General features: G+C 38.0%; 3 protein-coding genes across 3 annotated transcripts in view; 1 reads left to right on the top strand and 2 right to left on the bottom strand.

Moving 5' to 3' along the window:
• Positions 1–1,251: 1,251 nt before the first annotated feature.
• On the bottom strand, positions 1,252–7,892 carry LOC105476993 (serpin family B member 3). The gene is made up of 9 exons (XM_011733296.3): positions 7,821–7,892; positions 7,552–7,699; positions 6,754–6,943; positions 6,500–6,556; positions 5,117–5,245; positions 4,516–4,633; positions 3,278–3,420; positions 2,841–2,996; positions 1,252–2,080 (listed from the first exon to the last, which is right to left on the bottom strand). Exons 3-9 carry the CDS (start codon positions 6,916–6,918, stop codon positions 1,676–1,678), a joined length of 1,173 nt encoding a protein of 390 aa, XP_011731598.2. The 5' UTR covers positions 6,919–6,943; positions 7,552–7,699; positions 7,821–7,892; the 3' UTR covers positions 1,252–1,675.
• A 5,795-nt stretch (positions 7,893–13,687) lies between these two features.
• Positions 13,688–20,079, top strand: LOC105476992 (serpin B4). Its single transcript, XM_011733295.3, has 8 exons — positions 13,688–13,735; positions 14,345–14,534; positions 14,731–14,787; positions 16,058–16,186; positions 16,670–16,787; positions 17,885–18,027; positions 18,306–18,461; positions 19,223–20,079. The coding sequence occupies exons 2-8, from the start codon at positions 14,370–14,372 to the stop codon at positions 19,625–19,627; spliced, it is 1,173 nt and encodes a 390-aa protein (XP_011731597.2). The 5' UTR covers positions 13,688–13,735; positions 14,345–14,369; the 3' UTR covers positions 19,628–20,079.
• Positions 20,080–58,978: 38,899 nt separating this feature from the next.
• LOC105476991 (serpin family B member 13) overlaps positions 58,979–72,089 on the bottom strand; it is a 14,650-nt gene continuing 1,539 nt past the window's right edge. The window contains exons 2-8 of the mRNA XM_011733293.3: positions 71,621–71,804; positions 70,693–70,779; positions 68,003–68,131; positions 67,507–67,624; positions 65,967–66,109; positions 65,286–65,441; positions 58,979–63,809 (exon numbers count right to left, since the gene is read on the bottom strand). Of these exons, the coding sequence (XP_011731595.1) occupies positions 63,405–63,809; positions 65,286–65,441; positions 65,967–66,109; positions 67,507–67,624; positions 68,003–68,131; positions 70,693–70,779; positions 71,621–71,785 (1,203 nt within the window). The 5' untranslated portion in view covers positions 71,786–71,804 and the 3' untranslated portion in view covers positions 58,979–63,404. The remainder of the gene's footprint in view (positions 63,810–65,285; positions 65,442–65,966; positions 66,110–67,506; positions 67,625–68,002; positions 68,132–70,692; positions 70,780–71,620; positions 71,805–72,089) is intronic.

The following is a 72,089-nucleotide window of genomic DNA, read 5'->3' on the forward strand; positions in this document are numbered from 1 at the left end:
CTATATATAGAAAGAAAGAGAGGTTTTTTTCTTTGAGACAGAGTCTCAGTCAGCCAGGCTGGAGGGCAGTGGCACAATCTCAGCCCACTGCAACCTCTACCTCCCAGGTTCAAGGGATCCCCCCACCTCAGCCTCCTGAGTAGCTAGGATTACAGGCATGCACCGCCATGCCTGGCTAATTTATTTTTATTTTTATTTTTTGTAATTTTAGTAGAGACAGGGTTTCACCATGTTGGCCAGACTGGTCTCAAACTCCTGACCTCAAGTGATCTGCCCCTCTCAACCTCACAAATTGTTGGGATTACAGGTGACAGCCACTGCACGTGGCCTAGGGTATATATTTAAACATAGAATTACCAAAATAACCAGATATTGCCATGTTTTTCCAAAATAGTTGTAACAATAAACATTTTCAGCAACATATTTATCAATTTTAGTTGTTCACATCACACCAGCCCTAAAAATTTAAGAATAGTTAGTATTATTTACAATAACAAAGACATAGAACCAACACAAATGCCCATCAATGACAGACTGGATAAAGAAAATGTGGTACATGTATACCATAGAATACTATGCAGCCATGAAAAGGAATGAGATCATGTCCTTTGCAGGGACATGGATGAAGCTGGAAGCCATCATCCTCAGCAAACTAACACATTAACAGAAATCCAAACACTGCTTGTTCTTGCATATAATTGGGAGTTGAACAATCAGAACATGGATACAGAGAGGGGAACAACGCACACTGGGGCCAGTTGGGGGATGGGGGGCAAGGAATGGGAGAGCATTAGGACAAATAGCTAATGCATGCAGGGCATAAAACCTAGATGATGGGTTGATCGGTGCAGCAAACCACCATGGCATATGCAGTAAATCACCACACCCATGTAACAAACCTACACTTTCTGCATTTGTATCCCCAGAACTTAAAGTAAAATAGTGTATTTTCAAGATGCAGATATAATTTTATCCCCCTCTTTGACAAATAAAAAATCAAAGCCTCTAATGAGCTTCTTATCCCTTTTAGCATAAAATAGAAAGTTTCTAATGTGGTTTACAAGGCTCCTCAAGTTCTGAGATCTGCCTTCTACTCCAGGCTGGTCATGAACTACTCTTGTTTTGAATTTTCCTTTGTATATGATTAATATATTTCTAAATTATGTTTCCTAAGTGTAAGTGGACACTTCCTCTTTCCTGAGAGAAAAAAAGTAAAGCAAAAATGATTTAAGTAAGTTATTATTTTATTGATGATGTATTTTATAGAATCACAAAATTTAGAAACGTAAGAAGGATTTCAGGTATCAACTAAATTCAAAGAAATGTGGGTTTCTAGGTCGCTACGTCTGAAGAGAAAGTATGATTTGGTTTGGTCCATTTAAAACAGGTCACAAACAGAATTACATTTCAAATTTAGAAGATACAGTATTAAATTATTCATCGTATCTTGGACATTTTTCCTCACGCAGAATTCTTCTGGAAGAAAATGTAGGTTTATATGTGTTCTTATAAAGAGAAAGAAAGAAAGGCATACTATTTCAATCATTAAATTCTTGATGATGACTATGAGTTTGAAAAGAAATATGAGTGAAGAGAATCTGTTGTTGCCAGCAATGAGTTTACCAGAACACCTCTAGGTGAACATTTTCCAAATGGAGTGAGAGACTAATTGCATCTAAGGGGATGAGAATCTGCCAAAGAAGAGGATGCTGTTGGTCTTATTTTGCCTGATGAAGAATAGGAAAGGGTGATTACAATGGAACTCTTCATTAGTTAAAAGAGGTGATGAAAACCCTGTTACTACAGCGGTGGCAGCTGCGGCCTCCGCTCCCTCCTCAGTGACCTCCACAAAGGCCTTGTGTAGGACTTTAGATACCATGAGACCGTGGCTCCGGGTCATGCCTGAGAGGTCTGCATCCCCATTGAAGAGATCCACCATTCCCATGTTTCTCAACGTGTCCTTGAGGTCATAGCTCTCTTCCACTTTGAACCGAGGCAAGTGTAAATCCACATGTGCCTCTCTCATATTCTGCAAACTTGTCCATTCCAACAATTTCTCAGCAGTGAGTTTCTCTTCAAGCTATACAAATGGAAAAAAGAAACTGATATGACTAACTATTGATCTCTAATACACCTTAACAATGAGTTGACTATGCGGAGTATCTTTATTTTGGCAATAGTGTGAAATACAGAAAGTTCATTATTAGATATTATTCGAATAGGAAAAATATGAGTCCTGAATATATCAATACACTGAATTATATGTGTATATGTAAATATATGTATCTAAAAACAGAATCATGTTTTTATGTATATGTAATGTGTGCATATGTATGTATACAAATGTATAATACATATGTAAAATATGATTACAATATTTTGTATACAATGAACTGTATATATCACTATTTCTTGTGCCAACAGCTTACTACATGTGTCAATTTTTAATAGGCTCATCTTATTTTTCTGTATACATTATTTAGTATACATTGCAATTATCGTATATACCCTAAATCTCTCTTCCCTTTTTTACTTGGTGTATTTGTAAAGTTTCCTCACATTGCTATGTATTTCTCCCAGTCAAGTTTAAATTGCTGCATAATAATATCATCAAATTGATATATTATGCATGTAACTCTAATAAATTAATAATTAATTAAGCCTTTAGTTTGTGTCAGGCCCTATGCTTAAATATTTGTAATATGAAGGTGAGTAATCATTCCTCACTTTGAATTTTTCATTATTTTGAGGAAATTTGGTCACAAGTTTTCACCTTGCTTAAACTTGGTATCTTTGGAAAAAAGTCAGGCAGTAGAAGAGTTGTAGATGCAAGTTTTTACCTTCTGCAGACCATTGATTTCATTCGGCAGCAGCACAATCATGCTTAGATCTTTGCCTTTGTATGGTATTTCCAGTACCTTGGCCTGTACATCCTCCAGCAAGGCAAAATTAAAGGACTCGTTTTGCCTCATCATCTGTACAGACTTGTGTGTATTCTGCAATAAATCAATGTGTCCAACAAATACCAAGTGAGACACAAGATAAAAAAGATAATATTATTGAGATATCAACACATCCTTCTTCTAAGACAACCCAAGAATTTAATGAGTTAGACACAAAAGTTTCTTCAGGTATTTCTTACTAAATAAAGTATAAGACTAAAACAACAAAATAACAGACATGATAAACTTTATTTTTTACTTGTCATAGTATATTCCATCAGCAATGTTTAAATTTATTAACATATTATATTATATAAGTAAAATATAGACAATACCTTGTTTGGCCAAAATTTTTCCTCTTTAGTATTTTCTTTATTAAATTTATTTTGCCATTGACCCTTGAAATAAATTGCGTTCACAAGAACCAGTGTGGTATTGTCGCCAATACTTCCACCAGGAAGTAGGTTTTTAATTTTTTCTGCAAGAGAAAGAATAAAAGAGTCTTTTATACAAGGTACAAATGGTTTGTCTGGAAGATGCTTTGCAAATGTTCGTGACTGATCATTAATTATTCACCCAAATCCTTACTTGAGACTCACTGACTTCGATCTTTGAATTATTAGACTCACTGACCAATGGTTCACCATATGCAGCTTTCTTTCAGGCTCCAGTCGGATAAAGTTACCTTGACGGAGACATCACTTCTTGTGATAGAGAAGGAGTTTAGGTTCTCTGTGTATGAGTGACTCTAGTTCATCTGATTTGGAATACTGATACACTGATTTTATCTACTCTTTCAACACATCTTTCGTTTCTCCCTCCCTCCTCTTCCGATTATTTTTCTTTTAACTATGGGGTCCTGAATCAGAGGATGTAGGCCCTAACTGCTTTTTAGGACAAGTGATATGAGCTCTGTAATATGAAACACATGTCCTGTGCTGTCAGACACTACTTCCTGGGGTATCTTCCTATTCACTCTCATGTTGAGTTGCTGTAAGTTTGGCCTGTAATGAGAGGTGGGAGGTAGGAAAGATGTCTATGGAATGGAGGCTTTGTTAAGCTCTTTGCCCTTGATGGAGAAGACAGCTGTGATAATCCCTGCAGAACGTGTGGTTAGAGATGTGGTCCAGGCAGCTCCAGTTCAGATGGCAAAAGGATGATTTACCGGAGAGCTGCTTGTTTCCCAATTAGTAAAGGACAAGGGAGATGCTTTCTAATGTTTTCTTTTAAATATTCATCATAAAAAAATTGGTTCTGATTCAAAGTAAAGGACATGATCTCAAAATGGGCCTGAGTGGAGACAGGGGATCCACAAAGCTATTGTCATCCAGGAACATGAGCAAATAATTCTCCGGCTGTGTTTTCATCTAATTGGCTTCCTGTAATTTCCTCCTTGGCTCCCCGAGGCTCTCTTTATATTATTATTTGGAAAAACTCTTTATCTGGAGTGCCTTCTTCTGTCTTCCCTGCAAAGCCATCTCAATCCCCACCGCTGGTCCCCATGCAGTGTCAGGCACAGGGCTCACTCGCATAGGTTTCTCAAAGGTGTGTCTACAATGGGCGGCTCTCCTACCATTCGTTTGACTTTCCACCCAGGAGTTAATCTTCTTTCGACTTTCTTCTGGAGCCTTTGCAAAATCAACAGATTCCACACTGGTCTGGTAAAATTTCTTGATGGCATCTAAATATTCCTTTGAGACATGGAAGAGGAAAGTAGGAATTAAGAGTAATTTATGTAACTCTATATTACTAAATTTAGTTATTTATAATTATAAGAAGCCGAATCCAGAACCTGAACAGATGCAGTATCTCCTGTCCATGCATATTTTTATACAGATGCCACGTAGGCAATGCAAAAGGGTAGTGTGGGCTGGTCCAAAAATAGGTCACTGAAGGTCAGTGCCGGTTTACTGATGGTATCTTATTACTCACTCTACTACCCAACCTCCTCTTTTATTACAAGATTATCCCTAAATGCACACTTCACTGATGTATTGTCAGGGTCTGGAACACTCCAGTGGGGGAGAGTTGTGGAAACGGAGCTAAAGCACTCTGAGTAAATGCTCCCCACTTGGGTCGGCCAGGCTCATCTGCCTTGCTTTCTTCCATTAGGCCACTCAGAGACACAGACACCAGGCTGCAGACGAAAGGTGGGTAGGTCAAGTGAAATTTACCTGTAAAAATTGAAACGTCTTTTCTCCGAAGAGCTTGTTGGCGATCTTCAGCTCATATGCATCAGTGGATTTGTTTAATTCAGTCAGAAGCTTTTGAAACTGGTGATGAACATTTCCTGACCTATCAACCTTCAAATATCAAAAAAGCAGATCACTGAATTACTGCATCGGTGTAAATTCTAAACCCGTGCTAAGTCTGTTAGATCAGTTCCTAAAGGCTGGTAGTCTCAATGATGACCTTTATGCTTATTCCCTGATACTTGGTGTATTTCACCTCAAATACTCTTCAAAATCTACCTTACGTTTGACTTCTTCCAGAAAATTCTTCCTGCACTAATGTACTTCTCTCTTCTGAACTAAAGATGCAGCACTGTCTACCATTGGGTTTTCCCCTTGTTGGCTTAAAGGGTTAGGTTTGCTTCCCAGTTAAACTGTCAGTTCCTTAAGGACAAGGACCACATTACACTTCTAACAGACGTCAAGAATATGAGTATATTTAAGTTTGGATATTTTAAATAGATTATGCCAGGAAGCCCTGTTATACCTGTTGGTGGTATCATCTTGTAAGACACACTGACTGATCTATGGCTCTTTCCTCACGATGGTCATTCTCTGCATGTGAGAACAGTGTGTGCCAGGTACATGGGTAAGAGCTTTACATGGGTAACTCTGAGTCTTTAGTTCAATTCAGATGTAAACAAGAAAGCTCAGAGAATAGAAAAAAAACTCTATTTATAGAGACATAAATTAGAAGTGCCAAGTTTTGAACCTAAGCCTGTTAAATCTAGAACCTCCTACTTTCCAGCAAAGCATTTTTCTCTATGAAGGCTCTAAACCAATATATTCCATAGCAATCATTTTCCAAAATAGACTTGTGCTTATTCCTCTTAATCTCATTAATGACTCAATTAAAATTAAATTATTTTTGCAATATTACTGTGATTAGTATGATTATAGCTATTTTATAATAATAATATTTATTATGACTTTATGGGCAAGACACTGTTGGAAATGTTTGCATGTATTTGCATGTATTGAGTCAGATTTTTTATTACCCTTAGTTTTCTGGGATGAGGTCACTAGGATTCTGAGCAATTGTGTCCTGCCATGTTCATCATTTGTGAAGAGCAAAGCTGCAATTTGAACCCACCCTATCCTGATCCAGACCTATGCTCTGAAGTACAGGGCTGACTGTCTTTCAGTAATGCAGAAACGAGGAATAATAATTATGTGCCATGAAATGCCAACCCACTCTGTACGTCTCAATCTTTTCATCCAGGCTTTCCCCTAAGAATGGCCTTTACTTAGTTTCTGTGAAGTTCCAGGTTTAAACTATGACCTGCTCAGGGATCTAAAGCTGAACCAAAGTGCTCTGTGACTCACGTGATGTGTTGCAGCTTTTTCTGTGGTGTTCTCTGGGACTTGATCGAAGTGAAGAACCTGGAAGAGACATGAAGCGGGACAAGAAAACTTTACTCAAAAGATCTGTTTAAGTCAGTGGGCTCACAGTTACGGAAATTCCTGCTCAGCCCCCTGCGCTACCTGTCAGGCCACTACATCTATTACCATCTGCATGCAAGCCGCTGGAACCACAGAGAGAAGCTGTAACAGGACAGCGTAATGAAGCTGATACCTACCTTGTTAATTTGTTGTGCAGTGTTGTCTTTGGCCCCTAAGAGGACCATCCCTAATGCTGTTGTGATGCTGATAGGGGAATAGAAGGTGTTGTTCTTTTGTGATTTTCTGAACTGTTGGAACAGATCGAACATGAACTTGGTGTTGGCTTCACTGAGTGAATTCATGGTGAACTCGATGTGATCTGGACTCCTGGAAAAGCATCAGATTCCTGTCAGAATGACTTTAATAAATGCAGTGGTATTTTGTAGTATGATTTTCTTAAAGAAATGACATATCTGGGTTGTGAGATTTTGACATTTAAAGTTTTTCTTTTCTCGTTTTTAATGTTTCAATCTTTCTACAATGTGCATATATTAAATATATTAATGTCCTAATTAAGAGGCTCACAAAATTACTGTTTTTAAAGCTATTATAAATCAGTAATAGACCCTCTTTATCTTTCCTTCATTGCTGGTTACACTGGGGCCAGGTAGGAAGGCTTTATAATGAATGCTAACAGGAGACCTTTGTGGATCACATCCAACCGGCTCTTAAGAGGAATCCCTGACGTTTCCTTCAAGGCTTTGTGGCTGCAAGGCACTCTCCCTCTGTGTTCCTCAGGGTGCCTTGGTTTACTTGGAACTAAGTAATTTACATAAAGGACAAATCAGATAAAACAGATATTTTAATTATGCCCTGGCAGAATAAGTAAAACATAATCAGAGAGAATGCAGGAGATGCATGATATAGAACACAGTATCATTATTATTCTCAAAAATAATTCATGTTATTAAGCTGGAGTGGCTTGAAGCACTTACCTGTATTCCTAAAGGAAGCAGACGTGGGCAGAGAGCCTGTGTGTGTCTGTGGAATGAAGGGTGAGATCCTGAATTTATGCCTCTCCTCTTGCTGCCTCTCCCTCTGTGGAGAAGACATTTCACAAGAAGGCTAACACTCCTTTTTAATCTACAGGGAAAAAATGCAAATGCAAATCAGCATCACTGGCTTATTTGAAATACCTGTAGGTGACTTTCTTGCTGCCTCTCCCTCTGTGGAGAGGAGATTTCACAAGCAGGCTAACACTCACCTTGATGAGTGAGAACATTTATGACAAAGGATACGATTACTGTTCTACCATTGTACTTCCTTTTTAATCTATAGGGAAAAAATGAAAATGTAAATCAGCAATCACTGGCTCATTTGAAATAATGTCGGTGACTTTCTATTGCCAATGAGAATAAGGTTAGAATTCCAATTTCCTCTCATTAATTTCAGCTCCTTTCGTTTGTATACAACTCCAGATGTTAAAAAAGAAAAGAAAAGAAAAGAAAAGAAAACAAACAAACAAAACAAACACAGAAAAAGGGCCATTCTTTTCTTGGATGTTGCATTGTCTTTAAGGCATGCTTTGAACACCAAACAACTAAAAAGCTTACATTTCCTGTTTTTCAGTTCTGAAAGTTTTTGTCATCCTATGCATTTCATTAGTTATTTTTCTGTATAACAAGGAATATAATTCTAATTTTAAGTCCAAAGAGATACCGAAGAAGTGTACTTCAGTATCTCATAGCATACTATGGAGAACAGGATTCTATTGCTTTCTCTTGAATGCTCTACCTTGGCAGTGATCCTGCCAGTCATCTCCCGTGCCCCTTTCAACCATCCCAGATGTTTTCTGTTGGATAGAGTCAGTGAGAAAGTTATCTACCTTGCTGAGTGATACGGTTTGGCTGTGTCCCCACCCAAATCTCAACTTGAATTGTATCTACCAGAATTCCCACGTGTTGTTGGAGGGACCCATGTGGAGGTAACTGAATCATGGGGACCGGTCTTTTTCTGTGCTATTCTCGTGATAGTTAATAAGTCTCAGGAGATCTGATGGGTTTATCAGGGGTTTTTTTCTTTTGCTTCTTCCTCATTTTCTCTTGCTGCCACCATGTAAGAATAACTTTTGCCTCCCACCATGATTCGGAGGCCTCTCCAATCACATGGAAGTGTAAGTCCAATTAAGCCTCTTTCTCTTGCCAGTCTTGGGTATGTCTTTATCAGCAGCATGAAAACAGACTAATACACTGAGTTAACAGGCTAACACTGAGAAGAACAATTGAAACAAATGGGCCATTTTGAATGGCAGTTTTTAAATTTTTCATTTAAAAATGAAGCAGAAAAATAAGTTGTTTGAACTGTCAGGATCACAACATTGCTCAGTGGTCCTACTATTTAGCACCTGGCTTCAGACTCATTCCAGTGTTTTCCCTGGAATATTTTGTAATCTGAAGAATGTCTGTGGCCAGAGAGAGGGTTGTTGTCCAAGGCCATTTAATCCAATATCTCCCTGACCACCAGAATAGAGGGCTGGTTTTCTTTTGTGAACTCCCCTTTTTATTGACATGTAATTTATATACCATCAGGTTCACCATTTTCAACTGTACAATTCAATGATTTTTAGTACATTCACAAAGTTGTGCTATCACCATCATCATCTCATTCCACAATAATTTCACTACTTCCAAAAGAAACCTTGTACTTCATTCTTCCCTCTCTCGAGACCCTGGAAACCACAAATCTACCTCTTGTTTCTATGGATTTGCCAATTCTAAACATTTCATATAAATAGAATCATACAGTATTTGTCCTTCTGTGACTGGCTTCTTTCATCTAGTATTATTGTCAAGGTTTGTCCATGTCCTTGCATGGATCAGCACGTCATTCCTTTTTGTGGCCGAATAATATTCCATGGTATGAATAGACCACATTTTCTTTGTTCATAACTAGATGGACATTTGTGCTGTTTTCATCTTTTTACTATTATGAATGATGATGCTCTGACCTTTCATGAACTTTTTTTTTTTTTGCATGGCATATGTCTTCATTTCTTTTGAGTATAAACCTATGAATGAAACTGCTGGGTCATATGGTAACTCTAGGTTAACATTTTGAGGAAATGCCAGACTCTTCTCCATAGAATTCTGCACAAGTATGCATTCCAACCTACTGTGAATAGAGTTCTGACTTCTCCACATCCTCCCCAACACTTGGTATTGTCATGGGCTCTTTTTAACATCAGCAGTGAGTTTGTTTTCTCAGCACATCACAAAATCAAAGGAGATTCATCTACAACAAGGTTCCAGAAATACATAGGATGGAAGTAGGGGCTGGACGGGAGAAAGGAAGCTGTGTTTCTAATCTGAACGTTTCTCACCTGCCTGTTCCCCAACCTCCAAGACATGCTGTTCTTAGGTCTCCTGTATCAATACATATGTTTTGAATCTCTGAATGAGATTGGGAGGTGTAAGGTCCCTGATTTAGGTTGGGGAATAGACTAATGGGGTGTTGATGACTAAAAGGTCCAAAGATAGAAGAAAAAGAAACAAGAGGAAATATATGAGATGAAGAATTCCAAAAATGAATAATGGTCTTCTCAGCTGAGTCTGCATCCAGGGCTATAAGACAAACATGGACCTTCCTCCATATGGATTAAGATGGGTTTACCTGGGTACCAAAGAGAAGGAATCTAACATCTCATAAGACAGAAGCAAGAAGCTCAGCCTGGGAATGGAGGGAAAAAAAGCAGGATAACAAGCTGAGATAAACTGGGGCTACAGGGGACCTACCTATGGAAGAGAATTTCAGACTATGGTTAAATCTTCTGAGATGCGGAGGTTTGTCATGAAGGTGGAACTTGAGGAAAGGTACTAACTGAAAATGACCAGGAGTTTGCTTAAATTTAGAGAAAGCTTGGATGAATTCAAATGAGAAATCATTTCAGGCATTTTTTTTCTGTTCCTAAAAACTGCTCCTGGTGTGTGATAGGGAAGCTAGATAGGACATATCCTGATGTGTGACACGGGACATATCCTGATGTCATATATTGTGACAGAGAACTCAGGAATTCCAAGAAGTTTTTGCATATGAACACTTGCCAACTTATGTCTCTTGGCATTTCATAAACATACGTCAACTTCATTGGCTCCAGAATCCAGAAATTAAAAACAAATTCTCAATGGGAAATTACACTTTCAGGAAATATCCTGTCATTACTAATGCCTTTATAGATTGGTTAAGAAACATCTCCTAGATTTTCCTGGACCTCACTTCCTTATGAAGGCTGTAAAGTTTTCTCAGCTGTGTTAAGTTACAAATTATAGAGAACATTTTATTTATTGTTTCTTAACTATGTGCTTGTGCCTATCTATAGGGAAACTGGTCAGTGGAGGAGATTTTTCAAGCATCAAATAACAGAATATATGCCAACTACTGTATTCCCAAGGATCTCTCTACAGATATAGATATGTATATTCTGAACAACCTGAGAACAAGATTAACTAGCTTTCCTTGTTTAGTTTTCATGAGGGGAAAACAACTCCAGTAAGGTTTGAAAAGAAGAGAGGGAAATAGTCTCATATGTAACTACAGTTCTTACATAGGTAAGAAACAATAAATAAATGTTCTTTCATTTGTAACTTAAGAATGCTGAGAAAACTTTACAACCTTCAGAAGGAAGTGAGGTCCAGAAAAGTCTAGGAGATATTTCTCAACCAATCTATAAAGGCATTAGTAATGACAGGATATTTCCTGAAAGTGTAATTTCCCATCGAGGATTTGTTTTTAATTTCTGGATTCCTGGAGCCAATGAAGTTGGCATATGTTTATGAAATAGTGAGAGACATAACTTGGCAAGTGTTCACATGAAACACCTTCTTGGAATTCCTGAGTTCTCTATATGGCAATATACGACATCAGGATATGTCCCATCTCTCACATCAGGATATGTCCTGTCTAGCCTGGCCATCACATGCCAGGAGTACTTTTTAGGAACAGAAGAAAAATGTCTGATGCCTGACATGATTTCTCATTTGAATTCATCCAAGCTTTCTCTAAATTTAAGTAAACTCCTGGTCATTTTCAGTTAGTACCTTTCCTCAAGTTCAACCTTCATGACAAACCTCAGCATCTCAGAAGATTTAGCCATAGTATGAAATTCTCTTCCATAGATATGTCCCCTGTAACCCCAGTTTGTCTCAGCTTGTTATCCTGTTTTTTTCCCCTCCATTCCCAGGGTTGAGCTTCTTACTTCTGTCCTAGGAGATGTTAGATTCCTTCTCTTTGGTACCCAGGTAAACCCATCCTACTCTGTGTAGAGGAAGGTCCATTTTCATCTCATGGCCCTGGATGCAGACTCAGCTGAGAAGACCATTATTCATTTTTGGAATTCTTCATCTCGTATATTTCCTCTTGTTTCTTTTTCTTCTATCTTTGGACTTTTTAGTTCATCAACACCCCATTAGTCTATTCCCCAACTTAAATCAGGGAACTTATGCCTCCCAATCTCATTCAGAGACTCGAAACATATGTATTGATACAGGAGACCTAAGAAGAGTATGTCTTGGAGGTTGGGGAACAGGCAGGTGAGAAACGTTCAGATTAGAAACACAGCTTCCTTTCTCCCGTCCAGCCCCTACTTCCATCCTATGTATTTCTGGAACCTTGTTGTAGATGAATCTCCCTTGATTTTGTGATGTGCTGAGAAAACAAACTCACTGCTGGTGTTGAAAAGGGCCCATGACAATACCAAGTGTTGGGGAGGATGTGGAGAAATCAGAACTCTCTTCACTGTAGGTTGGAATGCACACTTGTGCAGAATTCTATGGAGAAGAGTCTGGCATTTCCTCAAAATGTTAACCTAGAGTTACCATATGACCCAGCGGTTTCATTCATAGGTTTATACTCAAAAGAAAGGAAGACATATGCCATGCAGACAAAATGTACATGAAAGGTCAGAGCACCATTATTCATAATAGTAAAAGGATGGAAACAACACAAATGTCCATCAACTTATGCATGAAGAAAATGTGGTGTATTCATACAATGGAATATTATTCGACCACAAAAAGGAATGATGTACTGATCCACGCAACAACATGGACAAACCTTGAAAACAATACTAGATCAAAGAAGCCAGTCACAAAAGGACGTACTGTATGATTCCATTTATATGAAATGTTTAGAATAGGCAAATCCATAGAAACAGGAGGTGGATTCCTGATTTCCAGGGTCTCAAGAAAGGGAAGAATGAAGTACAAGGCTCTGGAAACAATGGCACAGGAAAGACAGGTGCCCGTGATTCAATTACCTCCACCTGGGTCCCTCCAACAGCATGTGGAAATTCTGGTAGATACAATTCAAGTTGAGATTTGGGTGGGGACACAGCCAAACCATATCACTCAGCAAGGTAAATAACTTTCTCACTGACTCTATGCAACCGAAACCATCTGGGATGGTTGTAAGGGGCACGGGAGTTGACTGTAGGATCACTGCCAAGGCAGAGCATTCAGGAGAAGGCAATAGAATCCTGTTCTTCATAGTATGCTATGAGATACTGAGGTACACTTCTTCAGTATCTCTTTGGACTTAGAATTAGCACTATATTCCTTGTTATACAGATAATTACTAAGAAATTCATGGGATAACAAAAACTTTCAGAACTGAAAAACAAGAAATGTAAGCTTTTTAGTTGTTTGGTATTCAAAGTATGCCTAAAAGACAATGCAACATCCAAGAAAAAATAGTGGGGTTTTTTTGTTCTTTTTTTTTTGGTTTTTTTGTTTGTTTGTTTGTTTTACAGCTGGAGTAGAATACAAAGGGATGGAGTTGAAACAAATGAGGGGAAATTGAAATTCTAACCTTATTCTCATTTATATTAGAAAGGCACCTACAGGTATTTCAAATGAGCCAGTGATTGCTGATTTGCATTTTTAATTTTTTCCCTATAGATTAAAAAGGAAGTACAATGTTAGAACAGTAATCATGTCCTTTGTCATACATTTTCATACTTATAAAGGTGAGTGTTAGCCTGCTTGTGAAATCTAGAGTTGAGTAACTTCAAATGCTAACCACAGAGGGAGAGGCAGCAAGAGGAGAGGCATAAATTCAGGATCTCACCCTTCATTCCACAGACACACACAGGCTCTCCGCCCACGTCTGCTTCCTCTAGGAACACAGGTAAGTGCTTCAAGCCACTCCAGCTTAATAACATGAATTATTTTTGAGAATAATAATGATACTGTGTTCTATATCATGCATCTCTTGCATTCTCTCTGATTATGTTTTACTTATTCTGCCAGGGCATAATTAAAATACCTATTTCATCTGATTTGTCCTTTATCTAAATTGTTTCATTCCAAGGAAACCAGTGCACTTTTAGGAACACAGAGGGAGAGTGCCTTGCAGCCATAGAGCCTTGAGGGAGACGTCAGGAACGTATCTTAAGAGCTGGTTGGATGTGATCCACAGAGGTCTCCTGTTAGCATTCATTATAAAGCCTTCCTACCTAGCCCCAGTGTAACCAGCTATGAAGGAAAGATAAAGAGGGTCTATTACTTATTTGCAATAGTCTTTAAAAACAGTAATTTTGTGAGCCTCTTAATTAGGACATTAATATGTTCAATATAAGCACATTGTAGAAAGATTGAAATGCTAAAAATAAGAAAAGAAAAACTTTAGATGTCAAAATCTCACAACCCAGATATGTTATTTGTTTAAGAAAATCATACTACAAAATACCACTGCATTTATTAAAGTCATTCTGACAGGAATCTGATGCTTTTCCAGGAGTCCAGATCACATCGAGTTCACCATGAATTCACTCAGTGAAGCCAACACCAAGTTCATGTTCGATCTGTTCCAACAGTTCAGAAAATCACAAAAGAACAACACCTTCTATTCCCCTATCAGCATCACAACAGCATTAGGGATGGTCCTCTTAGGGGCCAAAGACAACACTGCACAACAAATTAACAAGGTAGGTATCAGCTTCTTACGCTGTCCTGTTACAGCTTCTCTCTGTGGTTCCGGCGGCTCGCATGCAGATGGTAATAGATGTAGTGGCCTGACGGGTAGCGCAGGGGGCTGAGCAGGAATTTCCGTAACTGTGAGCCCACTGACTTAAACAGATCTTTTGAGTAAAGTTTTCTTGTCCCGCTTCATGTCTCTTCCAGGTTCTTCACTTCGATCAAGTCCCAGAGAACACCACAGAAAAAGCTGCAACATATCACGTGAGTCACAGAGCACTTTGGTTCAGCTTTAGATCCCTGAGCAGGTCATAGTTTAAACCTGGAACTTCACAGAAACTAAGTAAAGGCCATTCTTAGGGGAGAGCCTGGATGAAAAGATTGAGACGTACAGAGTGGATTGGCATTTCATGGCACATAATTATTATTCCTCGTTTTTGCATTACTGAAAGACAGTCAGCCCTGTACTTCAGAGCATAGGTCTGGATCAGGATAGGCTAGGTTCAAACTCCAGCTTTGCTCTTCACAAATGGTGAACAGGAGCATGACACAACTGCTCAGAGTCCCAGTGACCTCATCCCAGAAAAGTAGGGGTAATAAAAAATCTGACTTAATACATGCAAATACATGCAAATATTTATAACAGTGCCCTGCCCATAAAAAGTCATAATAAATGTTATTGTTATTATAAAATAGCTATAATTATACTAATCACAAAAATGTTACAAAAATACTTTAATTTTAATTGAGTCATTAATGAGATTAAGAGGAATAAGCACAAGTCCAAGTATATTTTGGAAAATGATTTCTATGGAATATATTGGTTTAGAGACTTAATAGTGCAAAATGCTTCCTGGAAAGTAGAAGTTTCTAGATTTAACAGGCTTAGGTTCAAAACTTGGCATTTCTAATTTACGTCTCTATAAAGAGGTTTATTTTCCATTCTCTGAGCTGTCTTGTTTTCACCCGAATTGAACTAAAGACTTAGAGTTACCCATGTAAAGTCCTTAGTCATCTACCTGACACACTGTTGTTACTTGCAGAGAATGACAATCATGAGGAAAGAACCATAGATCAGTCATTGTGTCTTACAAGATGATACCACCAACAGGTATAACAGGGCTTCCTGGCATAATCTATTTAAGATATCCAAACTTCAACATACTCATATCCTTGATGGCTGTTAGAAGTGAAATATGGTCCTTGCCCTTAAGGAGCTGAGAGTTTAACTGGGAAGCTAAACCTAACCCTTTAACCCAACAAGGAGAAAATCCAGTGGTAGACAGTGCTGCATCTTTAGTTCAGAAGAAAAAAGATTGGAGTACATTAGTACAGGAAGAATTTTCTGGAAGAAGTCAAACATAAGGTAGATTTTGAAGAGTATTTGAGGTGAAATACACCAAGTATCAGGGAATAAGCACAAAGGTCATCATTGAGGATACCAGCCTTTAGGAACTGATCTAACAGACTTAGCACGGGTTTAGAATTTACATTGATGCAGTAATTCAGTGATCTCCTTCTTTGATGTTTGAAGGTTGATAGGTCAGGAAATGGTCATCACCAGTTTCAAAAGCTTCTGACTGAATTAAACAAATCCACTGATGCATATGAGCTGAAGATCGCCAACAAGCTCTTCGGAGAAAAGACGTTTCAATTTTTACAGGTAAATTTCACCTGACCTACCCACCTTTCGTCTGCAGCCTGGTGTCTGTGTCTCTGAGTGGCCTAATGGAAGAAAGCAAGGCAGATGAGCCTGGCCAACCCAAGTGGGGAGCATTTACTCAGAGTGCATTAGCTCCATTTCCACAACTCTCCCCCACTGGAGTGTTCCAGACCCTGACAATACATCAGTGAAGTGTGCATTTAGGGATAATCTTGTAATAAAAGAGGAGGTTGGGTAGTAGAGTGAGTAATAAGATACCATCAGTAAACCGGCACTGACCTTCAGTGACCTATTTTTGGGCCAGCCCACACTACCCTTTTGCATTGCCTACGTGGCCTCTGTATAAAAATATGCATGGACAGGAGATACTGCATCTGTTCAGGTTCTGGATTCGGCTTACTATAATTATAAATAACTAAATTTAGTAATATATAGTTACATAAATTACTCTTAATTCCTACTTTCCTCCTCCATGTCTCAAAGGAATATTTAGATGCCATCAAGAAATTTTACCAGACCAGTGTGGAATCTGTTGATTTTGCAAAGGCTCCAGAAGAAAGTCGAAAGAAGATTAACTCCTGGGTGGAAAGTCAAACGAATGGTAGGAGAGCCGCCCATTGTAGACACACCTTTGAGAAACCTATGCGAGTGAGCCCTGTGCCTGACACTGCATGGGGACCAGCGGTGGGGATTGAGATGGCTTTGCAGGGAAGACAGAAGAAGGCACTCCAGATAAAGAGATTTTCCAAATAATAATATAAAGAGAGCCTCGGGGAGCCAAGGAGGAAATTACAGGAAGCCAATTAGATGAAAACACAGCCGGAGAATTATTTGCTCATGTTCCTGGATGACAATAGCTTTGTGGATCCCCTGTCTCCACTCAGGCCCATTTTGAGATCATGTCCTATACTTTGAATCAGAACCAATTTTTTTTATGATGAATATTTAAAAGAAAACATTAGAAAGCATCTCCCTTGTCCTTTACTAATTGGGAAACAAGCAGCTCTCCGGTAAATCATCCTTTTGCCATCTGAACTGGAGCTGCCTGGACCACATCTCTAACCACACGTTCTGCAGGGATTATCACAGCTGTCTTCTCCATCAAGGGCAAAGAGCTTAACAAAGTCTCCATTCAACAGACATCTTTCCTACCTCCCACCTCTCATTACAGGCCAAACTTACAGCAACTCAACATGAGAGTGAATAGGAAGATACCCCAGGAAGTAGTGTCTGACAGCACAGGACATGTGTTTCATATTACAGAGCTCATATCACTTGTCCTAAAAAGCAGTTAGGGCCCACATCCTCTGATTCAGGACCCCATAGTTAAAAGAAAAATAATCGGAAGAGGAGGGAGGGAGAAACGAAAGATGTGTTGAAAGCGTAGATAAAACCAGTGTATCAGTATTCCAAATCAGATGAACTAGAGTCACTCATACACAGAGAATCTAAACTCCTTCTCTATCACAAGAAGTGATGTCTCCGTCAAGGATAACTTTATCCGACTGGAGCCTGAAAGAAAGCTGCATATGGTGAACCATTGGTCAGTGAGTCTAATAATTCAAAGATCAAAGTCAGTGAGTCTCAAGTAAGGATTTGGGTGAATAATTAATGATCAGTCACGAACACTTGCAAAGCATCTTCCAGACAAACCATTTGTACCTTGTATAAAAGACTCTTTTATTCTTTCCCTTGCAGAAAAAATTAAAAACCTATTTCCTGATAGAAGTATTGGCAACGATACCACACTGGTTCTTGTGAACGCAATTTATTTCAAGGGTCAATGGCAAAATAAATTTAATAAAGAAAATACTAAAGAGGAAAAATTTTGGCCAAACAAGGTATTGTCTATATTTTATTTATATAATATAATATGTTAATAAATTTAAACATTTCTGATGTAATGTACAAGTAAAAAATAAAATTTATCATGTCTGTTATTTTGTTGTTTTAGTCTTATAACTTTATTTAGTAAGAAATACCTGAAGAAACTTTTGTCTCTAACTCATTAAATTCTTGGGTTATGTCTTAGAAGAAGGATGTGTTGATATCTCAATAATATTATCTTTTTTGTCTTGTGTCTCACTTGGTATTTGTTGGATGCATTGATTTATTGCAGAATACACACAAGTCTGTACAGATGATGAGGCAAAACGAGTCCTTTAATTTTGCCTTGCTGGAGGATGTACAGGCCAAGGTACTGGAAATACCATACAAAGGCAAAGATCTAAGCATGATTGTGCTGCTGCCGAATGAAATCAATGGTCTGCAGAAGGTAAAAACTTTGCATCTACAACTCTTCTACTGCCTGACTTTTTTCCAAAGATACCAAGTTTAAGCAAGGTGAAAACTTGTGACCAAATTTCCTCAAAATAATGAAAAATTCAAAGTGAGGAATGATTACTCACCTTTATATTACAAATATTTAAGCATAGGGCCTGACACAAACTGAAGGCTTAATTAATTATTAATTTATTAGAGTTACATGCATAATATATCAATTTGATGATATTATTATGCAGCAATTTAAACTTGACTGGGAGAAATACATAGCAATGTGAGGAAAGTTTACAAATACACCAAGTAAAAAAGGGAAGAGAGATTTAGGGTATATACGATAATTGCAATGTATACTAAATAATGCATACAGAAAAATAAGATGAGCCTATTAAAAATTGACACATGTAGTAAGCTGTTGGCACAAGAAATAGTGATATATACAGTTCATTGTATACAAAATATTATAAACATATTTTACATATGTATTATACATTTGTATACATACATATGCACACATTACATATACATAAAAACATGATTCTGTTTTTAGATACATATATTTACATATACATATATAATTCAGTGTATTGATATATTCAGGACTCATATTTTTCCTATTCGAATAATATCTAATAATGAACCTTCTGTATTTCACATTATTGCCAAAATAAAGATACTCCACATAGTCAACTCATTGTTAAGGTGTATTAGAGATCGATAGTTAGTCATATCAGTTTCTTTTTTCCATTTGTATAGCTTGAAGAGAAACTCACTGCTGAGAAATTGTTGGAATGGACAAGTTTGCAGAATATGAGAGAGGCACATGTGGATTTACACTTGCCTCGGTTCAAAGTGGAAGAGAGCTATGACCTCAAGGACACGTTGAGAAACATGGGAATGGTGGATCTCTTCAATGGGGATGCAGACCTCTCAGGCATGACCGGGAGCCGCGGTCTCACGGTATCTAAAGTCCTACACAAGGCCTTTGTGGAGGTCACTGAGGAGGGAGCGGAGGCCGCAGCTACCACCGCTCTAGTAACAGAGCTTTCATCACCTCTTTTAACTAATGAAGAGTTCCATTGTAATCACCCTTTCCTATTCTTCATCAGGCAAAATAAAACCAACAGCATCCTCTTCTTTGGCAGATTCTCATCCCCTTAGATGCAATTAGTCTGTCACTCCATTTGGAAAATGTTCACCTAGAAGTGTTCTGGTAAACTCATTGCTGGCAACAACAGATTCTCTTCACTCATATTTCTTTTCAATCTCATAGTCATCATCAAGAATTTAATGATTGAAATAGTATGCCTTTCTTTCTTTCTCTTTATAAGAACACATATAAACCTACATTTTCTTCCAGAAGAATTCTCCGTGAGGAAAAATGTCCAAGATACGATGAATAATTTAATACTGTATCTTCTAAATTTGAAATGTAATTCTGTTTGTGACCTGTTTTAAATGAACCAAACCAAATCATACTTTCTCTTCACACTTAGCAACCTAGAAACCCACATTTCTTTGAATTTAGTTGATACCTGAAATCTTTCTTACGTTTCTAAATTTTGTGATTCTATAAAATACAGCATCAATAAAATAATGACTTACTTAAATCATTTTTGCTTTACTTTTTTTCTCTCAGGAAAGGGGAAGTGTCCACTTATACGTAGGAAAGATAATTTAGAAATATATTAATCATATACAAAGGAAAATTCAAAACAAGAGTAGTTCATGACCAGCCTGGAGTAGAAGGCAGATCTCAGAACTTGAGGAGCCTTGTAAACCACATTAGAAACTTTCTATTTTATGCTAAAAGGGATAAGAAGCTCATTAGAGGCTTTGATTATTTGATTGTTTATTTGTCAAAGAGGGGGATAAAATTATATCTGCATCTTGGAAATACACTAATATCAATGGATAAGAAGAAAGAACAGTGTGGTTACCGTATATAAATTAGGAAACCATTAGAGTATTGGGAGTGGAAATGGAGAGAAAGAAATGGCCTGGGGAAATTATTTAGAAAGTAATAGTTGCAGAAAGACATCTAAGATTCTGACCTAGCCAACTGGTTGCATGGAAGAAAATGTTGTTGCTGTTGTTGCTATTGCTGTTGTTGTTTAAGACAGACTCTCGCTCTGTCGCCAGGCTGGAGTGCAATGGCATGATCATGGCTAACTTGCAACCTCCACCACCCGGGTTCAAGCGATTCTCCTGCCTCAGCCTCCTGAGTAGCTGGGACTCCAGGCGTGTGCCACCACTCCCAGCTGATTTCTGTATTTTCAGTAGAGACAGGGTTTCATCATGTTGGCAAGGATGATCTCAATCTGTTGACCTCATGATCTGCCCGTCTTGGCCTACCAACGTGCTAGCATTACAGGCGTGAACCACCGTGCCTGTCCAATGTTGTTGTTTTTGACAGAAAAAAAAAAACATCATGGGTTTAAGTTTGTACTTATTGAATTTGAGGTACTTTTAAGATTCAAATGGATTTGTCTGACAGGTACTTGAAGATACTAGTCTAAATCTCAGAAACAGAATATGATCTGAAACTCTAAATTTGTGATATTCAATATAAATACTTTAGAGTTATTGAGATAAGTATAGTAATTGTAGCTAAAAGCAAAGATAAGATCCTAGGGAGAAAGGATAAAGTTAGAAGAAAGAAGAATCTAGAATTGACCTTGAAGGATATCAGTATGTGTAAAGATCAGGAATTGATCATTTCTATTTTCCAGAAAGTAGCTTTTCTTAAGGTTCCATATTTACTCCCATAGATTCTTCCCAGTCATTACTGAATCCTACCTGGATTCATAAAAATAAGTTTTAGAGAATTTGAACAAGGTTGAAGTTTTCTTCAGCAAGAGTCAGCAGTCCAGGATTAAGGCAGAGGAAACAAATGTTTCACCACTTAACTACGAGACTTGGTCAAGTTGTCGAGGGAATTGACAGACTAGCCAGAGAGTGTATAACATGAACAATCTGTTCAGTGAATGGAGCTGGGGAAGGAAAGCAAAGAAGGATGTGGTAGTCTTGAAGAACAGATGTGCATTACAATACTTACTGAGGTCAAATAAGGATGGTATTGAGTTTATGAGAAATATGAAGAGGTCAGAAGTTTGGGCCAGGTTCTATGATTTTGAAGTGTACTTTAAAATGATAAATTGTAAGGAATTGTGAAGCTCAAATTCTTTCCAATAGGTGAGAATTAATTTCTAATGATTCAGTGAAGCTGAAAATGGTACAGTGGATAGTTTTGAAGAACTGATTGTTAGAATCACTGGACCGTATTTTTCAACAATTATTAATTTTTCTGAGTTTAAAAGAAGGGACTTTATAATAATGAAAATGTTAAGACAAAGGCTCATAAGCATTAGAGTCTTATAGAGGAGAGGGCATACTTGATATTTTGTTAGGAGAATTGAAATGTTTACATACATTCTAGGCCCACCAGAAAACCAGTTACACCTGCATTGTAACCATCTGCAAGAGACACTGAAGGGAAAGCCAAATTTTTTGTTTTGATTTTCTAAATAATGAATTAAAGTCTATTGAATAAAACAGAATACAAGTACCTGCTGATATAAAATACATAACTAAATTAAAATTTTGATAAGAAATGCACATTTTAAATGCTTTCAAAACTCCTGCCCATGGAATGCCACTTTGTACCAATTATGATGGCCAAAATTAAAACTTAAAATACTAGGCCATTGCAAGTTTTGAAAATAATGTGAAGAAACTGGAACTCTCGCACACTGCTGATGGAAATACAAAAGGTGCAACCACGTTGGAAAACACTCTTAAATCATTAATCTATACACTTAAATTTTATTTTAATTAATTATGCCTCTATAAAATTGACTCAAAAAAGGTAAAAGAGAATTCTCCAAAACACACATCTTTAGGTGAAAAAAAATCTTCTTCATTAAATGTTGTTTTTAATGTATTTTTAATTAATAACAACTGTACACATTTATGTTGTAAAACATGTTGTTTTGAAATATGTATACATAGTAGAATGAGTCAGTAGAGCTAATTTATATATACATTACCTCACATAATTTTTTGTGGTAAGAACACTGCAAGTCTACTCTATTGGCAATTTTCAAAAATAAAATGCATTAACTATAGTCACCATGTTGTACAATAGACCTCCTGAACTTATTTCTCCTGTTTAACTGAAATTTGTATTCTTCAACCAACATCTCCTCAATTCCCCCTCACACCCCAGCTCATGGTAGCCACAATTTTACTCTTTATTTATATGAGTTCAACTTTTCTAGATTCCGCATATAAGAGAGATCATGCAATATTTGTCTTTCTCTGCGTGGCTTATTTCACTCAATATAATGTTCTCCAGGTTTCCCATTTTGTCATAATTGACAGGATTTCCTTCCTTTTAGAGGCCAAATAGTAAGTGTTCTACCATGCGTGTATATAACACATTTTCCTCATCCAGTCATTCATTATTACATATATGAGTTGATTCCATATTTTGATTATTGTGAATAATGCTTCAATGAACATGAGAATAAACATATCTTTCCAACATAACTGCTTTTATTTCCTTTGGAAACACACTCAAAACTGGAATTACTAAATCATATGGTAGTTCTGTAGCTAATTTTCTGAAGAATCTTTATGATGTTTTCCATAATGTCTGCACTAATTTATAATCCAACCAACAGAGTAAAACAAGTCTTTTTCTGCAACATTCTTGTCAACACTTGTTATCATTTGTGTTTTTGACAAAAAGCCATTTTAACAGAAGTGAGATGATATCTCATTGTGGCTTTTCTTGAATTACTTAAATGATTATTGACATTGCTTGTTTTCTATTGACAAATATCTATTCAGATCATTGGCCTATTTTTAATTGGGTTATTTGTTTTATTGTTATTGAGTTGTTCCAGTTCCTTATGTGTTTTGGGTATTAATCTCTTTTGAGATGTATGCTTTACAGACATTTTCTCCCATTTGTCTCTTCACTCTGCTGACTCTTATTTGTGCAGAAGCTTTTTAATTTGACATAGTCTCATTTGTCTAATTTTGCTTTTGTTGCCTTTGATTTCATAACCAAAAAATTATTGCCCAAACCAATATCATGACGCTTTTCCCCTATATTTTCTACTAGTTGTTTTACAGTTTTAAGACTTACCTGTAATCTATTTGGAATTGATTTTTTATATGGTGTAAGATACAGTTCTAATTTCATTCTTCTGCATGTGTATATGCTTTCTTAAAACCTTTTATTAAAGAGACTGTCCTTTCTCCATTAAATGTTCTTGGCCCTTCGTTAAAAACTATTTGGCCATAAATATCTGGATCTGTTTCTGGACTATATTCCCTTATATTTGTTTATGTGCCTGTTTTTATGCCAGTACCATGCCATTTTGATTAATATTGATTCTTAAGATATTTTGAAGTAAAGTAGTGTGATGCCTCCTGCTTTCTTCTCTTTGTTCAAAATTGCTTGACTATTCTAGTTTTTTTGTGGTTCTATACACATTTTAGGATTTTTAAATAAATTTTGATAGGGATTGCATTGAAACCATAGATAAATTTGGGAAGTATGAATATTTTAATGATACTAATTCTTCCAATCCATGAACATGGTACATCCTTCCATTGCCTTCTGTCTACTTCAATTTTTATCAACGTTTTATAATTTTCAGTGTACAGGCCTTTCACATCCTTGGTTAAATTCACTAGGTATATTATGAGCTATTGTAAATGAAATTGTTTCCTCAATTTCTTTTTCAGGTAGTTGCTTGTAAGTGCATAGAAACACTACGAATATTTTGTATGTTGATTTTGTATTCTGCAACTACACTGAAGTCATTAGTTCTAACAGATTTTTTGTGGAATCTTTAGGGTTTTCTTTATAAAAGATCATGTCACTTGCAAATGGAGACTGTTTAAATTGTTTCTTTCTGATTTTGAAGGCTTTTACATTTTTCTATTGCATAATTGCTCTGACTAGAAATTGTAGTATGAAATTGAATAAAAGAGTGGGCATTTTTGTCTTATTCTTAGTGGAAACGTTTTAACTTTTCATAATTGAATATGATTTTAGCTGTGAGTTGGTCATAGATGGCCTTTATTATGTTAAGATACAGTCTTTCTGTACCTAATTAGAGAAATTTCATATGAAAGCATGTTGAATTTATTCAAAAGCTTTTTCTTTATCTCTTGAGATAATCATATCATTGTCCTTTATTCTGATAATATAATTTATCATATTTATGGATTTTCATATATTAAACCATCCTTGCATCCCTGTGATAAATCCTATTTCAATGTGTCGATTGATCAACTAAATGTGCTATTGAATTCAGTCTGCTAGTAATTTTTGAGGATTTTTGCATCTATGCTCATCAAGGATGTTCATCTATAATTTTTTTCTTGTAGTGGTCTTGTGTGGCTTTAGTATTTCCATATCCTGGCCTCCTAAATGAATCTGAAAGTATTATCTCCTCTTCAGTTTTTTTGGAAGTATGAGAAGAATTGGTATTAGTTCTTCTTTATATATTTGGTAGAATTCAGCTGTAGCACCACTGGGTTCGGGGCTCTTCTTTGACAAAAGAATTGTTATTACTAATTCAATCTCCAAAATCACCATTGGTCTTTTCAGATTTTCTGTTCCTTCATTGTAGATTTACCCTGGTAGATTTATCCTGGTAGATTATATGCATCTAGAATTTTATCAGTTTTTTTTCTAGGTTATCCAATTTTTTGGTCTATAATTCGTCTTAGCAGTATCCATATGATGCATTGTATTTCTGTGATATCAGTTGTAAAATCTCTTTCATTTCTGATTTTGTTTATTTGCATCTTTCCACCTTTTTTCTTGGCCTTTAAAGGTTTATCATTTGTGTATAATTTTTTAAAAGCAATTCTTACTTTTGTTTATCTTTTCTATTGTTTTCTAATCTCCATTTCATTTGTTTCTGCTCTGATTATTATTATTTCCTTCCTTGTACTAACTTTGGGATTAGCTTTGTTCTTGTCTTTTTAATTCTTTGTAACATTACATTAGGGTGTTTATTTGAGAGCTTTCTTCTTTTTTGATGTAGGTGTTTATTGCATAAACTTTGCTCTTGGCCAGGTGCAGTGGCTTATGCCTGTAATCCCAGCGCTTTGAGAAGCCAAAATGGGAGGATTGCTTGTACCCAGGAGTTCAAGATCAGTCCGGGCAACATAGGGAAACCACATCTCTACAAAGAAAAAATGAAAAAAGTAGCCAGGCTTGGTGGTGTATACTTCTGGTTCCAACTATGTAGGAGGTTGAAGTGAGATAATCCCTTGATCCCTGAAAGTTGAGGCTGCAGTGAGCCATAATTGTGCCACTACACTTCAGCCTGGGTGACAGAGTGAGACCCTGTCTCAAAAAGAAAAATTACTCTTAGAAGTGCTTTTTATATGCATTCCATAGGTTAGTTTTGTAATTTTTTTATATTTTTGTTTGCCTCAAGATAATCCTTAATAAATGTTTTTCATTAATCTCTTGAGTGTTCAGGAGTACGGTGTTTAATTTTAAAATATTTGGGCATTTTCCAAAATTCCTCCTGTTACTGAATTATAGTTTCAAGTATTGTTGTTGGTAAAGATACTTACTATGATTTCAATGTTCTCAAATTTCTATGCCTGAGAAAGACATGTATTCTGTAACTGGTGGATGGGATGTTCTGAATGGTCCATTTGATCTAAGATGTAGTTTAAGTCGTTCTTTCCTCATTGATTTTCTGTATGGAGGAAAGTGGGGTACTGAAGTCTTCTACTATTATTGGATTACTGTCTATCTCTCCCTTGAGATTTGATAATATTTATATATGTAGGTGCTCTGATACTCGGTGCATATATATTTATACTTGTTATATCTTCTTGACAAATTGATCCTTTTATCATTACATAATAATCTTCCTCATCTCTTTTTACAGTTTTTGACTCAAAGCCTATTTTATGTGATGTAAGTATAGCTACTCATGCTCACTTTTGGTTTCCATTTGCATGCAATAACTTTCCCCATCCCTTCACTTTCAGTCTATGTTCTTACAGGTGAAGTGAAGTCTCTTGTAAGCAGCATATAGTTAGACCTTGTTTATTTTTATCCATTTGATCACTCTGTGTCTACGATTAGAAAATGTAATCCATTTATATTCAAGGTAACTATTAATCAGTAAAGACTTATTACCACTATTTTGTTAATTTGTTTTCAGTTGCTTGTAGATCTTTTGTTCCTTTCTTCCTCTTTTGCTGTCTTCCTTTGTGAATGATTTTCTGTAGTCACATGATTTGATTCTTTAGTTTTTATCCTTGTGTATCTACTCTAGGTTTTTGCTTTTTATTTACAATGAGGATTATAGAAAATATTTTATATTTACATTAGGCTATTTTAAGCTGATAATAATTTAACTTTGACTGCATTGAAAGCCTCTGCACTTTTAATCTATGTCTCCACCACATTTTAAATATTTGATGTCATAATTTACATCTTGTTATGTTGTATATTCCTTAACAAATTACTGTTGTTATTATGTTTTACTAGTGAGTTTAATACTTTCATATATTTTGTGTTACCCAAAGCATCTTTTTCTTTCACCTTGAAGAACTAATTGTCTTTAGAAATTCCTATAAGATATATCTGCTCATAATGAACTCCCTCAGTTTTTGTTTGTCTGGGAAATTTTTTATCCCTCCACTTTTGAAGGAGGGCATTGTCATACTAGGTATTCTTAGTTGGCAAGCTTTTTCTTTCAGTACTTTAAATATATCAGCTCACTCTCTCCGGCCTGTAAGATCTTAGCTATGAAATCCACTGATAGACTTATTAGAACTCCCTTTTTGTTAATCCCTTATTTTGTCCAGTTGCTTTCACTATTCTCTCTTTGTCTTCATTTTTGACAGTTTGATTATATTATATCCTTTTGTAGATTTGTTTGGACTAAATCTGACTGGAGAATTTTGATCTTCTTATATCTGGATACTTATATTTTTCTCAAATTTGGAAAGTTTTTTTTAATATTATATCTTTAAATATGCTTTTTATTCCGTTTTCTGTCTTCTTTGGAAACTCCTATACATTTAATTTTTTATACTTTTCCATAAACCCTGTAAGCATTGTTTCTTCTTTTTATTTTTTTCTTCTTCTCTGACCATATATTTTCAAATAATCTGTCTTCAAGTTCACAGATTGTTTCTTCTGTTTGATCAATTCTGCTGCTGATGCTTTCTACTGAATTTTTTTATTTTATCCATTGTATTTTTCAGCTCTAGAATCCACTTGCTTTTAAAAAATAATTTCAGTCTCTCTGTTAAATTTCTAATTTTCATCATTGATTGTTTTTCTGTTTTCATCAATTGTTTTTCTGTGCTTTCTTTAGATTCCTTGATTTTTTTAAAATTTTTATTTTGAATTATTTGTCAGCCAGTTCTTATACCTTCATTTCTTTGGAGTCAGCTACTGGGAAATTATTTTGTTCTTTAGGTGGTGTTATGTCTCCTTGATTTTGCATGTTTCTTGTCGCCTTACATGGATGTCTGCATGTTTGAAGAAGTAGGGAATTATTCCAGTCTTTGCAGACTGGTTTTTCTGGGAAAGCCCTTCACCAGTTATTTCATTCAGAGATTCTGGCAAGCCATTGGCAGGTTTGCTGCTATTGCTGAGTCAGTGAGTGGTCAGGTCTGTTGCCTGAGTCTTGAGAGTTGGCCCTTAAGCTTAGATTCACTGGGGTTGACCTGTTGACTGAATCCCCAAAGATCTACTGGAGCCCAAGTCCATGAGGAAAAGCCTGAAACCTGCATCGATAGGGCCAGCCTGAAGCCTGGGTCCACCAGGGCCAACATGACACTGGGACAGTCTGTGAGTTTGAGCCTTCAAAGACCAGCCAAACACTGAGATGGGACTGACATCTTGGTCCACTGGTTTGGGCTTGGAGCCTCAATCTGTGTGGGTACATCTGAGCCTTGAGTTCAAGTAGTTTGGCTTGGATCCTGAGTCCACTGGGGAAGGTCTGTGTCTTGGGTCCACGGGAGCTGGCCTGAAGCCTGGGTCTACAGGAGTGATCTTGGAGCATCAGTCCACAAAGTATTGCTGACACTAGAATCTACTGAGGTGGGTCTGGACCATTGATATCCTAGAGTAAGCTTAGACCCTGGGTCTTCTGGAGCCTGGGACAGAGGGAACAGCCTGGATACTTGTGCTCTGGCCACCATGGAACCTGGGCTCACTAAGGCTAACCTGAAGCCTAGAATAATGGCTACTTGCTTGTACCTAGAACCACTGAGGCTGGCCTGGACCCTTGGTTGACAGAAGCTAGCATGGGCTTTTGTCCTCTGGTGCTTTCCTGGAGGCTGAGTGTGCTAGAGGATAATTCTCCATGGGATAACATGGGTCCTGGGGGCTTCAGGACTAACCTGGGACCCAGATACATAAGGACAATACTGGAGCCTGGGTTTATGGGAGCCAGTCCAACAGTGGAGTCCAGAAGGACAGTTCTAGACCCTTGGTCTGTTACACAGGCCTTCAGCCTGGAGCTACCAGACCTGGCCTGTCCCTTAGGCAAGTCTGGTTACTCAGTCCTCAGGTACAGGCCTGGAATCTGGAGCAATGAGGGCCTGCCTAGTGCTGGGCTTTGCTATGGCAAGATAGTTGCCCTCGGATGTCAGGCAAACTTCAATGCTTACTTCCCTTTCCTTCCTCCATGCATTATCTCTCTCTGCACTGTGCTGCTAAGGATTGTGGAAAGAGTGATGTGGGTGATGTAAAACTGTCTTTCCTATACTCTCTAATGTGTCTTTTCTCATTTCTGTGCTACATCCAAGTGTTGTAATCTCTTACGTGTTTACCTTAATCCTTGTGAAGGTATTTTCATTAATGGGTGGTTATTCAAACTGATGTTTCTGTAAGGGGATAAATAGTGGAGAGTCCTATTCCACCATCTTGCTGATGTACATCCTAAACATGTTTTTAAGAGCAACATTATTCTTACTGATTGTTGACCAGTCTTCAATTTATTTACATACTGGTATGGTTTGGCTTCATGTCCCCACCCAAACCTCATCTTGAATTGTGATCCCAAGTGTTGGAGGTGGTGCCTGGTAGGAGGTGATTGTGTCATGGGGATGGTTTCTAATGGCTTAGCGTCATCCCCCTAGTGCTAAATTGTGATAGAATTCTCATAAGATCAGACTGATTAAAAGTGTGTAGCACCTCCTGCTTTCCCCTCTCTCTTCCTCCTGCATTAGTGATGTAGGACATGCCAGCTTACCCATAGCCTTCCACCATGATTGTAGGTTTCCTGAGGCCTCCCTATTCATGGATCCTGTACAGCCTATGGAACCATGAGCCAATTAAATATAACTTTTAAATAAATTACCAGTCTCAGGTAGTTCTCTATAGCAATGTTAGAACAAACCAATACAGAAAATTGGTACAAGAGAAGTGGGGCATTCCTATAAAGATACCTGAAAATGTAGAAGCAACTTTGGAACTAGGTAACAGGCAGAGGTTGGAACAGGTTGGAGGCTTCAGAATAAGACATGAAGATAAGGAAAAGTTTGGAACTTCCTACAGACTTGTTGAATGATTTTGACCAAATGCTGATAGTGATATGGACAGTGAAGTCCAGGCTGAGAAGGTTTCAGATGGAGATGAGGAACTTATTGGGAACTTAATAAAGGTCACTCTTGCTATGCTTTAGCAAAGAGACTGGTGGCATTGTGTCCTGTTCTAGGGATCTGTACACTTTAAACTTGAGAGAGATGATTTAGGTTATCTGGTGAACAAATTTCTAAGCAGCAAAGTATTCAAGACATGGCCTGGCCTAGCTGCTTCTAACAGCATACACTGATATGCATGCACAAAGTGATTATCTGAAACTTGAATTTACATTTGAAAGGGAAGCAGAGCATAAAAGTTTGGAAAATTTGCAGCCCGTCCATGTTGTAGGAAAGGAAAACCCATTTCTGGGAAGGAATTAAAGCTGCCTGCAGAAATTTGCATAAGTAAAGAGAAGTCAAATATTAATAGCCAAGACAATGGAGAAAATGCCTCCAAGTCATTTTAGAGACCATTACAGCAGCCCCTCCCATCACAGGCCTCGATGCCTAGGAGGGAAAAATAGTTTTGTGGGCCAGGCCCAGGGCCCTGCTGCTCTGTGCAGCCTCAAGACAAGGTTCCCTGCATCCCAGATGCTCTAGCTCCAGCCATGGCTAAAAGAACCCCAGATACATCTCAGGCCACTGCTCCAAAGAGTGCAATGTATAAGCCTTGGCAACTTCCATATGGTTTTAAGCCTACAGGTACACAGAGGGCAAGAGTTGAGGCTTGGGAGTCTCTACCTAGACTTCAGAGGAAGTGTGGAAACACCTGGATGTCCAGGAAGAAGTCTGCTGCAGGAGTGGAGCCCTCATGGGAAACTTCTACAAGGGCAGGGCAGAGGGCAAATGTGGGGTTGGAGCCCTCACAAAAAGTCCCCACTGGGGCACTGCCTCGTGAATCTGTGAGAGAAGAGCCACTGCGCTCCAGACCCTAGAATTGTAGATCTACCAACAGCTTGCATCATATGCCTGAAAAAGCCATAGGCACTCAATATCAGCCTGTTAAAGCAGTCACAGGAAGTGTACCCTGCAGAGGCACAGGGCAGAGCTGCCCAAGGCCTTAGACACCCACCCCTAGTGTCAGTGTAGCCTGGACATGATACATGAAGTCAAAGGAGATTATTTTGCAGCTTCAACATTTAATGACTTCCCTGCTGGGTTTCAGACTTACATGGGACCTGTATCCCTTTGTTTTGGCAATTTCTCTCTTTTGGAATGGGATAATTTACACAATTCATGTACCCCCATTGTATCTTCAAAGAAACCAACTTTTTTTTATTTTACAGTTTTATAGGCAGGAGGAACTTGCTTTGCCTCACATGAAACTTTGGACTTGGACATTTGAGTTAATGCTGGAATGAGTTAAGACTTTGGGAGACTGTTGGGAAAGCATGATTGTGTTTTGAAATGTGAGAAGGACATGAGATTTGGGAGAGGCCAGGGCAGAATGATATGGTTTAGCTCTATGTTCCCACCCAAATCTCATGTTGAATTGTGATCCTGAGTGTTGGAGATGGAGCCTGGTGGGAGATAATGGTATTGTGGGGGCAGTTTCTAATGGTTCAGCACCATCCCCCAGTGTTGTCTCATGATGGAATTCTCACAAGTTGTTTGAAAGTGTATAGCAGCTTTCCCTTTGCTCTCTCTCTTCCTCCTGCTCCAGCCACGTAGGACGTGCTCTCTTCCCTCTCATGTTCTGCAGGATTGTAAGTTTCTGAGGCCTCCCAAGCCATGCTTCCTGTATAGCCTGCAGAACCATGAGCCAATTAAACTTCTTTTTTTAATACATTACCCAGCCTCAGATAGTTCTTTATAGCAATGTGAGAACAGATTAATATACAGTTAACCATATGTATGCTAGTATTCCTGTCATAAAGAGCAAGAAACACCATGAAACTAAAAATAAAATTCTGTATTTGTGCCTTACCAATTTGCCTTAACTGATCATCAGGAGGTTAAAAGTGATTGTATTTAAAATTTTGTTTGAAATTTTGAAGAGTTTAAAGAGAAACTTTATTTCTAGATAATTTTCCATTAAATGTGATTGGATAAAATTTGGTATTTATGTCAGTTTTTTATACAATTTCCAATAGTCAAAGATGGAAGTTAAGCCTTACAAACTACTTTTGCTGTATAAATAGAAGGATACAAAACTTCCTTTCTTATAAACGATACAGTACTCTTCTGAGAAAAACCCTTACTGTATAATCTTGTCTACTCTATCAAAATGGGGGTTTTGTATAATTTATGTTTAATACCTAGAACCCACACAAATGGTCAGCATCTATGTGGTAAATGAAAGACTGAATCATTTCTCTTAAGTCTCTCAGGAACCCATCATTTGTTATATGAAAACATATTTATATTTCTATTATAAAATATATTATAAACCCCAAAAAGGTAGAATCACTGTGTATAGTGTTCAGTCTCATCTGCCATTCAACAATTATTCTGCACCTACTATGTGCCACACTGGATTAAGCAATGGATTCTCAGATGTAGGCCAACAAAAAATTAACCAAGCATGCTGAAGGCTATAAGGGGGAACCAAATTCAGAGCACAAGTGGGCCAGAACCAGAAAAAATGTCCAAATGGTCAAGGCAGAGCCTAAGGTCTAAAGCTATAATGACAGTATAAACACAATAGGTGGATGTAAGTACCTGAGATCAGGCAGAAAGGAGTGGGTGAGCAATCAAAAAATCTATAAATCCACAAAACCCAGAGATTTCATAAAAGAGAAAAACTCAAAAGTTCAGGAAGACATTTTGTGATAGACACAAGAGAGCAGAATTCACTGAAACAAAGTTCTGTCTGCCCAAGCAGCTATTTGTATGATTCCATCAAGGATAGGATCATCCAAGGGTGTAAGAAACCCAGGGCCAAACTTTGCCTTCTAGGAGATTAAAGTTTTAAGTTTGTATTTTTTCTGTTGCTGTTAATTATCTGCCCTAATGGGAGGAAGCCAGAAAGGCACATAATTTAAAATATTGCTTAAGATAATTCATATTCATATTTCATGTTAGACAACAAATGCAATTGCTTCCTCCTTCAGAACTTGGTACCTATATTTTTTCTCTAATAATAATTTTAAGAAAAACCAAAGCTTGCATTTTTTAGTGTCTTTTAAGTTGGACAGTGGTCAGACTAAAGTGAGGACAACCTTCAGGTACACTGAGCATGACAAATGCAGCATTGTATTCAAATCCACGTTTATCACTGTTCCAGCAGTTGCATATCAATGACCTCCAAGGCAATGCTGAGACAGCTAGTGAAGATGATCCTGATGTCTCCTGTCTCCATCATAGGAGAGATCTGCATCCTGATACAGCCTATCACTGCATCTCTGATCCCATATCATCCAGAGCATGTTCTGGATCACACAAACAGTGTCTCTGGGGAAAGGGAGGTTGTCCTATCCATCCAAAGCCCCCATCCTCCAAATACATACCTGCACACATAAAGCAGAGTTATACAAGTGCTCAGGTGTCTTAGGACCTTCTGCTGACCCCCAGTGAGTGAGCTGGAAAGGAAGCAGGAATTTTGTATATATGTAAATTTTGGAGCAGCTTTTTCTGCCAACACTTCTTGCAGTGACAGGTTTTGGGTGTGGTGATGATATAAAACCTACTTGGAGATGGAAAGTGCATCATAAATACTAGATCATAAATTAACATTTTCTAGACTCAAGGAATTAATCTGTGTAAGCTTAGTGAGCCAGAAATATTAAACACACTTAATAAGCTTAATACAAACATTGGTGGACAGCTTCCAAGAACACTCATTTTCAAATGCTGATGTGGAGCTATAAATGAAATGGAGAAGAGAAATACCTCTTTGACCTGGTATCCACCAACATTTTAGAACTGACAGAAAATTAACACTGATAGTCTAAGAAGGTGGCTGAGGACAGGATAGCCATGATTTGGCTTCCAAGTGAAGTTAAAAGATTCTGCCACCACTGCTGCTGCTGCTACTAATGGTGGTAGTGGTGGTGGTGATGGTGGTGGTGGTGGTGGTGGTGGTGGTCATATAATGATGATGATGATGATGATGATAGCAAAAAAAATTATAGTTAACATCAGTTGAATACACACTGTGTCCCATATTCTTTAATGAACACATGCTCTATTTATTATAACTCAATAAAGTAGAAATTCTTATATAACCCATTTAAATGTTTTTAAACTGAATCTCAGAAAGATAAACTCAACAGCCCAAGGTCATTCCAATTGTCTGACCCTAAACTTGGCACATAGGATTTAGAGATGAACATGAACAAGATTTGTTTTTATTGCTAAAGTAGCTGGCCATAATTTCATCTTTATGTCTGAATTAATTGTTGATTATTCATTTTTCATTAAAATTAGACAGTGAATAATTTTATAGGGGGTGTTAAAAAGGGTATTAGAAATCATTTATAAAATTTTCTTCATTTTTGCAATTAAAGTCCAAAGATCATAATTGCCTTCTGAGTTCACAGTTGTCAGGGCAGAACTGGAATAGAAACTTTAGCTTCCTGACTCCCAGCCTGGTGCTCTTCACTTGGCTTTCTACCCTCCACTGGGTTGATCAATTTAAAGTTACATGTTCATGCTGTTCACTTAGGAACTGATCTGTTATCCTCCAGAAGCACTGACTGCACGGGCCTTGGAATTCACTCCTCTTTTACCATGATCAACAAGCCAAATGCTGATTACACTGTGGTTCATGAATAACAGACTATGTGGGAGTTAAATATTTCTGTTTCATTTAGGACACATATTCTAAAATTCTAACTTATAATTTTAACATTCTAATACATAATCATGTATCTATATATATACACACACATTCTTATATATAATTAATATATTAAATGGTGAAAAGTCTTGACAATATTCAAACTATATGGGAAATTTCAACATAAAGATGGAAAGTGCAAAAGAGAAATAGCAGACATAAAAAACATAATAACAGAGATGAAAATGCCTTTGAAACATTTACTGGTAGATTTGCCATGGAAAGAATGATCTGTGACCTGAATATAGATTCATAAAAATTACCCAAACTTCAAAACAAAGATTTTAAGAAAAAAGTAAGTGAAAATACTCACTGAGTGCCCAGGAGAATAAGTAAAAATAAAGCCACATCAAAGCCCATATTGTAAAATTTGAGAATACTGATGTAAAGTTTCTGCGAGCTTCAAGCAAGGGGAAAAAAGAGAAATCACACATAAGAAACTTGAGTGAATGCAAAATTCTCCACTGCAAGAGAGAAAGAGGACAATAGAACAACATTTTTTTTTTAATTGTGAAGGAAAAATGATTTTCCACTTAGAATTCCAAACTCAGAGAAATACCAGTCAAATGTGAGGGTAGAATATAGACATATTCAAACATGGAAAGTTTCAAAAATGTATCTCATATCCTTTCTTCCTCAGGAGGCTACTGAAGGACATGTTCCATCAAATGAAAGAGTAAATCAAGACACAGGAGACAATAAGAAAGAGGATAGATACCCAATATAGGAGTAAGGCAAAGGAAATCTCTAAAAGGCAGTGAAAGAGTTCCTAAGATGACAACTATTGACCAGAGAGTATACCAATCAGCATACATCAGAAAATATGATTTAAGGAAAAAGCAGTACATGATGACTATCATTTCCAAGATCACTGCTGCAACAGTACCATGTTTTGATCTTGAGGACAGGATAGCCAGCCGATTTTGACTCAGCGTCTTATCTACACTTGATTTGTCTTGACCGTGTGCTGACAAAATTCCTACTCTTCATACTCTGATGCCTGGATCGGTCAAGAATACTCATTTCCCCACAGAAGCTTCTGTGAATTGGAAGTAGGCTAAGGTGAGCTTGAAAGTTGAAATCCCAGAGCGGCTCCATCTGTAACCTATTCTACCAAATAGTCAGTCCCTTGGACACCTATACGCTTGCCTGATGCCACAACTGTAGAGAAACCCATGCTTCCCAAGATCCTTCATTACTTCAGCCACTGACTGCTTCAAAGGGGTCTCTTGGAAATGCTCAGAAAGGCTCGGGCTCTGCAATTCTGCTTACGTCATTTACCCTGTGAAGATTACCCAGGAATCTTCATCTAATAGTGGAGACAGTGGCCTTACATTGTATGGCTAGGTTTGTGCTTACTACTCAGTGTTTTCAACCAATTGGCACATTATTTAGGAGTACATTCATAGTTGATAAAACTATTTTTAAAAATAGGAATCGATTAAATCAGAAGTCAATATAGGCTGGGTGCAGTGGCTCATGTCTTTAATCCTAGCACTTCGGGAGGCCAAGGCAGGATTGCTTGAGATCAAGTGTTCAAGACTACATGGGCAACATAGCAAGACTTTCTCTCTACTAAAAATAAAAATAAAATGAATATAGCATATACCTGCAGGAAGCAATGTATGGAGAGAAAGATTCTGTGGCCAATTTATTGACCTGTTGGAAAGATATATGAGAAATTATTTATTATCATTATTCTTATTAAACTGTATATATATACACACACATATATATACTTCTGTACATATTCATTGTATATATTTTTAAATCAAGGAAAATTTAGGATACCACATTATGATTAAATGGGCTTATTCCAGATAGCCATATTAGAAAATAGATTAATATACTTTCTCATATTAAAAGATCTCAGGGGGAAGTCTCTACAGAATTGCACTGTCCATACAGTAATCGTTATTCACATGTGGCTATTTAAATTTAAATAATTAACATTAAACAAATTAAAAGTACAATTCCTTTGTCTCACTAGCCACATGTCAGTACTCACCTACGCCTAGCAGCTATTGTACTGAACTATGTAATTACTGAACATTTTCATCACCACAGAGCATTCTATGAGACAGCACTGCTATAGACCCTGGAAAATTATGTGACAAAATTTAATATATATGTGGTATAAAAGCTAGTAATAAAATAAAATAAAACAGAAAGAGATTGATTCTTTAACATATTGAAGTGTAGCTGTCTCAATTTCAAAGCCAAAATCAGGTTTAATAGTTTCTAGAAGCATTTAGAAACACAAGAAGCATTGAATTCAAAGGATAAAAAAGAACACTAGCATTACTATTGTTTTTATCAGTACCAAAGAATGAATTCATAAAAAAAAAAAAGAAAAGAGGAGATTTGTTTATATTGTGTGATACCATTTTTGTTAAAAAGGCAAAAAAAAATCTGTACACATGTATTTGTGTGTACACATATAACATATCTCTGAAGGAATATATAAGAAACAACACCACGTGGTCCAGAGCAGGGTAACTAAGTGGCTTTGTGACACTGGTGGCAGAGAGAGTGTGCGCTACGTAAACTCTTTTCACCTTTTGTATTTTAAATCATGTGAATGTATCACCTACTTAAAAACATTGGGTTCCAAGATGGCCAAATAGTAACAGCTCCAGTCTACAGCTCCCAGCGTGAGCGACCCAGAAGACGGGTGATTTCTGCATTTCCAACTGAGGTACCAGGTTCATCTCACTGGGGCATGTCAGACAGTGGGTGTAGCCCACTGAGCTAGAGCAGAAGCAGGGTGAGGCATTGCCTCACCCGGAAAGTGCAAGGTGTCAGGGAATTCCCTTTCCTAGCCAAGGGAAGCTGTGACAGACAGCACCTGAAAAATTGGGTCACTCCCACCCTAATAATGTGCTTTTCTAAGTCTTAGCAAACGGCACACCAAAAGATTATATCCCACGCCTGGTTCGGAGGGTCCCTTGACTACAGAGCCTTGCTCATTGCTAGCACAGCAGTCTGAGATATAACTGCAAGGTGGCAGCGAGGCTGGGGAAGGGGCGACTACCATTTCCGAGGCTTGAGTAGGTAAACAAAGCAGCTGGGAGGCTGGAACTGGGTGGAGCCCACTGCAGCTCAAAGAGGCCTGCCTGCCTCTGTAGACTCCACCTCTGGGGGCAGGACACAGCTGAACGAAAGGCAGCAGAAACCTCTGCAGATTTAAATGTCCCTGTCTGACAGCTTTGAAGAAAGTAGTGGTTCTCCCAGCATGGAGTGTGAGATCTGAGAATGGACAGACTACCTCCTCAAGTGGGTCCCTGACCCCCGAGTAGTCTAACTGGGAGGCACCCCCTAGTAAGGGGAGACTGACAACTCACACAGCTGGGTACCCCTCTGAGACGAAGCTTCCAGAGGAACAATCAGGCAGCAACATTTGCTGTTCAGCAATATTCACTGTTCTGCAGCCTCCACTGCTGATACCCAGGCAAACAGGGTCTGGAGTGGGCCTCCAGCAAATTCCAACAGATGTGCAGCTGAGGGTCCTGATTGTTAGAAGGAAAACTAACAAACAGAAAGGACATCCACACCAAAACCCCATCTGTACATCACTATTGTCAAAGACCAAAGGTAGATAAAACCACAAAGATGGGGAAAAAACAGAGCAGAAAAGCTGAAAATCAGAGTGCCTCTCCCGCTCCAAAGGAACTCAGCTCCTCGCCAGCAACGGAACAAAACTGGGTGGAGAATGACTTTGATGAATTGAGAGAAAAATGCTTCAGATGATCAAACTTCTCTGAGCTAAAGGAGGAAGCTTGAACCCATGGCAAAGAAGCTAAAAACCTTGAAAAAAGATTGCACGAATGGCTAACTAGAATAACCAGTGTAGAGAAGTCCTTAAGTGATCTGATGGAGCTGAAAATCATGGCACAAGAACTACATGATGAATGTACAAGCTTCAGTAACTGATTCAATCAACAGGAAGAAAGGGTATCTGTGATTGGAGATCAAATGAATGAAATGAAGTGAGAAGAGAAGTTTAGAGAAAAAAGAGTAAAAAGAAATGAACAAAGCCTCCAAGAAATATGGGACTATGTGAAAGACCAAATCTACGTCTGATTGGTGTACCTGAAAGTGATGGGGAGAATGGAACCAAGTTAGAAAACACTCTGCAGGATATTATCCAGGAGAACTTCCCCAACCTAACAAGGCAGGCCAACATTCAAATTCAGGAAATCCAGAGAATGCCACAAAGATACTCCTCGAGAAGAGCAACTCCAAGACACATAATTGTCAGATTCACCAAAGCCGAAATGAAGGAAAAAATGTTAAGGGCAGCCAGAGAGAAAGATCAGATTACCCACAAAGGGAAGCCCATCAGACTAGCAACAGATCTCTTGGCAGAAACTCTACAAGCCAGAAGAGAGTGGGGGCCAACATTCAACATTCTTAAAGAAAAGAATTTTCAACCCAGAATTTCATATCCAGTCAAACTAAGGTTCATAAATGAAGGAGAAATAAAATCCTTTACAGACAAGCAAATGCTGAGAGATTTTGTCACCACCAGGCCTGCCCTATAAGAGCAACTGAAGGAAGCACTAAACGTGGAAAGGAAAAACTGGTACCAGCCACTGCAAAAACATGCCAAAATGTAAAGACAATCGATGCTAAGAAGAAACTACATCAACTAACGAGCAAAATAACCAGCTAACATCATAATGACAGGATCAAATTCACACATAACAATATTAACCTTAAATGTAAATGGGCTAAATGCTCCAATGAAAAGACACAGACTGGCAAATTGGATAAAGACTCAAGACCCATCAGAGTGCTGTATTCAGGACACCCATCTCATGTGCAGAGACACACATAGGCTCAAAATAAAGGGATGCAGGAAGATCTACCACGCAAATGGAAAACAAAAAAAGGCAGGGGTTGCAATCCTAGTCTCTGATAAAACAGGCTTTCAACCAACAAAGATCAAAAGAGACAAAGAAGGCCATTACATAATGGTAAAAGGATCAATTCAACAAGAAGAGATAACTATCCTAAATATATATGCACCCAATGCAGGAGCACCCAGATTCATAAAGCAAGTCCTTAGAGACTTAAAAAGAGACTTACAAAGAGACTTAGACTCCCACACAATAATAATGGGAGACTTTAACACCCCACTGTCAACATTAGACAGATCAACGAGACAGAAAGTTAACAAGGATATCAGGGAATTAAACTCAGCTCTGCACCAAGCAGACCTAATAGACATCTACAGAACTCTCCACCCCAAATCAACAGAATATACATTCTTCTCAACACCACATCGCACTTACTCCAAAATTGACCACATAGTTGGAAGTAAACCATTCCTCAGCAAATGTAAAAGAACAGAAATTAAAACAAACTGTCTCTCAGACCACAGTGCCGTCAAACTAGAACTCAGGATTAAGAAACTCACTCAAAATCGCTCAACCACATGGAAACTGAACAACTTGCTCCTGAATGACTACTGGGTACATAACGAAATGAAGGCAGAAATAAAGAGGTTCTTTGAAACCAATGAGAACAAAGACACAACATACCAGAATCTCTGGGACACATTTAAAGCAGTGTGTAGAGGGAAATTTACAGCACTAAATGCCCACAAGAGAAAGCAGGAAAGATCTGAAATTGACAACCTAACATCACAATTAAAAGAACTGGAGAAGCAAGAGCAAACACATTCAAAAGCTAGCAGAAGGCAAGAAATAACTAAGATTGAGCAGAACTGAAGGAGATAGAGACACAAAAAAACCCTTCAAAAAATCAATGAATCCAGGAGCTGGTTTTTTGAAACTATCAACAAAATTGATAGACCACTACCAAGACTAATAAAGAAGGAAAGAGAGAAGAATAAAATAGACACAATAAAAAATAATAAAGGGGATATCACCACTGATCTCACAGAAATGCAGACTACCATCAGAGAATACTATAAACACCTCTACGAAAATAAACTAGAAAATCTAGAAGAAATGGATAAATTCCTGGAAACATACACCCTCCCAAGACTAAACCAGGAAGAATTTGAATCCCTGAACAATAACAGGCTCTGAAATTGAGGCAATAATTAATAGCCTACCAACCAAAAAAAGTCCAGGACCAGATAGATTCACAGCCGAATTCTACCAGAGGTACAATCCAATCAACAGAAAAAGAGGGAATCCTCCCTAACTCATTTTATGAGGCCAACATCATCCTGATACCAAAGCCTGGCAGAGACATAACAAAAAAAGAGAATATCAATGCAAAAATCTTCAATAAAATACTGGCAAACTGAATCCAGCAGCACATCAAAAAGCTTACCCACCATGATCAAGTGGGCTTCATCCCTGGGATGCAAGGCTGGTTCAACATACACAAATCAATAAACGTAATCCAGCATATAAACAGAACCAAAGACAAAAACCACATGATTATCTCAATAGATGCAGAAAAGGCCTTCAACAATATTCAACAGCCCTTCATGCTAAAAACTCAATAAATTTGGTATTGACGGGATGTATTTCAAAATAATAAGAGCTATTTATGACAAACCCACAGCCAATATCATACTGAATGGGCAAAAACTGGAAGCATTCCCTTTGAAAACTGGCACAAGTGAGGGATGTCCTCTCTCACCACTCCTATTCAACATAGTGTTGGAAGTTCTGGCCAGGGCAATCAGGCAGGAGAAAGAAATAAAGGGTATTCAATTGGGAAAAGAGGAAGTCAAATTGTCCCTGTTTGCAGATGACATGATTGTATATTTAGAAAACTCCATCGTCTCAGCCCAAAATCTCCTTCAGCTGATAAGCAACTTCAGCAAAGTCTAGGGATACAAAATCAATGTGCAAAAATCACAAGCATTCTTATACACCAATAACAGACAAACAGAGAACCAAATCATGAGTGAACTCCCATTCACAGTTGCTTCAAAGAGAATAAAATACCTAGGAATCCAACTTACAAGGGATGTGAAGGACCTCTTCAAGGAGAACTACAAACCACTGCTCAACGAAATAAAAGAGGACACAAACAAACGGAAGAACATTCCATGCTCATGGATAGGAAGAATCAGTATCATGAAAATGGCCATACTGCCCAAGGTAATTTATAGATTCAATGTCATCCCCACCAAGCTACCAATGACTTTCTTCACAGAATTGGAAAAAACTCTTTAAAGTTCATATGGAACCAAAGAAGAGCCCATATTGCCAAGACAATCCTAAGCCAAAAGCACAAAGCTGGAGGCATCATGCTACCTGACTTCAAACTATACTACAAGGCTACAGTAACCAAAACAGCATGGTACTCGAACCAAAACAGAGATATAGACCAATGGAACAGAACAGAAGTAATACCACACATCTACAACCATCTGATCTTTGGCAAACCTGACAAAAACAAGAAATGGGGAAAGTATTCCCTGTTTAATAAATGGTGCTGGGAAAACTGGCTAGCCATATGTAGAAAGCTGAAACTGGATCCCTTCCTTATACGTTATGCAAAAATTAATTCAAGATGAATTAAAGACTTAAATGTTAGACCTAAAACCATAAAAACCCTAGAAGAAAACCTAGGCAATACCATTCAGGACATAGGCATGGGCAAGGACTTCATGTCTAAAACACCAAAAGCAATGGCAACAAAAACCAAAATAGACAAATTGAGATCTAACTAAACTAAAGTGCTTCTGCACAGCAAAAGAAACTACCATCAGAGTGAACAGGCAACCTACAGAATGGGAGAAAAATTTTGCAGTCTACTCATCTGACAAAGGGCTAATATCCAGAGTCTACAAAGAACTCAAACAAATTCACAAGAAAAAACAACCCTATCAAAAAGTGGGCAAAGGATATGAACAGACACTTCTCAAAAGAATACATTTATGCAGCCAACAGACACATGAAAATATGCTCATCATCACTGGCCATCAGAGAAATGCAAATCAAAACCATAATGAGAGAGCATCTCACACCAGTTAGAATGGCAATCATTAAAAAGTCAGCAAACAACAGGTGCTGGAGAGGGTGTGGAGAAATAGGAATACTTTTACACTGTTGGTGAGACTGTAAACTAGTTCAACCATTCTGGAAGACAGTGTGGTAATTCCTTAAGGATCTAGAACTAGAAATACCATTTGACCCAGCAATCCCATTACTGGATATACACCCAAAGGATTATAAATCATGCTGCTATAAAGACACATGCACATGTATGTTTATTGTGGCACTATTCACAATAGCAAAGACTTGGAACCAACTCAAATGTCCATCAATGAGAGACTGGATTAAGAAAATGTGGCACATATACACCATGGAATACTATGCAGCCATAACAAAGGATGAGTTCATGTCCTTTGTAGGGACATGGATGAAGCTGGAAACCATCATTCTGAGCAAACTATCACAAGGACAGAAAACCAAACACCGCATGTTCTTACTCATAGGTGGGAATTGAACAATGAGAACACTTGGACACAGGAGGGGGAACATCACACACCAGGGCCTATCATGGGGTGGGGGGAGTGGGGAGGGATAGCATTAGGAGATATACCTAATGTAAATGACAAGTTAATGGGTGCAGCACACCAACACAGCACATGTATACATATGTAATAAACCTGCATGTTGTGCACAGGTACCCTAGAACTTAAAGTACAATAAAAAAATAAAAAATAAAAATATCAATAAAATCTAAATTTTAAAAGAATCCACTGGCTCTAAGTCTGATTTGTTTTACGTGTCCATCTAGGTATGGCTTTATTTGCATTAATAAACTGTCAACTCTCAAGGAACAGAGTCTGACATCAACACTGCTATTGGCATAAGCTGACTCACACTAAACAAAGCAGAATACCCTCTAATTATAGTGCATTACTACTGTCTACAAAGACTCACTATTTTCTATACACTGTAATTCTAGTAAGTGGTTTTGGCAACTACTATTTCCAAACATCTGGTAATACTAGTTTAAGATAATGAATCATGATAAAGAAAACAATGCAATGAGTTCAAAGAAAAGGAGAATTGAAAGTATATTACTGACCACATTGTTTTACATACATTTTTGAGTGAGATATGACAGTTGTGATAACCAGATTGTGGTTAATAGGCCTAATGTGAAATGAAAACCCCAATTCAACTTAACCTTTGTAAAGACAAATGCAAATTAAAATTAAGAGTCTTAATTCTCCCTATTAAAGATAAGGGAAGATATTCTCCTCTCCTCATTTTTATCTGAGGATTTACTTTAGAAAGTTTATAATTCTAAATATTTCCTCCGCCTTTGAAGTGTATATAAATTCATTTGAAGACTAAATATGTCTTTTGTCCACTTTATGACCAAGAAATATCTTTCTCAAGGACCTGGGAACCATCTCTTTGAAATGTAAACATCAGGGGAGATAGCTGCCCTCTCTCCCAGCTTCTGGAGGAGGACAGGAGCTTAACATCAGAGGGCACCTGGCTCCAAGCTGCAAAACTACCTCCATTTCTCAAGATACAAGTTTGTTTTTCCTATGTATAAAACCAATTAACTAATACAGAAGGTCACCCCATTACCAGGTGAACCTGGGATGAATTATGTGTGATAAATGGGGCTGTCAAATTCTCTTACTTGAGTAGTTATTGTTTATTTTGAGAACATCTATGGAATGGACTGGATCTGCTTGTCTACATAAAAGAGTGAGATTTTTTTTCCTGACTTTGCCATGTCTTAGCATATTGCCTGTGATGAACATCACATTCTGGTTCAATGCTTATTGAATAATGAAAGCACTTTCTTTCTCTACTACCATTGTGGAGAGGGTTTCTGGGTTGGAAGAAGATTTTAGTTTTAATTATAATTTTCCAACACATTCCACAATTATGAAGAATGTGCTTTGTTCCAGCAGAACCCTGTCATGAGATGCTTAAGGAAAATATGCTTGGTAATTGTGACATTGAAGAGAGGAGGCTTTGTTTTCTTACAAGCATTTGATGCATTGTGGAATGGACAGACCCTTAGACGTAATTTTATTAAGAGGCTTGGACCTCAGTACTCTGAGGGAACCCAGGTGCAGGAGTGCACTGGGACCTCATCAAGACTGAGCAGGCTCACAGGGAACTTGGGGCTTTTTCTACCTTCCCCTCCAAGCCCTCCAAGTTGTCATTCTTAGAATGACTTATTACATACCTAGGATATATATATATACACACACACACACACACACATATATACATACACACACATATCAAGTTCTGAGATACATACATATGATATATATGTATATATATCAGATATATGCATATATGTGTGTATATATATCATATATATGTATCTCAGAACTTGACATGTGTAGATACATAGATAAATAGATATATCCTAGATGTGTGTGTGTGTATTTATAGAATATACTTGATATGTGTGTGTATACATATACACATATCGTATAGATATAGATATATATCAGCATGTTCTTCATAATTGTGGAATGTGTTGAAAAAATATGATTAAAACTAAAATCTTCTTCCAACCCAGAAACCCTCTCCACAATGGTAGTAGACAAAGAAACACTTTCATCATTCTAAATATATGTTATATTCCCCATAGATATACTCAGTGAATTGACCCAGGATTGGATTTCTTCAGACCCATGTGGTTCATACTCTCAGGGCACAAGTCTGTGCTGTTACGGTGGAGAGACAACCCCACCGGGAGTCATGATACCAGGCTTCAGTTTCCCAGTTCTGGTATCACCTAGCTCTGTGCCCTGTCAAAGGATGAATTTATTTGATTTCATTTTATTTTATTTTTATTATGATATATTATATTATATTTGGGGAGAGAGAGAGAGAGAGATCAGCTAGAGCTCAGCTCTCTGACAATAGCTCTGAAACTTCCAGCTCCTAAATGTATTGGGAACATGAAAAGACCTAATAGCAGAGTCTTCAAGAAAGCAAATAAGCCTCTGGTATGAAATACATTGTTTTAGGAAGAGTCACTGCCACCACAAAAGAAGTGAAAATGGCGGGTCCTTGTCTTAAGTGATGACATTATCTTGTGAAATTCCTTGTCCTGGCTCATCCTGGCTCAAAAAGCTCCCACACTGAGCACCTTGTGACTCCCACTCCTGCCCGCCAGAGAACAACCCCCTTTGACTGTCATTTTCCTTTACCTACCCAAATCCTATAAAACGGCCCCACCCTTATCTCCCTTCGCTGACTCTCTTTTCGGACTCAGCCTGCCTGCACCCAGGTGAAATAAACAGCTTTATTGCTCACACAAAGCCTGTTTGGTGGTCTCTTCACACGAACGCGCATGACAGTTTTCCCCTGGGACGATGGCCCACGACTTTGGAGGGGTTGGCGCTTTCTTGACTCGGGTGTGATGAGTCCATCCTTTTTTTTTTTGGCTGTACGAACAGCAGTCTTGGTGGTTGGCAGCACAAGGTAGGGTCCTTCCCATGCTGGCTCGAGTTTTTCTTCTTTCCACCTTTCGATGAGAATGTGATCTTCAGGCTGATGTTGGTTTACTGGAAATTCTAGGGGTGGTACATGTGCTAAAAGACTTGGCCGGGCGCGGTGGCTCAAGCCTGTAATCCCAGCACTTTGGGAGGCCGAGACGGGCGGATCACGAGGTCAGGAGATCGAGACCATCCTGGCTAACACGGTGAAACCCCGTCTCTATTAAGAAATACAAAAAAAAAAAAAAAAAAAAACTAGCCGGGCGAGGTGGTGGGCGCCTGTAGAATGGCGTGAACCCGGGAGGCGGAGCTTGCAGTGAGCTGAGATCCGGCCACTGCACTCCAGCCTGGGTGACAGAGCCAGACTCCATCTCAAAAAAAAAAAAAAAAAAAGACTTTTAGGGTTTTTTTTTTGCGAGAAAGGAAAGTGGAAGATAAACCAAGTATATAATTTTTAAGAAATTGACCTTTCGTTTTAAATGTGGGGACCTTGGCAGTGGACTTTATAGTACTTAGTGCCTTTTTACTGAGAAATTTCCTTTAGCACCTATTTTTATTAGTTTTTAAACCAAAGAAAGCCAATACTATTTTACATTTAACAATGCTTCTCGTATGATTTTTTATACCAGATAAGCTAAATTTTATCTTTATATTAGTGTGTTATTAATGTTAAACCTAATTTTAATAAAACCTTGTAGGCATATTTATTTAATTTTTAATGTTTGACCATAAGGTAAGATTTTATAGACTCTTTTTAATCTTTTATAATTTTTGCGAAAGCGCAGGCTGGTGCTTTAAGAAAAACCTGTTATGCTTTTACTTTAATGTCCAGTTCACAGAAAAACTGGATGATACTTCTTTAACTTTAGCTAATATGTTTACACACAGAATGTTCTTTACAATTAACATTTTAAAACTTGCTTAAACCTTCAAAACAATAATTTTTAACTTTTTAATGCAGGTTAAAATGTGCATTCTTATGCCTCCTTATAATCCTTTTACCAAAGATATATTTTGCTTTTCTTATACACCTTACACATAAACTGTTTTTTTTTTCCCCGATAGTTTTACATTCAGGAGGCCTACTTTTAAATTATACAACATTTTTGCATAAATTCTTTTTTTAACACACTTTTTTTATAATTTTTTTTTTCTTTCACGACTTTTACAGGCAATTTTTTTTTTGACATGCCTTCACTTTCAGACTTATTACAAACATTTCTTTAAACAACCAGTTAATTTATTTCAGGACAAGAAATACCATATAACACTCTTTTTATATAAATTCTGCCCCCCTCCCTTTTTTTTTTCCTTAGGATACTTCTGAACTGGTGAGTTGTACTCACAATGAGGTTTCCTCTAAAAGTTATTATTATTATTTTTTTACTTTTTTTTTTTGTTGTCGTTGTTAGCAAAGCAGTTGCCGCTACAGATTGAATGAATGAATGCATTTGGGCCATCCTTGGGTTACTGGGTTAAGGATTTTTTTTTTTTTTTTTTTGATAGGAAGGCCTCAGTGCTTTCCGGGTTACGCCCTTGTTTACACTGACAACATAGTGGTATTTTGGAGTGTTATAGAGTTACGGAAAATACCTTCCATTATCAATTATAGGTTTTAAATTTACCTTGGCTTTTAAAGGAATAGGGTACACTTTTTTTTTAACTACTTGTATATATCTCTCTTTCTTTCTTTCTCTCTTTGACTTTGTCTCTCTTTGACTTTCCTTTTGCCTTTGTCTCTTCCTTTCTCTCTCTGCCTCTTTCTGTCTCTCCTTGACTCCCTCTTTGTCTGTCTCTTCCTCTCTGTCTCTTCTCTCTCTCTTTGCCTCTGCCAGAGGCTTATGCTGCTGTTCTCTCAACCACCACGTGTTGGGGGGCGGGGGATCTAAAACAAGCTGGTCTGAGTTCCCTGGCTTACAGGTTACCTTGTGCCATACCTTTGAAACAAGGGACCGGTCCACGCTTCCTTCTAATGGCCAACCTACCTCTAATGCTGACCAGTCTATCTTACACACAGTTCTAAATTTTCCTGGTGTCGTAGCACTCCATAGTCTCCCTTGAATCCTTTTTTTGAAAATTTTCAACACAGTTCCTTGTGGGGTGGGCTTACTTTGTGCCCCATGTTTCCTCTAGACAAAACACCAGGCTCACACCACATGCACACCACAAAACAAAGAACGGGTAAAAAGGGCACACACCCGCTTAAGCTCTGGGAGATTCCTGACCCCCAGGAAATGTGAGATCAGAAATGTTTATCATTTTCAGCTGCTATATTTTGGGGTATTTTAAATGCACCAATAGATAACTAATACAAAAACTAAATTTTCAAATTTTAATTAATTTAAATGAATGTAGCCACATATGGCTGGGGGCTACCCTATTGAACAGCACAGGTTTAAAAATCATGCTTGCTTTGTTACATCTTTCTATTGAGAAATTCAGAGTCTCAAAAGGTAAAATAATATAATTTCAACTGTATGTCCCTATGGGTGCACCATATCTATGCTGAGGGGTCAGGTCACCTCTGTACTTCCAGTGAAAGAGTTGTTGGAACTCCCCCAAGACTTTTTTTTTTTTTTTTTGAGACAGTCTCACTCTGTTACCCAGGCTGGAGTTTAGTGGTGTGATCTCGGCTTACTGAAACTTCTGCTGCTGGGTTCAAGAGATTCTCCTGTCCCAGCCTCCCAAGTAGCTGGGATTACAGGCACTTGCCACTGTACCTCGTTAATTTGTTTTTTTGTTTTGTTTTGTTTTGTTTTTGTTTTTGTTTTTGTTTTTCGTATTTTTAGTAAAGACAGGATTTCATCATCTTGGCCAGGCTGGTCTTGAACTCCTGACCTCGTGATCCACAGTCTCCCAAAGTGCTGGGATTACAGGCATTAGCCACCATGCCTGGCCTCCCCCAAGACTTCTTTAGGCAGTAGGAAAATTGTATGAAATAGAAACTTCAAAAGAATGAAGAATGACAAAATGGTAATGCGTGGATAAATATAAAAGATATTTTGCTCAATTTTAAAATATAGTTGACTAATTGAAGCAAAAGGAATAGAAAGGTATTACAGGGGCCATAAGAAATGTAGAAATAAAATCAATGACTACCATAGCACAAAGGATGGGCGGGTGAAATGGAAGTACACTGTGGTAAAGTTGTCACATTAAAAATTAAGTTGAATAATATTATTTGAAGGTAGCCTTAATAAGTTAAATGTGAATATTGTGACCTGTAAAGCAGCCACAAGTAGGCCAAGAATGGAGATGAAATAGAATACTAAAAATAGTCAGAAAGAAGTCAGGAAGAGAAGAAGAGGGTAACAATGAACAGATGAGACAAGCAAAAAATAAATGACCATATGGTAAATTCAAGCCCAAGCTCAATGATAATTACCGTAAATGCTGTTGGACACTCCATTTGAAAGACAGATACTATCAGACTACATTACAAAGCAAAATCCAATGAAATGGAGTCTGGCTCCACTTTTGATGGCTGACTGCTGACAGCATCAAACCCCACCTTCTCTCTCTCCCTCTGATCCACATCTGCTTGGGCAGAAAGCCCCGGGGCTCCTCCCTTGGTACCCATGGGAAGTTCAAACCAAGTAAGCCCTGACCATCACAGAAACCCTCACCCCAGCCCCAGCCCCCAACCACAATAAAAGCCAAAGCCAGTTGACCCTCCTGACTCTCTCAAGCCTTGTTGGGAATCTTCTCTGCTCTCCCCAGAAGGCCTCATTACATGAGTAATAAATCTCTTCATACCCTCCTGGTGCATGTGTAGCATCAGCAGCCACAACATTCAACCAATTTTAGGCGGGTGGGGGAATCTATCCTATCTTCGTGATGTGACTATAGCATCCAAATATATGATGTCTATGTGAAAATTCACTTTAAATGTAATGGCACCTCTAAGATAAAAATCAAACATGCAAAAAGAAATACCGTGCCAACACTAATATATGAAATCTTCAGTAGTTACATTCATATCAGAAAAATTAAATTTCAGGACAAGGACTATTATCAGGGATGGTGTGGTATCGATATAATGATAGACGTACATTAGTTGAAAAACAAAGAATTCAGATACAGCCTGTATATTTACATGTCACCAAGTGTCCAGGGTAATTACTTCATTAGAATAAGGAGTCTTTTCAACAAATGACCCTAAAACAATGGAATACCTGTATAAGAAACAGTTAATACCAACACTTATTTACAAAAATTAACTCAAAATAACTCATAGGCCTGAATATGAAAGTTAAAACTATAAAACCTCTAGAAAAAAAGGATAAAAGTCTCAGCAAAATTAAACTTGGCAAATATTTCTTAAGACAGAGAAAAGTAGAAAACATAAAATAAAAAGTTAAAGAATGAAACTTCATGGAAAATTAAAACCGGTCTTCAACAATATTTTCAAGATGCAATCTCTGGATCTCACACAGGATTTGTATTTAGAATACATTAAAAAACAATTACAAGTCAATAAGAAAATCAGCAAAGTAATTTTAAAATGGGCGAAGATTTGAACAGACATTTCACAAAATAAGATATGCGTATGGCCAATAAGCATAAGAAAAGATACTTCACATAATTAGTCATAAAAGAAATGTAAAAATTAAAACCACATGAGATGCTATTTAAATTATAGCCAGTAGAATGGCTATAACAAAGAAGGCTGACCACACTAAATATTAGAGAGGATACAAAGCTGCTGGACTGCTTGTGCATTGCTGATAGGAATATAAAATGATAGAACCTCTTTGGAGAACACTTTGGCAGTGTCTTATAGATTCAAGCTTACACTTATCATATGACCCAGCAATTTCACTGTAAGTATCTACCCAAAAGAAATGAAAACATGAGCCCACACAAAACTTGCGCCCACAAATTTTCATAGTAGTTATTCACAATAGCCAAACACTGGCAACAACAGAAATGCCCACCGATGAATATACAAAATATCCTTTTCCACATAATGGAATACTGCTTGCCAATAGAAAGTAACAATCTGCTGACATCCCCAAAACATTGATGCATGTCAAAAACATATCACTGAGCAAAAGAAGTCAAACACAAAGAGCTACATACTATATCATTCCCTTTGTATAAAACCTGAAAATTGGCTCGGTGTGATGGCATGTGGCTGTAATCCCAGCACTTCGGGAGGCTGAGGCAGGAGGATTGCTTGAGCCCAAGAGTTTGAGGTTACAGTGAGCTGTGATTGCACCACTGAGCTTCAAGTTGGGTGACAGAATAAGATGCTGTCTCTGTTAAAAAATAGAAAACACACAAACCTGGAAATGGCAAATCTGCTCTGCAGCGATGAAAAGCAGACTAGAGGTTGCTGGGCCAAGGCTGCATGGGTGGTTCCCCGGGAAGCAGAACAAGTGAACGTGGAGGATGCTGCTCTGTATCTTAGTCACTGTGGCGTTTTCATTCCTGTATTCATTTGTCAAAACTCATCAAATCATAGGCTTTAATGGGTACATTTTCTTTTACATAAATTACATCTTAACAATGTTGATTATTAATATTTTTACATACTCCTGAATTTTTCCTTACAGAAAAATACCAAATAATACAGGTATTCTCCCCTTCAGAAAGTGGAACTTAAGCCCTCCCCTAAGAAGGTGGACTGAGCTTTATGACTTGTTTTCAAATAATATATAGTATGCAAAGGGAAATAGAAACTTTACATTGGAAAAACCTGGCAAACTCTACCTTAACCAAGTAATCTAGGTTAACACCCCAGTGATGTCATGTAGATATCAGGGACCCCCTCATATGATAAAATAAAAAGGCATTTCACCTCTGTGATATCCTTTCCAAAAACCCATAACCCTTCTCTAATCATGAGAAAATAAATCAGACAAGCCCAAAATACAAAACACCTGCCCAGTGTCCCTCAAAACTACCAAGGTCATGAAAAACAAGGAAAGCATGAGAAATTGTCATTGATCCAGGAATCAGAAGAGACTAAGACAAGACAACTAAATGCATTGTTATACCCTGTCCTGTATCTTACAACAGGAAAACAATACTGAGTTTTTAAAATGGTAAAATTTAAATCAAGTCTGGAGTTTACCTAATAGAAATTTTATTAGTTTTTTATTACTGCATAACAAATTACAACAAATTTATTAACTCACACCTGCATAGCTGTGTGCATTGATTAGCTCATCAGATATCTGGGCACAGCATGATGGAGTTCTCTGTTCAGTGTCTTACAAACCTGAAATTAGGCTATCAACCAGGCTGTGTCCTTCCTGGAGGCTCTGAAGAAGAATACACTGCCAAGCTCATCTGAGTTGCTCCCCATATTCATTTTTTTGCTATTGCAGGAATGAGCTCCCCATTTCCTGGTTGGCTGTCAGCACGGCGTCTCTTAGCAGCTAGAGGCTGCTCCTCTTGCCAGCGGCACCCTCATCTTCAAAGTTAGCATGAGAATGTCACTCTTGTCAAAACCCTCTCAGGCTTTGCATCTCCCTGACTTCCCTGACTCTCACCTCTTCACCAAGATTTAAAGGGCTCATAGGATTGGGTCAGGTCCACTCTAATAATTTATCTATCTTAAGGTCAACTGATTGGGACCTTAATTACTTCTCCAAAATACCTTCACAGCAACAGCCACAGGATCATTTGATCGAATAACTAGTAGAATGTGTGCATAGACCAGGGGCCTGGACTCTTAAGGGCCATCGACTCTTAAGGGCCATCTTATAATTCTGCTTGCCACAGTGATGTGCCAATATTGGTTTATACTTGACAAATGCACTACAATAATTAGCAGAAACTGAAACTGAGTGACTGGCATATGAAAACTCACTCTACTGTCTTTGCAACTTTTCTGTAAATCTAAAATGACTCCAAATAAAAATTTACATAAAGAACATTCTCTTTTAAAAACCTAGTTAAATACATCATCTCTTTCCTGCTGGGACACAAACTGATAGAATCACTGCATTCAATTACTATAAACAATTATAGAGGAAGGAGGAGGATGACGATGAAAAGAAGAAGGAAAAGGAAGCAGCAGCTAACATTTAATGAGAATTTTTTAAGTGCCAGGCATTTTCTTAAGCACTTCGTATAGACAATCTTATTTAATCTCAAAAACAACCCTATAAGGCATTACTTTATTGGGTGATCTCCCCATTTTACAGATGAATAAATTATGATAGAGATGGTCTTATGGCTTGCTCAAAGTCACATTATTAAGTGGTAGTGGAGCTAGAAATCAAATTCAGGTAATCCGATTCCAGAGTCCACATTTGGAAGCATTTCCCCATCGGACCTGTCATGCATATTCCACATGTTCCACAACACCAGCCACTCCGTCTTTCCTCAGAAGCTGATCGCTTCCAAAGAATGTAACATGGGCAGTGATTTATATTTGACCCAAATACTTCTGTAAATGTGATTATCACCATAGAAGCCAACACAACATTGCCCTAAATTGTCTTGCAAAAAAGAATGCTCAGAGCTCATTCTGATGAGTTTCTGTTTATTAAAAAAAAATTCAGGCCGGGCGCGGTGGCTCAAGCCTGTAATCCCAGCACTTTGGGAGGCCGAGACGGGCGGATCACAAGGTCAGGAGATCGAGACCATCCTGGCTAACACGGTGAAACCCCGTCTCTACTAAAAAATACAAAAAACTAGCCGGGCGAGGTGGCGGGCGCCTGTAGTCCCAACTACTCGGGAGGCTGAGGCAGGAGAATGGTGTGAACCCGGGAGGCGGAGCTTGCAGTGAGCTGAGATCCGACCACTGCACTCCAGCCTGGGCGGCAGAGCGAGACTCCGTCTCAAAAAAAAAAAAAAAAAAAAAAAATTCTTATCCATAGGATTTGATCAATTACAATAATGTCCCCACTGAAATATTACCAACCTACCTTGAAGTAGATGTGAATTATACAGTTCATAAACCATCTCTCAGATGTAAACAAGAAGCAAGAGATTCATTTCAAAACTATTACCAAAATTGAAAAAAAAAATTTAAGGTTTAACTCTGAGATTTACTTTTCTTATTCTCCCTGTAACAGATGGTTTTCTATCTAGGCAAACTATAAGGCAAAATTTATATTCTCTAAAAATATAGTAGCTGTGCCATTGGCACCCATCCCCCATATATAAAACAAGTGAAAATTCTTTTCAGTCAATTCCCCAAAATAACTAGGACTCCAGCCATCCCCCAGAAACAGATTCCAACCTGGCTGCTATTAATAAGTTTCCATCTAAAGATGCTGTGTAGTCCTCAGGCTTCTTCAGGTACCCAGAATTGAAGCCCAGCTTTAACTAGTTTAATCAACTACAGACATTTGCTGGCTGGTAAAACTGTGAAACAGGGTGGATCAGGTTTTCTGTGTGTGTGTGTCAGTGGGTGGGGAAGATGAGATTCATCCCTTGGCACTGTTTCTCAGTATTGGTCTCAACTTCTTCTACTGTATAAGGGAAAGCTTCCTGCACCATGAGAAGAACAGTATATGACTTCAGAAAATACCTAGATTAATTTATGTCATCTAGTAACCCCAAGGAAAGGGGGCTTCAGTCCCATCATGTTTATATGAAGTCCAAGGCCACATTCTCATCCCTTAGACAGACTACTGTGGCTGAACAGGGACAGTGATTGGCCAGGACTGAGCCATGTGACCAGTCGAGGTCCTTTGGAACTGATTAGCAACCTTACCAGATTACTGCCAAGTGGCACCAAGAGAGGGTTTAAACAGGTGTTCCTCTGCTGTTTGCCAGATAGAATACTGCTCAACTATATCACCTGACTGTTTCCTGATATCCTCCTTTTACCACTTATGGACATGCCCAGCTCCATTGTGGACACTTGTAAACCCAAAGAAAGAGACCTTGAATATTCGGTCAAGGGACTGTGGAATGAAGGACCCCATATCTGTAGCTGGTGGGGGAAGCACTGATGAAGGCTCTGAATTGTACCTGTGGTTAGTAACACTCCTGCTCTATCTGTTTACCTGTTGGCCCATCTTTACTGCATTTTCATTCACTGCACTTGCTAAAGGCTTATTACTCACAACTCAGATGAATCACCTCCACTGTTTCATTCCTGCCTTTTTTAATAGACTGAGAAGGGGGTGGCCACCTAACCAGTTGGAAGCAGAAGAGCCGGTTTAGCCTTTTCATCCTAAGCCTGAGGTGTCTGGTCACAATACTCAGGGGTTTTATGAATGTAGGGTACTTAAAGCCTCTTTGTTCCAGCTTTGAGCTTCATTCTCCAGTTCTTGAGCATCAGAGATAATGTCACTCAACAAAATGCCCATGAAAATTAATACTTCCCCACTTTTTAAATTCCCTTAAAACAGTTTGTATTGATGCTTTATTATTTTAGCTCCTTTTTGTTTAAATGTCCTCTTTTGAATATCATTTCAAACACACAATCTTTTTTTATTTTTTATTTTATATCTCTGTATACAACCTGATGTTTGATATACATGTACATAGTGAATGGTTGCTCTAGTGAAATAAATTAACATATATCCATCATCTCATATAGTTATCCTTTTTGTATGTGTGGCAAGAGCACCTAAAATCTACTATTTTTCACAAAAATCTCATATATAATACATTATTATTAACCATCATCCTTGTCTTGTACATTAGAGCTCTAGACTTGTTGATCCTACATATCTTCAACTTTGGATCCTTTGACCTATAGCTCTCTATTCTCTCCTTCTCCCTTCATCTCCCCAATCCCTGATAGTTACCATTTTACTCTCTTTCTCTATGTATTTAACTTTTTTATATTACATATGCAAGTGAGATCATACAGTACTTTTTGTGTATGACATTTCACTTAGCATAATGTCCTCCAGCTTCACCCATGTTATGGCAAATGCCAGGACCTCCTTCTTTATTAATGGCAGCCATGAGAAAGGAGAATCTCCATAGATAGATGGATAGATATCATCATATCTTCACTCATCCACAGATGAACACTTCAGTTGTGCCCATATCTTGGCTATTGTGAAAAATGCTACAAAGAACGTGGAAGTGCAGATATCTTTACAAGATGGTAACTTTATTTCCTTTGGGTACTAACTCAGAAAAGGGATACCCGCGTCTTATGGTAGTACTATTTTTAATTTCTCTCCAAACTATTTTCCACAATGACTGCACCAGTCTACCTTCACACCAATAATAAATATACAATCTCTAAAGATGCAACCAGTTTCAACTAACTGTAGATATTTTGCCAAAATTAAACATGACCAGATTGTCACAATTTGGCCATGAGAACCTCCTAACCTGGCTCCTTCATCCTTTTAGCATCACCAATTTTTCTTACAACAACATCAGATTACAAATCCCTTCTAATTTTTTCCTGCCCAGTACATGGAAGAGCTATCTTTCAAAAAATCCTCATTCCTTTTAGTGAAAAATGCTGTGTGAGACTAAACTCTAGGTGCTGGAAATCATAAACGGTGCTACTGTGGTATCAAGTGGTTGCGCTGGTAACAGACCTAGATAAGGCGCTCAGTACTCACCTTGCAAACAGCTTTCAGTAAATTACAAATGTTTAGCCCACAAGCAGCTAAAAGCTTAATAATAAAAATGATCAACAAAGTGCTGGAATTAACCATAATATACAATTCATTCTTTAGTTAACTTTACATGATTCAAAGGATAGACCTATTTTCTTTCACACTACAAGGAACACATTAAGGTACTTGTAGGTTTATTTGTCCATTCTATGAGGAAATGCCATACAAAAATTAAGCTAAATTTCTATTTGCCAATGTGGTGAAATTTGAAATAGAGATTCAAATAACTTAAGCAAAATGCAGAAGAAAAGATACATATAAAAATTAAAGAACACAAAATTATATATTTTTCTATAAGTACATGTAGATATATTCTAGAAGTAGTGCAGGGAAGGTGAGCCCCATAATTAGGGCTTACCCTGGGAGGGTTCTTGACTTCACCCAGGAAAGAATTCAAGGATGAGCCAGTAGGGTCAGCAAATTTTCTTCAAGTGGCAGTGTACAGCAGCAGCAGAGGTACTGCTGCTTGTGGAGCAGGGCTACCTCATAGGCAGTGTACCCAGAGTAGCAGCTCAGAGGCAGTTCTGCAGTCATTCTACATCCACTTCTAGTTATTTGCAAATTAACAGGTGGATTATGCAGAAGTTTCTAGAAAAACGGTGGTAACTTCTGGATTGTCAGGTTGTTGCTATGGAAAGGGGTGATAACTTCTGGATATAGCCATGGCAAAGGTAAACTGATATGGCACGCTGGTGGGCATGTCTTATGGAGAGGTGCTTCCAACTCTTCCCTGTTTTAGCTAGTCCTCAATTTGCTCTGATGTCTGAGCCCCACTGCCAGAGTTAAGTCTTGCCTGCTTGCACACTTGTAGTACCAGCTTCTTAAGAGGCTGAGGCAGGAGGATCGCTTAAGCCTGGGAAGTTGAGGCTGCAGTGAGCCAAGATCATGCCACTGCACTCCAGCCTGGGCAACAGAGCAAGACCCTGTCTCAAAAAAAAAAAAAAAAAGAAAAGAAAAGAAAAGGAAGAAAAAAAGAATAAAGTCTCTCTTCCTACCTTAGAGTATTCCTCTACTGACCTCTGAGATTTTAACAAGAGTACTCAGTTGAAACATGAAAAATGAGAACTGATGGCTTCAAGTTAGTTTTATTACTCAAAATAGTTTGGGAACTTCTTGGGGATTTTCTTAGGGCCATGGCTTAGACTTTGTACTATCCTCAATGGAAACAAACTGGAGAATTTCATTTTCTGAAAATCGACAGTGACAACTCACAATCATTTTAGGATAAAAAAATTGAATGATATAAACTAGAAAATAATGTTCACGTGTTCTCTTAAAAAAGATAAATTTAAAAATTTTGCCATCTTAAACCCTTTCAAAGAAGAGATGGAGATAAAAAAAAATCAAACAAACTGATTACCAAAAAAATACATTACAAAAATGAACAATGGCCACATAGGTGCATACAATCTCTGCTTTTAGAAACAATTCATTGTTGGAAAGTTCTATAATATTAATTATAAGTCTTTAGAATAAAAAATGTCAGAAAAGCCTGGGGAAAAACCAACAAACAAATGGGAAGTTTACAAAATATAGGTACAATTTTAGATGAAATTATCTGGAAAGGGACTTTCCAAATTAATGCCAATGTAAACTGAATACTCAAAATAGTCAGAAGTTGAATAGAATTTTAAATGGACTCAAAAAAACAAATATAAATATTAATGAGACAAAGAGAATATATGATCATTTATTTAGATGCACAATAGGCATTTTTTAAAAAATCAATTCCCATTAATGTTAAAAAACACATGTATCATGAGTTCATGGATACTTTCAGAACTAAAGAGAACATTTATATATACAACCTGACAGCCAGCATATTTTTTTAATTTAATGGGGAAATATGAGAACCATTAATGCAGAATATAGACAAGAAGGCCCACTATCTTTACTACTATTTACCATATTATTAGAGGTATTAGCCATGCAATCAGAGAAGAGGAAGAAAGTAGAGCCTTAGAAATAGAAGGGAAGAGATAAAAATCAATTTGAAAATTATGTATGCTATATCTGATATAGTGTGATATAATTAAATATCTGGAAAACACAAAATAATTGATGAAAACACTACACAAGCAATAAAATAATTTTATAAGATAATAGCTTATAAAACTACAATTACAACAATTAATGACCTTTATATATACAAACAAAAAATTGGAAAATGAAACGTATTTTCATGACAGCAAAAAAAAAAAAAAATCAAAATACCTAGGCATAAGCTTAATAAGAAAAATCCTTGTATTTATTGTCAACTGATTTTTAATAAAGATACAAAGACAATTCAATGCAGAAAGAAACATCTTTTTGAGAAATGGTTGTGAGTGTGAAGAGACAACCTCTGGATTGGGAGAAAATATTTGCAAGTCATATATCTAATTACAGGTTAGAAGAAACTATCATCAGAGCCTACAGACAGACAGCCTACAGAATGGGAGAAAATTTTTACAATCTATCGATCTGACAAAGGTCTAATATCCACAGCCTACACAGAACTTAAACAAATTTACAAGAAAAAGAACAACCCCATTAAAAAGTGGGCAAAGGACATGAACAGACACTTCTCAAAAGAAGACATACAGGCAGCCAACAAACATGAAAGAAAGCTCATCATCACTGGTCATTAGAGAAATTTAAATCAAAACCACAGTGAGATACCATCTCATGCCAGTCAGAATGGCTATTATTTAAAGGTCAAAAAACAACAGATGTTGGCAAAGTTGTGGAGAAAAAGGAACACTTTTACACTGTTGGAAGGAGTGTAAATTAGTTCAACCATTGTGCAAGACAGTGTGGCAATTCCTCAAAGACCTAGAGGCAGAAATACCATTTGACCCAGCAATCCCATTACTGGGAATATACCCAAAGAAATATAAATCATTCCATTATAAAGATACATGAACATGTATGTTCATTGCTGCATTATTCACAGTAGCAAAGACATGAAACCAACCTAAATATCCATCAATGATAAACTGGATAAAGAAAATGTGGTACATATATGCCACAGAATATTATGCAGCCATTAAAAGGAACAACAAGATCATGCCTTTGCAGGGACCTGGATGTATCTGGAAGCTGTTATCCTCAGAAAACTAATGCAGGAACAGAAAACCAAATACCACATGTTCTCACTTCTAACAGGGAGAAAGAATAGGTAATGGATGCTGGGCTCAGTATCTAGGTTATAGGATGATCTGTGTGGTAAACCACCATGGCACATGCTTTACCTATGTAACAAACCTGCACATCCTGCACATGTACCCCTGAACTTAAAATAAAAGTTGAAGGAAAAAAGTTATTATCCAAAATATAAAAATAAACAATAATAAGAAAACAAAAAATCCCAATTTTAAAAGCAGGCAAGGAACCTGTATAGACATTTCTCTAAAGAAGACATACAAAATGGCCAACAGATACATTTAAAAATGCTCAACATGACTAATCATTAGGGAAATATTCTCAGATTTGATATCAAAAGGTTGAATCTTAAAAGATATTAATGGGCTGGGCGCAGTGGCTCACACCTGTAATCCCAACACTTTGGGAGGCCAAGGTGGGAGGATCACCAGGTCAGGAGATCGAGACCATCCTGGCCAACATGGTGAAACCCAACCTATGCTAAAAATAAAAATAAAAATACAAAAATTAGCTGGGTGTGGTGGTGCATGCCTGTAATCCCAGCTACTCAGGAGGCTGAGGCAGGAGAATCGCTTGAACCAACGAGTCAGAGGTTGCAGTGAGCCAAGGTCACACCACTGCACTCCAGCCTGGCGACAGAGCAAGACCCGTCTCAAAAAAAAAATGATATTAATGATAAGCTGAACTCCAATCACCCTATGAAAGATCCCACAAAACTATTGAGATACTAATTCACATTCACAAGGATAGCAAAAATCTAAAAAGACTAGAATAGGTATTAGCTAAGATGTGGAGAATTGGAACCCTCATACATTGCTGTGGTATTGTAATACGGTACAGCTGATTTGGAAAACAATTTAGTATTTCCTCAAAACGATAAAGACAAAGGTACTAGTAATATATGACCCAGCAAATCCATTCCTATGTATGTACCCAAAAGAAATGAAGATATATATACACACAAAAACTTGTTCCATACAAAATGTTCACAGTAACATTATTCATAAGAGCCAAAAAGTCAAATACAAATGTTTGTTAACTAATGAATGAATAAACAAAGTCTAACGTATTCATACAGTGGAATGTTACTTAGCCAAAAATAGAATGAAGTATTGATTCATACTACAAATTGAATGTAACTTAAAATTGTTAAGCAAAGTGAAAGAATCATGTTACAAAAGGCCACATATTATATGATGCCATTTATATGAAATGTCCAGAATGGGCAAGTTCATAGACACAGACAATAGAATATTAATTTCTATGAGCTGGGGAAGAGAGAAATGGGGAGTGATTGTTAATGAGTATAGTATTTCTTTCGGTGTGTTATAAATGTTCTAAAATTCGATAGTGGAGGTGTCTACACAACTCTGTGAATACACTAAAACCAATGAATTGTAATTTAAATATGCAGATTTTATGGTATTAAATTATATCTTTTAAAAATTATTATGTATGTTCTAAAAAGACTAATAACAAAATTAAAAGAAACCACAGACTATGAGGAACTGTCCATGTATCATATATTTGATAAATTAAGGACTTGTAAGCCAGCATTTATTAAGAACTCTTTTAACTCAATAAAATGAGCAGCCAAGACAGACAACCCAAATTAAAAATGAGCAAATGATTTGTATACATTTCACCAAACAAAGTCAAACGAATGGCCAATAAGCACATAAAAAAATGCTCAACCTAATTAGATATTATGGAAATGCAAATTAAAACCACCATGAGATGCCACTTTGTACCTACAAAAATGGCTATAATCATAAAGACACAATCCTGGATGTTGGTGAGGATTTGAAGACGCTAGTTTTAAACGTTGCTGGCAGGAATGTAAAATGTCACATTGGAAAACAGTTTGACAGTTTCTTACAAAGCTATTGATTTGTCATATGGCCCAGCAATTTCTCTCCTAAAAACATATGTGAACACAAATATTTTTATTTACATGTTCAGAGCGACATTATTCCTAAGAGCCAAGAAGTAGGAACAATCCATATGTCCCTCAACCGGTGAATCTATAAATAAACTAGGTCTTTTCCATGCAATGGAATACTGTTCGGCAATAAAAAAAATTAAGTATCAACACATACTACAACAGATGAACCTCAAGAACATCATGCTGAGTGCAAGACGCCAGACACAAAATACTACGTGTAGTATGATTCCATTTACATAAGATGTAGAAAGAAAAACTTATAAAGACAGAAAGCAACTCAGTGGTGCCTAGGATTGGGAATATTAATAAGCATGAGAAAACTTCTCAGGGTCATGGAAATATTCTAAAACTGGATTGTGGTGATGCATAACTCTAGAAATTTACTAAAAGTCAACGAATTATAAACTTATAGTGTGTACATTTTATGGCATGTAAATTGTAGTTTGACAAAGCTGTTAAAAAATAAGCCAGTTATGTGACCTTGTTAAAAACTGGAGGAAAAAAGTGAAACAAGCCAATAATTAAGAGCATTAAGAATAGATTCAGAGGCGTGAACCCAGGAGGCGGAGCTTGCAGTGAGTGGAGATCGCGCCACTGCACCCCAGTCTGGGAGACAGAGCGAGACTCCGTCTCAAAAAAAAAAAAAAAAAAAAGAATAGATTCAGAGCTTTTCATAAAGCATCTTCAGAAAATATCATTCAGTAATACTCCTACCTCACTCAAAAAATAACCAGAAAAATGTAAATGGAGAAAAAGAAAGGAAACTCTTCTAAAAGTTATTCCAAATATTTACCTTATAAAGTCTAAAAAGATGATAGAGGAGGAATACTGATCAACTACCTCATTTATCTTCTCAAATACCACATTTATTACACAATATCAAAATGCTTATGCATCTAACAATGGATAATGTTAGAATGGAAGATGAAAATACGGGCATCCTCTCCATCTGGTATGTTGTTTTACGTTGTCCCGGCATTTGAGTTTTAATTTATGTTTTGCTACTGTATTCCTAAATTTTCTTTCCTATGTGCAATTTGGCACAATATCTGTTGGAGAATAATAACATGAGCCGAGTAAACTATTGTTTTATTTTACTTGTGTATTATAACATGTCAAAATACTAGAATTAAAGAGACCTCCCCAAAATTACTAGTTCATACTCGTTACTGGAGAGACTTTGTCTCCTTTAGTGCACAAAACTACAAGATACCGATTTCCTTTCAAAAGAAACCAAGGGGAGATTATTAATGAGGTTTGGTTTGACTCACCTTATGCATGGCACAAAGAAAAGGACATTTCACTTTCAAGGATGGTTACAAACACGTACACTATTGGGGTCATTAAATCATTGATTTGGTGGCCAAGACTGGAAATGCAAGTGAGACAACATTTAAAAGAATGGACGACTTTCATAATCATATGAATAACACTGGTGGTTGTTTTTTGCTAAAAGCAGCAATGCCATGGCAACGATCATCTTAAGGAGAAGAAAATCTTCCAAAGAAGAGGATGCTGTTGGATTCATTGTGCCTGATGAAGAACAGGAAGGGATGATTGCAGTGAACATTTTCATGACCTGGGGCGGATGTGACAGTAAAGCCTATGCCGGTGGCAGCTGCAGCCTCGGTGCCTTCTTCAGTTACCGCCACAAAGGAACTGTGCAGGAACTTCTGGGCGTGCAACCCAGAGAGTGAGGACATTCCCGAGTAGTCAGCTTTGTGCTCACTGAAGGCATCGCCTATCCCCATGGCAGCCAGGACCGCCTCAAGGTCGTAACTGTCCTCCACCTCAAACCGGGGCAAGTGCAGATTCACCCTTCTTTCTTCCATATGCCCTGGACTAGTCCACTCTACCAATTTCTCAGGACTTATTTTATCTATTATCTATTTTCAAAAAAAGAAGAGTAGAATGGTATGATTATGAATAAAAATCTAAAACAGTGTAACACTGATTTGTGTCAGTCAGAAGTTATTAATTTTAGTAATATTAAAAGTGGAAATTTTATTTCACTAGATTATTGTCTTTATACTGCAGGCGGTCGTCTTATATTTCTTTATGTAAATTATCTGTTTGTATGTGGAAATACCGTAGCATTAAATACGTTTTTAAAGATTAAAAATAAGTCATTTCTTCTTTTATCAACCTAGTATATATTTCATTTTAACTACCTCCCCTAGTCTTTGAATGCATATATATTTACATAGTTGCAATCACAGTGAATGTCCATTTTATTTGATAAAAAGTAAACTTTTTCACAATATTACATATCTCTCCTATCTTCAAACAGCTAGATAATATTCTTATGAAGTTGATAAATTTTTCCCAATATTTAGCTATTCATTCACTTTACAAACATTTAGTCTGTATCAGGCATTGTGATAGATTTGACAGTTACTAAGGATACAAAAATAATAATTATGATGAATTTCAAACCAGGCATTCCAGTGTATTTAATACCTAAATAACTGAGTTGACCCAGAAAGGCAATTTTTTTCTTCTGCATTATTTCTTTAGGGTAATTCCCACAACTGGGGTTTTTGAATCAGAATATAAATACTCTTACAGCTCTGAGACATACTGCCATTTTGCTGTCCCAAAATATTTTCCAACTTAAAATGCTACTAGCAATATTTCACAGAAGTAGCACAGCATCTGATAGTATAAGAAGATAGCAGTTATCATTTGTCGAGTGCTTTCTATGTCTTAGACCCCTTCTAGTCTACAATTCTATAATCATTCCAACACTGCTACACATTAAGCACCATGGAGCCCTCTTTAGAGATGGGCAAGTATTGAAGTTCAAGGAAGTTAAGAAGCTTCAAGGGTCAGAAAGCCACTAGAGAAACAGGGATTTGAAACAAAGCTCTCCTGATTTTCAAAATACAGGACACTAGCCACATAATTTTTTTAACCGCAAAATGAGTGAGAGTAAATCAATGGTGTAAGGGTGTAAGAAAGAAATTCAAATGCTCCAAGACTAAGAGTGTACGAAAGAAATTCAAAAGCTCCAAGAGCCTACTGTACAGTGCGCAGAATTGGTTGTATATACGCATATGTGAATTTTTTTTTTCCAGGAAAGGGGTCCGTAGATATCAACCATTTCTCAGAATGGTGGATGATCTTTATGACTCCCATATAATCTTATTCATTTCAGTTCATCCCAAACATTCTTGGATTGGTTTTTCTCAATAAACCTGACTCGTACTATTTAATGCTCCCCAGTAGACATCCATCTATAGCTGTTGGAGAGTGAGAAACACTTTCTATTTGACACTGCTGGCCACCAGCTCCTACTCAGAAGCCCTGAGACAGAAAACCTCAGGAAATGAAAGCAAGAATAAGGAGATGTAAGCGTTTACCTTCTCCAGACCATCGATGTCGTTGGGCAGAAGCACAAACATGCTTAGGTCATTGTTTTTATATGGAATCCCTAGAATTTTGGCCTGCAAGTCCTCCAGGAAAGTGAAGCTAAAGGAATGGCTCTGTGTCATCATCTGCACAGATTTACTTGTGCTCTGCAACAAATTAACAGAGCACACAATATCAAAGGACATAAGACCAAAGGCTTTAAGGCAACCAAGTTAGTTCATCAAAATAATTAACTCAATCTAAAATAAAGCCCAGAGTCTCAGAATGAGCATTTACTATCTACCAGTATGCATTTGCTCAAATATGACTTTGGACTTTTTTAGCGGGGTGAGGGATGGAGTCTCACTCTGTTACCAGGCTGGAGTGCAGTGGTGCGATCTTGGCTCACTGCAACCTCCGCCTCCCGGGTTCAAGCGATTGTCCTGCCTCAGCCTCTCAAGTAGCTGGAACTACCGAAGCGCACCACCACACCCAGCTAATTTTTTTATTTTTAGTAGATACGGAGTTTCATCATGTTGGCAAGGATAGTCTCAATCCCTTGACCTCGTGATCCACCCACCTTGGCCTCCCAAAGTGCTGGAATTACAGGCGTCAGCCACCGCACCTAGCCGTGACTTTAGATTTTATATTCCATGTGTAAGCACATCACAAAAAAAAATTAAGGAGCATACCTTATTCATCCAAAATTTCTCTTCCTTAGTATTTTCTTTCTTAAACTCCCTGTCCCATTGCCCTTTAAAATAAACTGTGTTCACCAGCACCAGCTTGGTAGAGCTACTAATAGAGCCATCTGGGAACAAGTCCTTGATTGTTTCTGTAAATGAAGAAACAGAAAAAGGTTGGCCCATCTTCCAAATGACAAGTAATATGCATGACACATATGATGCAGATGGACTTGACTGATCATTAAAAACCAGCCAGGTCAGCACCTGAGGGCCTTGCTGACTAAGGGTTCGCTGGCAGAATCGGCAAGGAGGTTCTCATTTTGCCCATCGCCTATTTATCCCACTGGATAAATTGAGGTTCATGGTTAAGAGTCCGGACTCTGGGGTCAGATGCCTCTGTTAGCATCCAGTTTGCCTCTTATCGGCTGAGGAATCTTGGGCAAGTTATTTAAACTCTCCGTGCCTCAGTTTCTACATCTGTAAAATAGGAATAAAATCTGCCTCATAGGGTTGTTGAAAGGAGCAAATGATTCAACACATGTAAAGCTCTTGGAACACCATCTCACACACATAATAAGCACTCTGTGTTAGCTATTATGCTTACCATTTAATATAGTTACCGCCTGAGATTGAGGGATTACTTATTATATTGGAGAAGGAGTTGATATTTTTGTCTGAGTTCAGCCCATCCCACAATAAATACTAAAAAATACTGTTCAACCAACTTTTTGAAAGATCCTATTTTTTCTGCTTTTCTTATTTCCTTTCTTCAGGCCAAGGATGAGGGGGGAAAAAACACATTCTAAGTAACAAAGGTGTCTCTGATAATTGGTATAAAAATGGAATCTGAAACTCTAACACTAAAGTATCAACTATTGCTCCCCAAGGTGAATTTCCACATTAACATTTCTCTGTGGATTTCTCATACTAGGGGATGAGAAAGGAAGAATGGGATAAGAAACTTGTCAAATCCTCTGCTGTGGGGGGGTGGGGGGGGCTGTCGTTTGTCATTATCCCTGCACAATGCTTAAGTGAAGATGAAGACCAGGTGGCCCCAGCTGTGGATGGGAACAAGTCTTGACGGGAGAGCTGCGTGTTTCTCACTTAACACAGACAGAGAAAAACTCAGGAAGAAAGGCTCTGATATAAAGGAAAGAATGTAAACCCAAGACAGGCATACAGGCATCATCCCATTTTCGGGACCCCCAAGATATTGTGATCCATGGCTATGTGTAAACAGTTCTCCAGCAAGCGTTTCCATGCATTTGGTTTCATGCAGTTCCCCCGCTGGCTCCCCTTGGCCTCTCCACATTTGCAGAAATTGCTCCACCATCTGCAGTGCCCTCCCTACCTCCTAGGCCCAGGCTTGCCCTTCCAACCCTGCAAAACCTGTCTCAAGTCCCTTCCCAAAGCTTGTGCATTATATGGCACCTCACGCAGTGACAAGTCCAGGGCTTCACTCACAGCAGATTGTCAAGAAGTGTTTTTTGTCTGTTTGTTTGTTTGTTTCTGGTTTTTTGCAATGAATGACCCACCCATACTCTACCATTTGTTTTGCTTTCAACCCAGGAATTAATCTTCTTTCGACTTTCATCTGCTGCGTTTACAAAATCAACAGGTTCCAGAGATGCATGATAATATTTTTCAACATAATCTAAGTATTTCTTTAGGAGAAACAAGGAAGGAATAAAAAGAGGTTAAAAAGTCAATTTATCAATTGCCAACATCTCTAAATAAATTTATGTATACATTGGGATGACTAATACAGTAAGAGAAATTGTAAGGTCCTGGGCATCTCACATTGAGTACCTGCATGCACATTTTTATGCAGCTTATCTGGGGATGAGGCAAAAATCAGGCTCAGATTGCCAGGACTATAAAGAAGCTCCCTGCAGTTCTGAATATCTGTAGATCAGGATGGAAAAGCACCGCAGGGATGTGACCAGAGCCAGGCAGCCCGACTTCAGGACCCACAGTCCTACTAGAGCCCCTTGGCCATTCCAGAATACCACTCACAGATATGGTAAGCACAGCAAACTTACTTGAAGGAAGAGGTATGTTTTTTCTCCAAACAGCCTGTTGGCTATGTTCAGTTCATAATCGTTAGTGAGTTTGCTTATTTCAGTCAAAAACTTTTGGAATTGTTGATGTATTGCTTCTGTCTTCTCAATCTTGAAAATTAAAACAAAATCTCAACAGGTTATCTTGGCAAAAGCAAGCCTAGATTCTCCCCTAAGAGGATGCGGCTGCTGGGTCTCTCCCCCAGTTTGTCAGCCTCAAGGGTGATCTCTGTGTTTGATGTGGCCCCTGGATACCAGGTGGCCTTTACACAAGTCATATGATAATGTAAGTTATGACCAATCTGAGCTCCAGAGAGAAGCCTTCTCTGCCAGCCCAACATCACAGATCTTGCTTTTATAACCCAAGTTGTGGGTTTTTTTGGTCTCAAATAAAAGTGCTCACTAAATGTTAAATAAGCTTGTTTTAAGCTCCTCACAAGATTCTAAGCATCAAGGAAAGTAAATGATTTCCCTGGACAATTCTTATCTATTGAAGTTAGGAAATATTTTTCCAGAGTGAATAAGAAGAGTGACTCCTAATGGTATGAGTCACTCCACATTGGGCTGAAGTGAGATTTATCCTTGTCTCCAGGGGAAAAAAAAAATGTTTTCTGGATATTTTGTGTAGGACCCATCAGCTTTCTGGTTGAAGGTTTCATATTCTATGTTACCTTAACAACATATCTGGAATGCCATTATTTCAACATGTCAATACAATCAATATTAATTGTATATTTATATATAATATATATTTCAGCAAAAATAATACATTAAAATTAATATTTTGTATTCTTTTCTCATACTAAGTTCTTGAAATACAATATGCATTTTACACCTGTAGCACATCTCAATTCAAACTAGATCTATTTCAAGTGTTCAATAGCCACTTGAGTGGCTACCATGCTGGATAGCTGGGAACTAGATAAACTCTCACCCAGGCAAATTAGGAGGCTTGTGTTAGAAGGGCCATTTTTGCATTGTTTGTAGAAGGAAGGAAGGAAGGAAGGAAGGAAGGAAGGAAGGAAGGAAGGAAGGAAGGAAGGAAGGAAGGAAGACCTGTCCCATCAACAGAATAAATGAGGAAATAGCTATAAAAATGAATCAAATAGGGCTATAAGTATCCACTTAAAATAGATGAATCTTATAAACACAATGCTAAGCCCAAAATAACCAAGTTCCAAAGAATAATGACAAAAATATATGGTATGTAATGAAATAATAAATACGTGAGAATCATGAACATCTAATGCACAATAGTGGGACTTCCTCTCTCAGGACAGGATGGGGGTGTGCTCAAGGAAGGTATTATACATCAGCCTAAGGGGCATCAGCGATTTGATAATGGTTTATTTCATACACTGAAAAGAGGAGTTAAAGGGTGTTTATTGCATTTTTCCTTATACCTTTTGTATATATGTCTTGAGATTTTACCAGCATTTTTTTAAAGCAAGATTGAGAATACTCTGAATTTATGTAATAATCAAATGCGTACCTGGTAAGCCAGTCTCTGGACAAATTATTAAATGAGGAGATTGGAGTAGATGACCTTTAAGATGTATTCCAGTCCTAATATCCTTTCAGTCAGTAATTCTATTCTCTTCATACCTCTGTGGCTCCCAGGAAAATTTTGGGGAATGGGCAAAGCTGCTAGACAGCGTGTATATGTAAGCTGTGCCTTACACAAAGCTGAAATTCAGTTCCGAGTCATCCAGCCCTTTACAGAGGAGTAGAGCAGCTATCGCAAAGAATGAGCTGTTTTCTAACTTGCACAAAGGTTCTACATGGGCTATCATGGCTGAGAAAGAATGTGCTCTGAAGACAACTGCACTCCTCAATTGAGGGGACATTGCAGTGGCCACGTGACCCAACTTGGTTGCACAAACCCTGAAAGGAAGCCTGACTCTCTACAGGTTCAACTGAGCCACCCACATGACCTAGCCTTTTGGGGTTGTGAAATGAGCAGCTCATATTGCTGGGTGATCTGAGCCATGGTTTTAGGAGGGTCTGGAATTGCACTATGACTACTGTCAGAGCAGCTGTGCCCTTCCTGAGACTGCTAACATCTGATCCTAGCCCTGACCTAATGGGCTTATTCCTTTCCCCTGTTTGAGTAGACTCTCCTTTGGGTGGGGAATACAGGAACACTGGAGCTGGAAAAGACCTCAGGAAGTCATTGGGCCTGTACTAACTTTTTAAATACAATATCAGCATGGGGTTAAAAATATGAATGGAGTTTAGTAATAATATCACCTACTGCTACCACTGCCACCACCGCTGGCTCAGTTACCAGATGCCCCTACTGGACACTTTACAGAGGCTGAAAGAAGATAAATAACTTGCCCAAAGTAGCATCCCTCTTAAGTGACTGAGCCAGGACTTGAACCTCAGTCTGTTTAACTCCAAAACCCATCCACTCTGCTATGGGAACTTTTCAGTCTATTAGCCTTACCAGTTCTATCATAGCAGTGTTGTCCATTACAACTAAGGTCTCTTCTCAATACTAAGGGGTTATTACTACTGTATAATCCTTACAACATTATTTGTCTACCGTGATTATTATTGGTTAATAATAAAGAAATAATATTGCTTTCATGCCTGTCTCAGCCCTTTTCCCCAGAGAGCCCACGCCTAAAATGCAACTCTATTGAAGTTTGTAAAACACATCTCCCCACCTCTTTTCCTTCAGCCTTTATTCTCACCACCTCGTTGTCTTCAGCCTTTGTTCTTGAGCTCTTCGTGCCTTTTTCAGAGTGAAATACCTGGAAGAGATAGAAAATATTACTGTGGTGCTCAGAGAAGAGGAAACCTCACACAGAATCAGTCGGGGGAGAGTGGACGCTTGTGAAAGAAACCTCGGTGGTATATGAGGTGTCCTTCTCCCCTTGCAAAATCATGAAAAGGTCTGTGTTTACCTCTGATTTTCTTTCTTTCTTTCTTTCTTTCTTTTTTTTTGTGACGGAGTTTCACACTTTTGCCCAGGCTGGAGTGAAATGGCATGATCTTGGCTCACTGAAACCTCTGTCCCCTGGGTTCAAGTGATTCTTCTGCCTCAGCCTCCCGAGCAGCTGAGATTATAAGCACCTGCCACCACACCCGGCTAAGCTCATGCCTGTAATCCCAGCACTTTGGGAGGCCAAGGCATGTAGATCACCTGAGGTCAGGAGTTCGAAACTAGCCTGGCCAACATGGTGAAACCCTGTCTCTACTAAAAAATACCTCTGGTTTTTTCTAAGGAGCTCGTATTAGCTTATGTGTTCCTGTGTTCATCTTGGATGTGTCATTTTTACCCTTGTGGGCATTATGTCACTTTTTCCATAAGTGCTTTTCATGCTCTGTCTTAATTATGAGTGCAATGGCTTTAGACAAGGTCACTCAACCAGTCCCTACTCAAAACAATTCAAGTTTCTGGGAGCAGGTGGGGAGACGGTATTTGGAAAGGGAAGAGGGCTTTCCTGATAGACCTGAAATTGCTCCCCGTCTTGAAAGTCTTTGTTTCCTGGTCCACCATGAACATATTTTTAAGATAATGCAAGAGGGCTGAACAACCCCCAGAATGAATTTGTGCATGGAAAACACGGAAGCCCCCCGACTGCGCCCAACCTCCTCCAACTGGGAAGCGGTGGCTCCTCGGGTCCCCAGGAGGAGCATGCCAATGGCAGTCAAGAGGCCCACAGGGGAAAAGAAGATGTTGCCATCATTTGTTTTCTTCAGCTCTTTGAAAAGATCAAACCCAAATCGAGTGCTGATGGCGCCCAGTGAATCCATGATGATGATTTAGCGATATCTAGAACAGCAAGAACAACAATCAACACTGAACAGTTAAATTACTCTGTGTCAGGGGAACCCTTCCTGCTTCCATTCCTCTTCTTGCATTGATACAGAATACAGAGATTTCCACCCTCTTGGTGAAAGGTCGCTGCTGCCTGCTTCTCACATCCTCTCTTGGCCTTCTCTTGCCGGGAGACATCCATCAATCCACTGCAGTCTTCCATCCTCTGGTGGTGCTCAGTTCTCATTACCCCAGGGGGCAGGGTTCATGTGTTAATGACTTTATTCTCTTGTTCTCTGT

Source organism: Macaca nemestrina, chromosome 19 (genome assembly GCF_043159975.1).
Source record: "Macaca nemestrina isolate mMacNem1 chromosome 19, mMacNem.hap1, whole genome shotgun sequence".
Lineage (NCBI taxonomy): Eukaryota > Metazoa > Chordata > Mammalia > Primates > Cercopithecidae > Macaca > Macaca nemestrina.

Coding starts and splice junctions, on each gene's coding strand:
- LOC105476993 (XM_011733296.3), bottom strand. CDS start 6,918: ATGAATTCACTCAGTGAAGCCAACACCAAGTTCATGTTCGATCTGTTC. Junction 4,634..5,116: donor AGACGTTTCAATTTTTACAG/GTAAATTTCACT, acceptor CATGTCTCAAAG/GAATATTTAGATGCCATCAA. Junction 2,081..2,840: donor AAATCAATGGTCTGCAGAAG/GTAAAAACTTGC, acceptor CCATTTGTATAG/CTTGAAGAGAAACTCACTGC.
- LOC105476992 (XM_011733295.3), top strand. CDS start 14,370: ATGAATTCACTCAGTGAAGCCAACACCAAGTTCATGTTCGATCTGTTC. Junction 14,788..16,057: donor AAAAAGCTGCAACATATCAC/GTGAGTCACAGA, acceptor TGATGTTTGAAG/GTTGATAGGTCAGGAAATGG. Junction 18,028..18,305: donor AAAAATTTTGGCCAAACAAG/GTATTGTCTATA, acceptor GATTTATTGCAG/AATACACACAAGTCTGTACA.